Source organism: Amblyraja radiata, chromosome 3, assembly GCF_010909765.2.
Source record: "Amblyraja radiata isolate CabotCenter1 chromosome 3, sAmbRad1.1.pri, whole genome shotgun sequence".
Lineage (NCBI taxonomy): Eukaryota > Metazoa > Chordata > Chondrichthyes > Rajiformes > Rajidae > Amblyraja > Amblyraja radiata.
Window position 1 is genome coordinate 53833158 of NC_045958.1, and position 72089 is coordinate 53905246.

The 72089-nt window shown below is 44.2% G+C and overlaps 1 long non-coding RNA gene across 1 annotated transcript; it reads left to right on the top strand.

The window, feature by feature from the left end:
* Window positions 1–31389: 31389 nt before the first annotated feature.
* On the top strand, window positions 31390–42189 carry LOC116970669. Its single transcript, XR_004411251.1, has 3 exons — window positions 31390–31454; window positions 31769–31770; window positions 42179–42189. It is a non-coding gene; the product is annotated as an uncharacterized LOC116970669 (long non-coding RNA).
* The last annotated feature ends 29900 nt before the right edge of the window (window positions 42190–72089 follow it).

Consider the following 72089-nt stretch of genomic DNA (forward strand, 5'->3'; position numbering starts at 1 on the left):
ACCTAAAGATAATTGGTGAAATCATCAAGTGCAAAACTGTAATTAACTGCCAAATACCATCTATAAATCACTTCAATTAAGAAGACCAGTAAAACAACAGCTGAGGTGAAGTATGTAGACTGATTAGAGGTTATAAGGCTGAATCATGCAGCATACAGTCTGATTAACTGCATTTTCAGTCAAGAGGCTGCTTTGTTGTGAACAAGGAAAATGACAATTTCTCTCAGGTGGCCTTTCATACTATTTCTTTCCTGAGTATGTAGGAAGGAACTGCAGATGCTGGTTTAAACCAAAGATAGACACAAAAAGCTGGAGTAACTCAGCGGCATAGGCAGCATCTCTGGAGAAAAGGAATAGGTGGCGTTTCGGGCCGAGACACTTCTTCAGGTGTGAAAAACGTCACCCATTCCTTCTCTCCAGAAATGCTGCCTGTCCCGCCCGCTGAGTTACTCCAACTTTGTGTAATTCTTTCCTGGTCCTTTCATGTGGCCTACCCATTTTCTCTGTAGTATAATGTTCCTGAAGAAAATATACATGGAACAGAAGTGAAGGGTAGAGAAACTGGAGAAAATGCCAAAATTGTTAAGATCAGTGAATTCAAGCATTAAAGTAGAGAATGTTCATGATAAATTTTAAAACAGATACAGGCAATACTGTGTATATAAAGGCTTGTTTCTTTTTATGCCGAATATTTGAACAAGTCGCTTATGGTTTAGTGTCTTATAATCAGGTCTTGCTGATTGCTTCAGGACAGCCTACTTCTAAATTTCAGCTAGGAGTTATTGAGTATACTCATTTGCCATTGTAGGATTTTATCTGATTGTATCCATCCGATTGTGAAGGATTTTTTGATTTCTTTTGTTTGGTGAAGTGATTAGAAGGTTCAATTTACAAAAATAAATGAAATCACTTTATACACATGATGACACATAATAAATAACAACCTGCTAGCAGAATGACTTGACACATTTGTTACATCAAGCCATCATTTATCTCCAACCTTTCATTACAATCAGTTAGAGAGACTGAATGGGTTTTGTCAGCCACTCCACACAAACAATATTTAATTATATCTAAAAGTACACATTCCCTTTCAAGTGTACGAGCTTGGAACTTGCATGCATTTAATTTAAAAAACATGATTTATCATCATCTTTCAGACACTCCTGCCACCTCTCTCAGTCTGAAGGAGGGTCTCGAGCCGAAATGTTGCCTATTTCCTTCGCTCCATAGATGCTGCCTCGCCCGCTGAGATTCTCCAGCATTTTTGTCTACCCTCTCTCTCAGGACACGGTTACATTGAAGTTAAAGGTTTAAGTCCAGTGCCTACTGTGATCTTAAAGCAAAAGCTAACAAAGGTCAAACAGCAGATATGTCAGCATCTAAACAAAAGGAAACTAAAATAACTGATGATTGTGTGCAGAGGCTTCATCACAATAGCAAGCCCCTTAATAGGGCTGAACAAAATGAAGGCAGGGGAGGATCAACAGGTGTAGCATGTGTAATATTGATTGTGAACAATGATTGTTACTTCACGGTTGATGTCCCTTGATGGATTGCGGCGAGTGACTAATGGATGTCTGGGTTAAACAATATTTGGTAGAAATTTCCAGAGGCCAACCTGTGAAGAGTATTCCATGAACCTCACACTAGGTTTTCTATATTCCATGATTTATTTCATTAGTTAGAATGAGTGTGCAAATATTCTTTAAACTGGATAATATAAAAAGAATATCAAAGTCATGGACACAGTAACATTTAAAAAACAAACCTCATTGTTTCCCACACCATACTGAGTCTAGATGTAGCTAGTTTCAGAGTTAGATGATGCTCCCATTTATAGGTGGCGGATGTGCAGGAGTGGGCGCCGTCTGTGTATGGCCGCCTGCCCGCAGTCCGTCTCTACACCTTTTTTTATTTTATTTTATTTTAAGTCCTGTTAAAAAATGTTAGTGGAGGTCTTCTATGTGGGGAGTGGGGGTGGGGAAGGGGGAAACTTTATTTCTTAGTCACCTACCTGGTCGGAGAAGCAGCATCCCTCCAAGCTGTTTCTTCGCCCCGTCCTCGCGGCCTACCATCAAGAATGGAGCGGCGTTTCCTGTCGGGACCGGCCGGGACTACAGCTTCGGCGGCGGTGGCGCAGCGCTGGGATGCCAACACGGAGCGGGCGATGCCTTACCGGGTCGCCGTGCGGTAAGCTCCGGAGCGCTGTGGCCGTCGATCCCAACATCGCAGAGCTGGGGCTGCGGGCGTCCGGCCGCGGGCGGGGCTGGATTTGGAGCGCCGCAGAGCCAGGGTTCGAGTTCGCCGGGGTCGGAGCTCCAACCGGCGCGGCCTGAGGACTACGAGTGCCCCGGTCTCCAGGGAGGAGGCAGCCGCTCCAGACTTTTCCAAGCCGCTGAGGAATGTTTCACCCGACGCCGAAGTTCCATCTTCACGGCAAGAGGGCCCTGAAAATCATCGGACTGGCTGCACGGCCACAAATGGGCCCCGACCTCGGGTGTTTCACAGAGGAAGAGGACTTAACTTTCTGGTGCCTTTCCCCACAGTGGAAAGTTTTTGATTCTGCTGTGGGGGGACGTTTGTGTTGAACTCTATAATGTGTTGTGTCCATTTTATTCATTTTTTTAACCTTTTTCTATGGTTTTGTATGGAAACTTATTATTTAATTTATGTTAAGCACTTTGGTGTCAATGCGAGTTGACTTAAAACGTGCTATATAAATAAAACTTACTTACTTACTTACTCATATGCACCAGTGACTCAGAAAAGCACTTTCAGTAATTTATTTGTTCGATAGATTGTTCAGTTATCCTATAATTTTATTATTTACGCCACTCAAGTATGAGGGCAAGGTCCAGAGGAGTGTAAAAAAAAAAACTAGATACTCCTGACATGTCCTTGGATATTCTACAAAAAATGTAAAATCTTTTAACCTTAATCTATTCTGTATATTTACCACTCTTTACATTTGACAGATGATTAAGAAACTGTATCATTAAACCTCTTCTGCTACTTTTCTAATGTGGTTTACTAAGCCTTTGTTGAGTTGAAAGTTCCTGGTTTTAGATTGAACTACATCCAGTTTCACGCTTAATATAAAACACTGTTGTGTTACGATACCCACCTCCCTTAAGGCCCCTTATTAGTCAAATGATTAACCTTTTCATATTACACAATACTAGATTTAAGCAACACTTTCCCTGTTGCTTCCTCAGCACACTGATCTAGAAAACTATCCTGTATCCACTGGGCGAGTTTATCTTGGACACTATAATGGTTTATTAAAGTCAACTATGTCCTTGTTGAAAGGTGGAGCAGACGTTGGACACAATGGGCAGATCTCTCGCTTTGCAAAATGTGCCATGCCATACCTTGTTATTCTTCTGGTGGAGTACACAAGGTGACTGTTTGGCACTTCTCAAAATAGTATAATTTCCATAAAAGTATTGCTCCCTTTGGATTTTAGGAGTTATGGGCTAGATTTTTGCATTCGGGATGCTGGAATGGGGCTTGAATACAAATATTCCACCAGAGCTACAACTAACATTATGATGTTCCTTTGTGTAGGAGTGCAAAGTTGTGTTGAAATTGGTTTCAGATCTGTTACTTTTGACCCATGTTGAAAGAGGCTAATGAAGCATGGAAACAGATGTTTTATAATATATATAACCATATAACCATATAACAATTACAGCACGGAAACAGGCCATCTCGACCCTTCTAGTCCGTGCCGAACACATAATCTCCCCTAGTCCCATATACCTGCGCTCAGACCATAACCCTCCATTCCTTTCCCATCCATATAACTATCCAATTTATTTTTAAATGATAAAAACGAACCTGCCTCCACCACCTTCACTGGAAGCTCATTCCACACAGCTACCACTCTCTGAGTAAAGAAGTTCCCCCTCATGTTACCCCTAAACTTCAGTCCCTTAATTCTCAAGTCATGTCCCCTTGTTTGAATCTTCCCTACTCTCAGTGGGAAAAGCTTTTCCACGTCAACTCTGTCTATCCCTCTCATCATTTTAAAAACCTCTATCAAGTCCCCCCTTAACCTTCTGCGCTCCAAAGAATAAAGCCCTAACTTGTTCAACCTTTCTCTGTAACTTAGTTGCTGAAACCCAGGCAACATTCTAGTAAATCTCCTCTGTACTCTCTCTATTTTGTTGACATCCTTCCTATAATTAGGCGACCAAAATTGTACACCATACTCCAGAATTGGCCTCACCAATGCCTTGTACAATTTTAACATTACATCCCAACTTCTATACTCAATGCTCTGATTTATAAAGGCCAGCACACCAAAAGCTTTCTTTACCACCCTATCTACATGAGATTCCACTTTCAGGGAACTGTGCACAGTTATTCCCAGATCCCTCTGTTCACCTACATTCTTCAATTCCCTACCATTTACCATGTACGTCCTATTTTGATTTGTCCTGCCAAGATGTAGCACCTCACACTTATCAGCATTAAACTCCATCTGCCATCTTTCAGCCCACTCTTCCAACTGGCATAAATCTCTCTGTAGACTTTGAAATTCTACTTCATTACCCGCAACCCCACCTATCTTAGTATCATCTGCATACTTACTAATCCAATTTACCACACCATCGTCCAGATCATTGATGTACATGACAAACAACAGTGGACCCAACACAGATCCCTGTGGCACCCCACTCGTCACTGGCCTCCAACCTGACAAACAACCATCCACCATTACTCTCTGGCATCTCCCATTCAGCCACTGTTGAATCCATCTTGCTACTCCACCATTAATACCCAACCATTGAACCTTCTTAACCAATTCTTCAAATCATTTCAACACTTGAAGCAATTTACAGGAAGACAAAAGTATGGTTTATTGCAAAAGTTATATGTTGACAATGCAGTTTTAAGTTTCAGCCATGCTTTTAATGTAAAATATCACATCTTGTTGTTACTGGAAATTGGTTATTCAAAATAGGCACATTACAAAGGATTTAAGGCAGGTGATAAGTTGAAAATAGACTAATAGAAGCAGCTAAAACATACTTGAAATTGGAGAATTCAATGTTTGTACTCTTGGGTTGTAAGCTACCCAAGCAGAATGAGGTGCCATTCTTCCAGAGCCCTCATGGCACCTCATTCCAGAGCCTCACTCTGGCAATGGAGGAGATGAAGGACAGAAAGGTCAATATCGGAAGAGGACTTGACGTGCTTAACAGGGAGCTCCAGCAGTCCTTGGCAGTCAGAGCACAAGAGCACGGTGGCGCAGAGGTAGAGTTTCTGCCCTACAGCGCTTGCAGCGCCAGAGACCCCCGTTCAATCCTGACTATTGGTGCTGACTGTACAGAGTTTGTACGTTCTCCCCGTGACTGTGTGGGTTTTCTCCGAGATCTTCGGTTTCCTCCCACACTCCAAAGATGTACAGGTTTGTAGATTAATTGGCTTGGTATGTGCATAAATTGTCCCTAGTGTGTAGGATAGTGTTAATGTGCGGGGATCGCTGGTCGGCGCAGACCCGGTGGGCCGAAGGACCTGTTTCCGTGCTGTATCTCTAAACTAAGCTAAAAAAGTGTTTAGTGAAACATGGCTGCATCATTGATCTAACGCTTTTCTCAGTACAATATTGTACCCTACCTCTTACAAGCTTCAAGTTAGAGTGGAGCTGACCTGCGGAGCAAATGGGAGGTGCTCCAACCAGACATTGCACTGTAGGGTTTGGGCATATGGGGTGAGACTAAGAGAATTCCTCTAGCAAAGGGCCAAATTTCCTACTTCTATACCACAATGATTCTATGGTTCCAAATACAGTTTTCAGCTTTAATAAAATATTATTTGAAATTCTACCTAGTAAGTAAAATGCTTTGGTACTTTTTAGCCTGACTGTATAGCATTACAGAGAGATTGGCCACTGCAAATAGGTGAATGGGAAAATCTGGGAGGGGAGTTGATAAGGATGTGAGGAGGAAAAAAAGAGTAATCATGGATTAATGTAAATGGGTGGTTGATGGTCAGTAAGGGCCTGATTCCATATTGTAACATTAAGACAAGTCAATGTGAAAGTGCTCGGTGAAATTTGATCTAGTGACCGGTTGAAAGGAAGACGATCTCTGATTTTTGTCTTTGGAATACAATGCTAAAGAATAAATTCAGTTGTGCTGCATAGTCTTCCACACATTTATAAAAATGCTTTGTAATGCAGTTATGCTAAATATGCAGAGACATGACTTAATAATGGATTTGTATTATAAGAATAACCAGGCTTGTTTATTCTGCATTAATTTGCTCCCGTGTTTTTCTAGCCATTTGTAATTATTTTGTGATGCATTCTCTCTCCTTACCGTTTTGTTCTTTATATTATAAAGCTGTGTGATTTACAAGATGACTGATCTTTTTCACCGTTTACTAAGTGATAAGGTATACTTATTTATATTCAGGACAGGTGACTATCTGGCATATTCGGTAATAACAGCACATGTATTTAATGTACTAATTGGTTAGCATGGGGCACACGGTCTTCAATCAAATAAATGAAATCAGATAAAGTGTCAGTAGCAGAGAATTTTCATCTTTATTATGTGAATAAATATGAAGATATACAAACTTAAATCAAAACTCTACAGTTTGATGATATCAATGTCCCAAAATATTCAGAGGTACCAAATTGTAGTGTTTGGATTGAAGTTTTGATTGGTTTAATAAGTAATAGCCGGTAAGTGATACATTGTATTTCCTCTTCATTGCAAACAACTTTCATCTTCTCAGATGGTACCCTGGGATCAAGGATAATTTACTTCCATTTCATTTATATGGTTGTCTAGATGCCCAAGCAGTTTAATATTGGGCCTGCAGGCATGACTGGAGGGTAATTTGGTATATATGGTTTACTTATTTCATTCTTTACCCTGGGCTTCTCGAGGTCCTGTTCCAAACAAAAGGAATCAAGATTCTTAAATCAATATTAATGACACCTCCAGTTGAAATGTACATTAATGACTCATTTTAGAAATAGGAAATCCTGTAATTAGTGCAGTGTAATCAGGATTTTTAGCATGCACAAATTCAAGTATTTTAGTAAAATGGAGATGAGAACATTTAGTTATGTGGGTAAACATGCCCAATGTGATAGAACAGAAAATTCCATGGAAATAAGTTAGAAAGTTGGCTTTGTTTTTGCACTGGGACGATAGTGGTCTTCATAAAGCAGGTGAGCTAGGAGTAGGGGGAGATTAAAGATGTCCGTGAAGACTCCTACTTGTTGGTCCGCACATTTCCCAAGGACGCAGCCAGGGACTCCGTCCAGGCCAGTTGCTTTCCGTGGATTCATTCTCAGGAAGGCTGATCTAAATTCTGCAACAATGACCGGTTCCACCGGGTGGTGCTTCGATGGCAGCCTCGCCGACAGTCTGTATTTTTTGTTATATTTAGTGTGTTTTAAAAGTTTGTGTTAATGTTCTCCAGTTTGTTTTATCTGGGGGGGTCTGGGGGGTGTGGGGGTCGCAGAAACATTTTTCCAATCTTTTACCTTTCCGGAGATACGGTTGTTTTCCCGGTCGTATCTCCGGCGCTCTGCAGCCTAACATCGTGGAGCTGGAGGCCTTGCTAGGGACTGACTTTGAGCCCCACCGCGGGGCATGGACTTGCCATCGGAGCCAATTCCTTGCCTGGTATCGATACTCCAACCGCGACCTGCGGACTTTAACATCAAGGGCTCGCAGCCTCGGGAGAGACCGAGTCGGGAAGCTCCAAAACCGGATGCCGTTGACTAGCCCCGACCAGAGGTAGATCGCCTGCCGTGGGGGAGCTGAGATTCCCACCTGATACAGGAGCTTGTTCGCCCCATCGAGGAGGCCCGCCGCTGGCTGCGGGAGTAAGATCGTCCCGTCAACGGAAGGTTGGAGGCCCCTGACCGCTGGAGGACAAAGAAGGGAAGAGGATGAGGGGAGATCTGAGGTGTACAAAATCATGAGAGGAATAGATCGGGTAGATGCACAGAGTCTTTTACCCAGAGTAGGGAAATCGAGGACCAGAGGACATAGGTTCAAGGTGAAGGGGAAAAGATTTAATAGGAATTCGAGGGGTACATTTTTCACACAGAGTGTGGTGGGTGTATGGAACAAGCTGCCAGAGGAGGTAGTTAAGGCTAGGACTATCCCATCATTTAAGAAACAGTTGGACAGGTACATGGATAGGACAAGTTTGGAGGGTTATGGACCACACGCAGGCAAGTGGGACTGGGGTAGCTTGGACATTGTTGGCTGGTGTAGGTGAGTTGGGCTGAAGGGCCCGTTTCCACACTGCATCACTCTATGACTATAAGTCTATTCTGATCTTTCAGCTAATGAAGCTTTTTTTAACGATTAGACTCTAGTGAAGAATAACTGGAAGTTAATATTTTCTATTACATTGATTTTTTTTCTTACCCAAATAAAAATCACTTAATCACATTTTGACATGCCTTGTGATGGAATAATGCACCTAAATTAAGAGATTTATAAAATAAATATGCAGCAATTTATACTGATTTAATCAGGACCTGCATTTTATTACAACTGCATAAGGCAAGATTTTTTTTTAATGCCAGCCCACATACTGCTGCACTGACCATAACTGCATTTGCAGTGCGGTTTTGTGCATTGCATAAGCAGATTCCTGCCGTCTATTGTGTTGGAAAAGGTTAAGTGGAAATAGGGTTAAGTTTGCAGCTGACTGTCTGTCCTGCCTGTACCAGCTTTATGATACAAATTAGCTACAGGTGACCTTAGAGTTTGGCTGTCTACCCACCAGGACCTTAGAGTTTGGCTGTCTACTCACCTATTGATTGACAGTCAGGCACACTATAGGTTCTTGAACCCATTTGCACAACCCTAATCCTACCTCAGCAATGGAACACCACAAACCACCTTTTGCATACCATGGACTTGTTTTCTAATTGTATATTTTGCCACTAATGTCTTTATCTCCCCCCCCCCCTCCCCCTCACAGTAGAATATTTATAATTTATGTGTAATTTACATATAATTTATGTTTATGTATCCGAGTCGGTGTCTGTATTTCAATCAATCAGATTTTATTAATCACATACACAACAAAGTGCAGTGAAATGAATTTGCCAGCAGCGGCACAATCAAAAAAGAACGCACAATGAAATCCAACACAAACATCCATCACAGCATTCTTCACTGTGGTGGAAGGCACAAAGTACAGTCAGTCCTCCTCCATTGATCCCCAGTGGTCGGGGCCATAAACAAGATTTTCATTGTACCTGTACCTCACTGTACTTCTGGATATGACAATAATATCACTCTACATGACATCTACCAGCAGATATGGATGAGTGAATATTAACAAGGTGCACAATCGGACTCTGGATAATTTGGACCAATTCCCATATTCAGGAAGCCACTTCTCAGGATGCTTTTCAGTCCAGACAACTTTAGCAGCAGGAGAGGAGCCAGAGCAGTTTAAAAGTTCGTGAGCCACTTAATCTTTTATGATCTCATCACAAGGGTGTCAATGCTTTAGTTTTAGTGATACAGCGCGGAAAGAGGCCCGTTGGGTCACCGAGTCCACACTAACCAGCGATCCCCGCACATTAACACTATGCTACATGCACTAGGGACAATTTACACATACACCAAGCCAATCAACCTACAAACCTGTATGTCTTGAGTGTTGGAGGAAACTGAAGACCTCGGAGAAAACCCACGCGGTCACGGGAAAAACTTACAAACTCCGTACGGACAGATCCCGTAGTCAAGATCGAAATACGTTCCCCGGCGCTGTAAGGCAGCAACTCTACCGCTGCGCCACCCTAATTGGGGGTCAATTAACATAAATGTGTTTATTGTGTTTCCATATACTGTTACAATGGTATAGGATCAGAATGTTCCACACCTGATAACCTGTTTCGATGTCAGCAGATATATGCATTCGGATAGACAGGCGCTGATTAGGGATTAACATGGTTTTGTGCATGGGAGATCGAGTCTTATGAATACGTCTCACAGCTCTGCAGTTATTTCTGGCCTTTATTCTAACCATCTGGCTATCAAACATTCCCCTCACCCGTGTACCCACTATTACCTGCCTCTTCCAGCTTTCCTCATCCCCCCCTACAATCAGTCTGAAGAAGTGTCTCAACCCGAAACATCACCTGCTGCGTTACTCCAGCACTGTGTGTCCTTTTGTGTATGAATCAGCATCTGCAAATTATAGTTTACCCAGAGGGTGAAGGAATACAGCAATTTTTATTGTTTCCCAAAGTGGCAGTTACCACAATCTACCACAGCAAAATATACAACCGGCAACAAATAGAATGATTTGCATACAATTAAATGGTCAGACATCTGGTAAAGAGCAAAATGTCCCAGATAGAGTGAGAGAGCATGGAGAAAGGCCCTTCAGCCAATTGAATTGACCCATCTGAACTAATTTTACACTAATCCCATTTCATTCTCCTTACAAGTTCAACCTTACAAGCTCCTTACAAGTTCATCAAAATACTTATGGGTTGGACAGGCTAGATGCAGGAAGATTATTCCGATGTTGGGGAAGTCCAGAACTAGGGGTCACAGTTTAAGGATAAGAGGGAAGTCTTTTAGGACCGAGATGAGAAAATCATTTTTTACACAGAGAGTGGTGAATCTGTGGAATTCTCTGCCACAGAAGGTAGTTGAGGCCAGTTCATTGGCTATATTTAAGAGGGAGTTAGATGTGGCCCTTGTGGCTAAAGGGATCAGGAGGTATGGAGAGAAGGCAGGGATGGGATACTGAGTTGGATGATCAGCCATGATCATATCGAATGGCGGTGCAGGCTCGAAGGGCCGAATGGCCTACTCCTGCACCTATTTTCTATGTTTCTATGTTATGTTAACCACTTACCTACACACTATTGGCAATTTACAGTGGCCAATTAACCTACCAGTCTGCACATCTTTGGGACATGGGAGGAAACCAGCCAGAGAGAAAACACCCAACCTCCACATAGGTAGTACCAGGGGTCAGGATTGAATCCCGGTCACTGAGGCTTTGAGGCAGCAACTCTGCTTGCTGTGGCCCTGTGTCTCCTACATATCAGCCATACACTAATGCCCCTGTCCCACGGTACGAGTTCATTCCAAGAGCTCTCCCGAGTTTAAAAAAAATCAAACTCGTGGTAAGCACGGAGAATGAACATGTTGAAAAATGTCCACGAGTGCCCCGAGTACCGATGAGCGGCCATTACCGTAAATCTCCGAGTTCGAATCAGGGCCAACTCGGGAGAGCTCTTGGAATGAACTCGTACCGTGGGACAGGGCCATAACAGTTTTTTTGTTCTTCTAAATCTAATGATCATAACAAGCCCCGTTTAACATTAACCACCTCAAAAGAGAACTAACCGAGAGCTCTCTCTTTTTACCCGTCATACACAAATTCAAATATGCTATTTCAAGGGGTGAGCTAGTCCCTGTCCATCATTATCCCTATTATCTTAGCCCATTAATGGTCTAGGAACAAACAAACAGGTAGTTCACACAACTATTTGGTCTCAGTCCCAGCTTAGACAACACTTTCTGCTAAAGGTAACCCTGATGGCACCAAATTAATTGACCTTTGAATCAACGTAGACATTATTGGCCTGCACAGCAGGACTTTGTTTTCCCTGGTACACAAAAATGCTGGAGAAACTCAGCGGGTGCAGCAGCATCTATGGAGCGAAGGAAATAGGTGACGTTTCGGGCCGAAACCCTTCTTCAGACCCTGGTTTTCCCTTATTTGCATCCGAATTAGCACTGGTGTTTGTTTTATTTCTCCAGAACAAACGCTGGCCATTGTACTTTACCTACCTCTTCTGCTCCCTTCAGAAACCATTGCACAGACATTCCATTATCTCTCTATTCTTTCAAGTTTGTGCATTCATTTGCCTTGTTTGTCATCCCCAAATACAGTCTGTTCAAGAAGGAACTGCAGATGCTGGAAAATCAAAGGGACTGTATTTGGGGTACACAAAAATGCTGGAGAAACTCAGCGGGTTACGTTACCTATTTCCTTCGCTCCATAGATGCTGCTGCACCCGCTGAGTTTCTCCAGCATTTTTGTGTACCCCGAATACAGTCCCTCACTTTAGTGCCTAACTAACAAGTCTATTGATATCTTCCTGCAGTCTTGAACTTTGTTGATAATCATGGTATCAATTTTAATTTGTTTAAAATTGCCATTAAAAAAACCAAAACATTTTAAGTCCAATTCAATAACTTGGAAAAAAAACAAAGGACATAGAAATAATGGCTGTGAAATCCCATTACACAGTATTTCAATCCCTAAAATTCCTGTTGATTTTTGGCCTTTCATTTCTCACACAGAACCAGTTTAAAATAATCCAATTTGCCATTTATCCTTGGATTCTGGCTTTAACTTTCCTGATGAATTTGGCACACAGATCTTTGAATCATAGACTTTATCATACAACTTGCTAAATTTCAGGTCAAATACATTAATCTCATCAACCTTTGTTACCTCAAAGGATTTGATCGCTAGTCGTACATAACCTGCCCTTAATAACATCCATGCTTGAATAAATCAAATTAATTTGTTATTGCATGGGAGTTTTACTGATGATGTGGCAATGACATTCTATGCTTCCATCTATTTTCCAAAGAAAATAGAGAATAATCTCCTCAAGTATCATCTATATTACTAAAAGTCTGTTCTTATCCGGTTTTGGCCATCTGTGCTGCGATTTCCGAGAGAACACCGCCACCTACGGCCATCATTTTTGGCCACCTTGCTCAGAGCCCCCCTCCGCCGCATGTGTGCCGAGGATTTTTCCCGTCGATTAAAAATGACAAATATATTAATGTTTTTACAAAATTCCCCATTCTCTCTGCTGCCCCAGTTGGCGGCAGGGAGGAGGGACTATAAAACCAGGAAGTGGTGTGCCTCACTCACTCTTCAAGATGGAGGAAGGCAGAGGGTCACGTTTCTCTGAGCTGTGAATAACACTGAACACATGTCTACTCAAATGTAAGTGCCCTTAGTGGTTCTAAAATGCTTGCAAAAAATGTCTATTGGTTCTAAAGCTAACAAAAAGTGTCTCTATTGGTTCTAAAGCTTGCAAAAAGTGTCTCTATTGGTTCTAAAGCTTGCAAAAATGTCTATTGGTTCTAAAGCTTGCAAAAAATGTCTATTTGTTCTAAGCTTGCAAAAAAATTCTATTGGTTCTAAAGCTTGCAAAAAAAATTGTCTATTGGTTCTAAAGCTTGCAAAAAATTTGTCTATTGGTTCTAAAGCTTGCAAAAAATGTCTATTGGTTCTAAAGCTTGCAAAAAGTGTCTCTATTGGTTCTAAAGCTTGCAAAAAAATTACCATTGGTTCTAAAGCTTGCAATAAAATGACCATTGGTTCTAAAGCTTGCAAAAAAATGACTATTGGTTCTAAAATGCTTGCAACAAAATGTCTATTGGTTCTAAAATGCTTGCAAAAAAATTTCTATTGGTTCTAAAGCTTGCAAAAAATGTCTATCGGTTCTAAAGCTTGCAAAAAAATGACTATTAGTTCTAAAGCTTGCAAAAAATGTCTATTGGTTCTAAAGCTTGCAAAAAAAAAAAGACTATTGGTTCTAAAGCTTGCAAAAAAATGTCTATTGGTTCTAAAGCTTGCAAAAAAAAAATGACTATTGGTTCCAAAGCTTGCAAAAAATGTCTATTGGTTCTAAAATGATTCATACCAGCGCTCCAGAAAGCCAGCCAGCCCCCCCCCCCCCCCGGTTGGCTTGGGTGTGTCTTGAAATTGAAAGGCACTACTTATTGCAAATGGTGGCATGAAGTTGAAAGGCACTACGTACTGAAAATGGTGGCTTGGGAGCTTTGGCTTGAAGTTGAAAGGCACTATTACTGCAAATGGTGGCTTGGTTGCTTTGGCTTGAAGTTGAAAGGCACTACTTACTGCAAATGGTAGCTTGGGTGTGGCTTGAAGTTGAAAGGCACTACTTACTGCAAATGGTGGCTTGGGTGTTTTGGCTTGAAGTTGAAAGCACTAACTGCAAATGGTGGCTTGGGAGCTTTGGTTTGAAGTTGAAAGGCACTATTACTGCAAATGGTGGCTTGGTTGCTTTGGCTTGAAGTTGAAAGGCACTACTTACTGCAAATGGTGGCTTGGGTGTGGCTTGAAGTTGAAAGACACCACTTACTGCAAATGATGGCTTGGGTGTGGCTTGAAGTTGAAAGACACCACTTACTGCAAATGGTGGCATGAAGTTGAAAGGCACTACTTACTGCAAATGGTGGATTGGTTGCTTTGGCTTGAAGTTGAAAGGCACTACTTACTGCAAATGGTGGCTTGGGTGTGGCTTGAAGTTGAAAGGCACTACTTACTGCAAATGGGGGGCGTGGGTGCATTGGCCTGACGTTGAAAGGCACTACTTACTGCAAATGGTGGCTTGGTTGTGGCTTGAAGTTGAAAGGCACTACTTACTGCAAATGGGGGGGCGTGGGTGCATTGGGCTGAAGTTGAAAGGCACTACTTACTGCAAATTGTGGCTTGAAGTTGAAAGGCACTACTTACTGCAAATGGTGGCATGAGGTTGAAAGAAAATACTTACTGCAAATGGTGGCTTGGGTGTTTTGGCTTGAAGTTGAAAGCACTAAATGGTGGCTTGGGAGCTTTGGTTTGAAGTTGAAAGGCACTATTACTGCAAATGGTGGCTTGGTTGCTTTGGCTTGAAGTTGAAAGGCACTACTTACTGCAAATGGTGGCTTGGGTGTGGCTTGAAGTTGAAAGACACCACTTACTGCAAATGGTGGCATGAATTTGAAAGGCACTACTTCCTGCAAATGATGGCTTGGGTGTGGCTTGAAGTTGAAAGGCACTACTTACTGCAAATGGGGGCGTGGGTGCATTGGCTTGAGGTTGAAAGGCACTACTTACTGCAAATTGTGGCTTGAAGTTGAAAGGCACTAACTGCAAATGGTGGCATGAAGTTGAAAGACACCACTTACTGCAAATTATGGCTTGGATGTGGCTTGAAGTTGAAATACACCACTTACTGCAAATGGTGGCTTGGGAGCTTTGAAGTTGAAAGGCACTACTTACTGCAAATGATGGCTTGGGTGTGGCTTGAAGTTGAAAGGCACTATTACTGCGAATGATGGCTTGGTTGCTTTGGCTTGAAGTTGAAAGGCACTACTTACTGCAAATGGTTGCTTGGGTGTGGCTTGGGTGTGGCTTGGGTGTGGCTTGACGTTGAAAGACACCACTTACTGCAAATGGTGGCATGAAGTTGAAAGGCACTACTTACTGCAAATGGTGGCTTGGGTGCTTTGGCTTGAAGTTAAAAGGCACTACTGTAAATTCACTTCCTGTTTGCACTGTATATTGATTTTAGATAAAACGCTACCACTTACGGCTGTGATTTTTGGCCATCTTACTCAGTCCCCCTCCGCTGAGCAGATGCAGAGAATTCTTCCCATCAGTGAAAAATAAAAGTGTTATTAGTTTTTTTTAAAATGTTGAGAATCTCTCTCTCCTGTCAATCACTCCATGAAAGCCACACCTTTTCCGGTGGGGGGGGGGAGGGGTTATAAAACCCGGAAATGTGGGTGTGGCTCAGTCTCTGCAAGATGGAGGAGGGAGAGGTTACGACTCGCTGTCTTTAGTGGCTTTGCACCCTACTTCAAATGGTATGAAACTGCACTTGAATTTGGTGGCCTTGCACCCTGCTAGAAGTGGTAAGAAACTGCACTTGAATTTGGTGGCCTTATACCCTGCTTGAAATAGAATTTCAAGGATTAGCCGTGAATCAACTACCAGCCCACCAGCCGTGAGTGAGTTGCCAGCACAACAGGCTTGATTGACTGAGACGCCAGCCCAAGAATCCATTTGGCGCACAATTTGCATACTAGCCCTCTGGAAACCAGTCCCTTCAGCCCACAACACTCATACTAGCGCTCCAGAAAGCCCCCCCCCCCCCCCAACTGGCCACCAATATTAGAATTGGTGGAGAGGTGGAATATTGTGTTGGATGACCAGCCCTCCTGTGTGATGCTGGGACCCAACGGGTCCCACTTAGTCTAGTAATTTATATAAATAACAACTCCGTACCAAAGTGAAATGTTAAAAGCAAATTAAAATACTTCTTGTTTGGTTAGTTTACCCTATACTTCATAGGTAATTAAATTGAGTTTTGCATGCTTTCTGAAAGCACATTCCAGATTATAATACACAAAGTGCAATTCAATAGGATCTCTATTAATAGACAAGAAAGAAAAATCACTTCGGTGAATATGAAAGTGCCATTTTGTGAAAGGTAGTACAGTTGAAGCTCTTGGTATAAAACTCTTGCTAGCTGGACATTAAGTAAAGTAAAAGCGAAACCATGCTGTAGTTCAGTCTCCAGCAGTCATCTTTACTGACTAGGGTTAAACTTTGCAGACCATGTTTGGCCCAGTTTGGTTAAATCTGCCATTAAAGTCTTGAAGTAATTACTAGTCAACATATAAGGTTATAAATGGTTTGGACACACTAGAGACATGTTCCCGATGTTGGGGGAGTCCAGAACCAGGGGCCACAGTTTAAGAATAAGGGGTAAGCCATTTAGAACGGAGATGAGGAAACACTTTTTCCACACAGAGAGTTGTGAGTCTGTGGAATTCTCTGCCTCAGAGGGCGGTGGAGGCCGGGTCTCTGGATACTTTCAAGAGAGAGCTAGATAGGGCTGTTAAAGATATCGGAGTTAGGGGATATGCGGAGAAGGCAGGAACGGGGTACTGATTGGGGATGATCAGCCATGATCACATTGAATGGCGGTGCTGGCTCGTAGGGCCGAATGGCCTACTCCTGCACCTATTGTCTATTGTTTGTTGATGCCACATCAAATGCTGTCATAATATCAGAGCCATTTACTCTTGCTTAACCTCAGGAGTAGAGCTGTTTTGGCCTTGTTTCAAGGCAATATTGAGGTCAAGAACTGACAGACTTTGGCAGTATCTAACCTGAACTTCTTGATAACTCTAATAATTATCCATTCCATCACTTTGCCGAAGATCAAAAGTAAAATTAGTTGGGTTAGATTTGTCTTTATTTTTGTGGAAAGGACATATTTGGACAATAGTAGTAGTATTGTAGTACTATGAATGCAATTGCACAGAGAATCTTACAGCATGTTATGCAGCAATGCGCTGAAGTCAGGGTTGGACTTTCATGTGGAAATATCCCCTCTGTGACATACAACCAATCATTTGTCAAACATGAGCCATCACATCTATTGCAGAAAGGAGAGCCAAGGGCAGATATCAAGTCAAGAGAGAAGAGAGGGTTCAGCTCATAAAATCAAGCAGAATCATTGGAGTTAAGAAACAAGGGGCAGAAGACATTGCTGGAAGTTTCATAAAGTTCGAAAACTTTAGTGGTATAGCAGGGCATAGTTATACTATTAGAATTATTAGTATATCATTGTATATTATTATTAGACCAAGGGGGACCCGTTTGGTCCTGTCCTCTCAACGCGCCCGGGAGGGGGAGGGGGCTGCAGCCTGCAACGTAACACACACACTAACCACCACCCCTACACACACACACACACACACACACACACACACACACACTCTCTCTCTCTCTCTCTCTCTACCGCTGTGCCGTTCCCCTGCCAACTCTCTCCATTGCTAACCCACCCATGAAAACTAGCAAAGTCGAACAACCTCCCCTTTCTGATTAGTTCCGTGGTTTTGTTGATGTTGAGTGGAGAAAATACTCCTTCACCTTTGAAGGAATATTTTATACAATTAATTAATATTCATCACTCATGAAAAGTTAAGCACTTTATTTGGTAACATGACCTGACAGATATACACACTCTTTGAAAAAAGGTTCAGATTGCTGATATATGTTGATTTAAATATTCCCTGTAGCTCACAAAAAATGCAAACTACACTAGTTTGCTGTGATTAACATTCAAAGATATGCAAAAAGCACACTTATAATTAAAGTGCCATGAAAATAGTTATAATTTGATACTTTGAAGTCTGTTCCTAGCCCTTGGGATTAATCAAGGAAAATGGTTGCTTAACACTAAAAACCATTATGTTAAATGACTGAGCTTACCTTTTTTCCACCCCATCTAACACATCAAAAATTCCCACATGTGGCCCCTGTAAATAGAACTCACTTTCAGTTCAGTCTTTGTGATGAGCTATCTTTTTAATTCCCCTCCAGAGGCTCCTTATAGGTAAACCCAAGACTACTATTACTTGAAAGGCAGGAAGCACTTTTACAATTTACCATCTGAAAGAATGTTGCAAGGATTTATATTGCCATATATTCTGTGAGCCCATGTGCCCTGCTTTGTCAAATTCACAGCGATGTTGTAGAAATGGCAGCAGCAACAAGGGAGAGTCAAAGCTTAAAACAAAATCTACAATAAAAACCAAGGATTCTGTTTGTTTGAGATAAGATTACAACAGTCATCCAGTTCAATCTGCCTCGTAACCTCTATTTATTTTTGGTTTAGTTCACCTTCACAAAGCTAATGAATAAGTAGAGAAAAATTACACTTTAGTTGGCCGATATAAAAAAAACCCTAACCACAGCCAAAACCTTCCAGGTGATGAATTCATCCCTTGCCAGAAACAATTGAATAAACTTAATAGACAGACAAAATGCTGGAGTAACTCAACGGGTCAGGCAGTGTCCCTGGAGAAAAGAGATACGTGACATTTCAGTTTGGGACGCTTCTTCAGATTGAAAAATAGCCTTCAGTTTATGATACATGGTATGATGGTTACACATTATAGGAGGGTACGTTTGATTCAAACATTATCAATTACAGGTATTTCTGCTACAATAGTTCCATTCTTAAGAAATCTGAAGTTATACAAAATCACATTGTGAAAACAAATTGTGTCAATAGGGAAAAGAGAGTTACTGGCTCACAATAATGAAGTTAATTCCCCTGCAGGATATTCACAAATAAAGAGGTTCTTTTAATAGCTATGTTTATTTGTATTACTGCAAGCTAAGAATACTAAAGGCTGCATTGCCCAATTCATCAATCGCGTTATGTCCAATACATGTCCAATGTGGTATTGGACATAATAAATGAGGTCTTAACCATAAAGCAAAAGTCCAAATTATGTGTTTTTGAATAATTTCCTGTCATGGTCATCACTCAGACCACCTTTTCTGGATTTCTGATGATGTTCCATAATCAGGGTAGGGACTGGAGGAGATTGGTGGGAAACATGTTAAATTGTATTTCCATTGACTGAACATAGTCCTCAAAAAGTTGAATTCCTACTACAGGAGGGTGTTATGGAAAGACAGGTTAAACAAAGAGACACATCTGAAATAGCATGTTGAAGACAATCAACAATAGTTTAGTGGAGATAGAAGATGCTAGAATGTTGAGCAAAACACAAACTGCTGGAGAAACTCAGCAGGTCAGGCAGCATTTGTAGAGGGAAATGGACAGATGCCGGTTCAGACAATAGTTTAGCCTTCTGCTAAGCATTCACACTCGGGTGTTACTCTTAAAGATCTATTCACTTGAACACAGTCAATTGTCAATCATTGACAGAAGTAGAAAAACATCCAGGAGAGCTAGATAAGGCAGGCAGGAAGATAAAGTTATGAACACCTGACAAATGTTGAAACAATGACAGGTAGCATCTTATTTTAATCAAGTAATAAAGTAGGGAAGCATGACATTTTATTTTGCTTTACAAAGTTACACTGATTGAACAGCGTGATTCTGATTATTGCTACTCACTATGTTCAGTCACTGTGAAATAAAGCACCTTCTGAATTGTATCAGTCTTGCATCAGTCCCCATTAGTTGGTTAAAAAGCTAGTAAAATGGAGGTGCAAGAGACTGCAAATACTAGAATATTGAGCCAAATAAACAGCACTTGAGGAACTCCGGTCAGACACCATCTGTGGAAGGAATTGGACAGATGACATTTTGGGACAGGAGCCTTCTCCAGACTGCTCATTATTCTGTTTCTTTCCAAAGATGGTACCTGACCTACCGAGTTCTCCCAACAGTTTTTTTTTGCTTATAAAAGGTATGGCGAAAAGATAGAATAATCTATTCAGATCACAGGAGCAGATTACAAACTGGATGAGAGTCATCCAGCATGGAAATAGGTCCCTCAGCCCAACTTGTTCATGCTAACTAAGATTCTCATCTATGTTAGTCCCACTTGCCCACGTTTGGCCTATATCCCTCTAAACCTTTCTTACTCGCATACATAGAAAAATAGAAACATAGAAATTAGGTGCAGGAGTAGGCCATTCGGCCCTTCGAGCCTGCACCGCCATTCAATATGATCATGGCTGATCATCCAACTCAGTATCCCGTACCTGCCTTCTCTCCATACCCTCTGATCCCCTTAGCCACAAGGGCCACATCTAACTCCCTCTTAAATATAGCCAATGAACTGGCCTCGACTACCCTCTGTGGCAGGGAGTTCCAGAGATTCACCACTCTCTGTGTGAAAAAAGTTCTTCTCATCTCGGTTTTAAAGGATTTCCCCCTTATCTTTAAGCTGTGACCCCTTGTCCTGGACTTCCCCAACATCGGGAGCAATACATATCCAAATTTTTTTTTAATGCTGTTATGGGCATATCAACTCCTACCTCGACAAGAACCTCGACCCACTACACAACAGGTCAACGGAGGATGCAATCTCACTGGCTCTCCATTCCGCATTGGACCACTTGGACAATAAAAACACTTATGTCAGGCTGTTGTTTATAGACTACAGCTCGGCATTCAATACCATCAATACCATCATCCCCTCCAAGCTGGTTACCAAGCTCATGGAACTGGGTTGCGCATCCCTCTACAATTGGATCCTCGACTTCCTCATCCACAGACCAGTCAGTTCGAATTGGCAGAAACACTTCATCCTCAGTAATAATCAGTACGGGAGCACCTCAAGGCTGCGTGCTCAGCCCCCTGCTGTACTCGCTCTATACTCATGACCGCGTAGCCAGTCATAGTGCAAACCCCATCATCAAGTTCACCGACGACACCACTGCTGTTAGACGAATCACAGATGGTGATGAGTCAGAGTATAGAAGTGAGATCGACCGATTGACCAAATGGTGCCAGCACAACAACCTGGCTCTCAACATCAGTAAAACCAAGGAACTGATTATGAACTTTGGTAGGGAAAGGATGAGGACCCACAATCCTGTTTACATCAGTGGGACGATGGTGGAGAGGGTCAAAAACTTCAAATTCCTGGGCGTGCATCTTTCCTTGTCCCAGCACACTGATGCAATTATAAAGAAGGCACATCAGCGACTTCCTGAGAAGATTAAAGAGATTTGTATGTCAAAGAGAATTCTCCTGAACTTCTACATGTGCACGGTAGAGAGCATACGGACTGGTTGCATCGTGGCCTGGTTTGGCAACTTGAACGTCCAGGAGCGGAAAAGACTGCAAAAAGTTGTGACCACTGCCCAGTCCATCACCAGCTTTGACCTCCCCACCATCGAAGTGATCTATCGAAGTCGCTGCCTCAAAAAGGCAGCCAACATCATCAAAGACCCACACCATCCTGGCCACACACTCATTTCACCATTGCCATCGGGAAGGAGGTCCAGGAGCCTGAAAACTGTAACGTCCAGGTTCAGGAACAGCTACTTCCCTACAGCCATCACGACAACAAATAAGCTCTGAACTGCAACAGACTATCATTATATTTGTTATTTATTGAGATTGAGTATGTGTGCATGTGTATACACACACTGAACTTTTTTTCTTCTCTCATTATGTACTATGTTTACATATTCTGCTGTGCTGCAGCAAGCAAGAATTTCATTGTCCTATTTGGGACATATGACAATAAAACACTCTTGACTCTTGACTTGCCTCAACTATTTTTTCTGGCATCTCATTCCATATACCCACCACCCTGTGCGTGGAAAATCTGCCTCTCAAGTTCCTATTGAATCTATCCCTCCTCATTTAACATCTCATAGAAATAGATAATGCATGTTGTGTTAAAAATATTTGGCATTACTTGCAGGAGCAATGGACAAAAATGAAACTGATACAGAATAAACACATCTGTAATACAGACACCACGCAATATGAGCACAGGGAATAATGTAATTTTTATTTTAAGATTATGGTTGTGGACAGTGGTATCACAATCACCCAGTAGGCAATTTAAACTGCATTGCAAAATACAAGCATGTGACTAGCGGTTATATTTCAGCATGATGTTGAGAATGTTCGTGTGTTCAAAGTGCCTTTTCCCAGATGAAATATTAAACCACGGCTGTCCTCTCAGGTGAAGAAACACATATGCGCCTTCCTCCCTCGCAACATGGACCCGTTGCAGTTAGCATACCGTCCGAACAGATCCACGGACGATGCGGTCTCCCAGGTTTTGCACACCGCTCTCTCTCATCTTGACAGCCAGAAGGGGGGCTACGTGAGGATGCTGTTCATAGACTTCAGTTCAGCCTTCAACATGATAGTCCCCACCAGACTGGCCGGGAAGCTACTGGAATTGGGGCTCAACACCTCCCTGTGTGCCTGGGTCCTGGACTTTCTCACCGCCAGGCCCCAGGTAGTCAAGATGGGAGGGAATACATCGAAGTCCCTCACCCTGAGCACAGGATCGCCCCAGGGTTGCGTCCTCAGCCCCCTATTGTACTCCCTGTACACACACATGCAACGGACTGTTCCAGCTGCTACGGTCAGGCAAACGCCTCCGTTGCCATGTTGTGAGAACGGAGAGGTTGAGAAGGAGTTTCTTCCCAGAGGCCATTCGGACTGTAAACTCCTATCTCACCAGGGACTAACTTTACTGAACGTTTTTCCTTCCAATATTTAATATGTAAAAGAATATGTGTGTGTTTATGATTGTGTTTATAGTTTGTTTGGTTGTTTGTTTGTTTGTCTTTTTGCACAAAGTCCGCGAGCATTGCCACTTTTCATTTCACTGCACATCTCGTATGTGTATGTGACGAATAAACTTGACTTGACTTGACTTGACTTGACATTGTGGTGGTAGGCCTGATCTCAGACAACGATGAGAAGGCCTACCGGGAGGAGGTGGCTGATCTAGCACTCTGGTGCCAGGAAAACAGCCTCCTCTTGAACATCAAAAAAACTAAGGAGCTGATCGTGGACTTTAGGAGGGCACATCATCCGAGGACATACATGCCATTGAGGATAAATGGGGATACTGTGGAAAGAGTGAGCTGCTTTAAATATCTGGGAGTCCACATCTCTGAGGATATGACATGGACATCACACGCCGCAGCACTCGTGAGTAAGGCAAGGCAGCGCCTTTACCACCTCAGGCAATTGACGAAATTCAGAGTGTCTCTGAGGATCCTCCAGTGCTTCTACTCTGCGGCTGTGGAAAGCATCTTGTCTGGAAACATTACCATCTGGTTTGGGAATTGCTCTGCCCAGGACAAGAAGGCTCTGCAGAGAGTAGTGCGTTCGGCCGAACGCACTATGGGAACTTCACTCGCCCCCCTGCAGGAACTATACATCAGGAGGTGCAACTCCAGAGCCAATAAAATCATGGGAGACCCCTTCCACCCATGCAACGGACTGTTCCAGCTGCTATGGTCAGGCAAACGCCTCCGTTGCCATGCTGTGAGAACGGAGAGGTTGAGAAGGAGTTTCTTCCCAGAGGCCATTCGGACTGTAAATTCCTATCTCACCAGGGACTAACTTTACTGAACGTTTTTCCTTCCAATATTTAATATGTACAAGAATATGTGGGTGTTTATGATTGTGTTTATAGTTTGTTTGGTTGTTTGTTTGTTTGTCTTTTTGCACAAAGTCCGCGAGCATTGCCACTTTTCATTTCACTGCAATCTCGTATGTGTATGTGACGAATAAACTTGACTTGACTTGGATGTAAAAGTTAACAATATTACAGAGAACAAAGGCAAGTACTCATTAACTTAGTTTTCCACCCAAATGTGCCTCTCAATACACACTTTGGGGGGGGGGGGGGGGCTACATTTCATTCAACAGTACCCATACACTATATTTTAGTTATTGTAATCACACAACTGAGCATGCATTCATTGGCAAGAAACACAACCTGTTCAGTACGATAGAGCAGAATCATCAACTACTTACAGTTTAGTTGCTGCTTGATCTATCTCGCTGCTGCTACAATAATAATAATAATAATAAATTTTATTTAATGGGCGCCTTTCAGACATCTCAAGGACACCTTACATAGTAATCGGAATAAAAACATATAATCGGAATATAACAAGTAATAAAGACATCACAGAGACACAAATTAAAAACAGAATTCAATCCAAAAACAGAAAATCAAAAACACAGTGTGAAGAGAGAGCAGCGGCAGCCAAAGCGCGCCAGCGTCCACCCTCTCTTCACGGCAGCCATCTTGGACACAGACCTACAGGACTACAATTAGACAAAAAAATCATCCCCCCACAGTGGGTAGCACTGTGGAGGAAGGCACAATGTCCAGTCCCCACCCCATGTTCACCCCAAAGTCAGGCCTATTGAGGCCACCGCAATTCCCTCTACGGAGGCCCGATGTCCCTGCCCGTTCTCACCGGGTGGTCTTGCCCCGGCGTCGGGAGAGTCCTTTCGGCGGCTGGGCCACCTGGAACGGCCGCTTCCTGGTTGGAGCCCGCGGCTGCCGAAGCCGACAAGGCCGCGCCGGTTTGGAGCTCCCAGGCTCCCGATGAAAAAGTCGGCGCCGCCTCTCCGCACTGCCGCCTCTCCGCCTCGCCGCCTCTCCGCACTGCCGCCTCTCCACTCCGCAGACCCGCAGCCCGGAGATGTTGCTCTCGGCGGTCCAGCTCGCCAGAGCTGAATAGCCTTTATACAGCTACGTTTTAGGTGAATTGTTACACCAGAACAGACAGGAATTCGGGGTTTTTGAACGGATTAAAAAAAAAGAACGACATGATGGCAGCGTCCACAGGCTACATCGGAAACCTTGGCACTTTTGACAAGCGTAGCGCCGTTTAGCTCCTATATGGAGAGAGCAAAGATGTTTTTTCACGGCAAACAACATAATGGAGATTAGTGGTGAAGGAGAGATAGTGACTGAAACAAATAAGGCCTTTTGCGAATGCATGAAAGTAATTCTGCTCACGGAGACCAGTCCTGAAGTGTACGGCACACTCGTGAATCTCCTTGTGCCCATAAAGGCAAAAGACGTTCCATTCAATGACGTTATGAAGAAGTTGGAGGAGCACTTCAACCCAAAGCCTCTGGAAATTGCAGAAAGCTATAAATTTGGCACTAGAAACCAGAAGCAGAATGAGACAATCAATGAGTACATTGTTGCCTTGAAAAATGTAACTTTGCACTGCACTGGAACCTTTCTTGGACACGCACTATGCAACAGATTTGTTTGTGGTCTAGTGGATGAACAAATTCAGTCCAAACTCATGAACACACCAGATCTTACATTCGAGAAAGCATGCAAGATTGCTACCACAATGGAGTTGGCATCAAAGAATGCTCACGAGTTTCATCCACCATGGACTGCAGTGGCCGTTTACAGCCACAAGGCAGTGCCTATGGCCAAACCAAGAGGCGCTAAACCAAAACCAAAGTATGGCGGGGAGCCGAGTTCAGCCAGTTGTTATCGTTGCAACGGTAATCACTCATCCCAATTTTGTCAGTTCAAAATGGCCAAGTGCTATAACTGTCAGAAGAAAGCCCATATTGCCTCAGCATGTCGGTCCAAGCTTAAAACAGGAAACCAACAATCTGCAGGAAACAAGCAACACCAGAGAGGAGTTCACAACTTGGAGGTGAACCCAGATGGAAATAAGCTTGGGTTGTACACCATTTATGCAACCAACATCGATAAGCCTACAACCAGCCAAGGCAAGGACTTTCGAAATAAACTATTGATAAATGAACAGTTAATCGATATGTGTATTGACACGGCAGAAGATTGTTCGGTCATGAGCAAAGACCTGCATGAAACAAAGTTCCCACAGATACCATTGTTTGAGTGTAAGTTGAAGCTGAGAACCTACTCGGGCGAAGTTTCGGAAACATGCGGACAAATGAACTGTAAAGTTCAGAATAATGGTCAGTCAATAACATTGTCCATCATAGTGGCCAGCTGCAGAAATAAACCAACCCTCCTTGGAAAGGATTGGCTGTGTAGAATAGAATTAGACTGGAAGAACATTTTCAGCATTGATTTGCCCAAATCATGTCTTGAAAATGTCATAACCAAACATGCAAACATTATTGCTGACAGTTACATGGGAATAACAGGGTACTCTGCACACATTCGACTTAAGCAAGATGTGAAACCTGTGTATTGTCGACCACGACCTGTACCATAAGCACTAAAGCAACAAGTGGAGGAAGGACTCAACAGGTTAGAGCGGAATGGAGTACTCGTGAAGGCAGACCAGAGTAACTGGGCAACGATAATTGTGGCCGTACCCAAGGCCGACAATACTGTACGACTATGTGGTGACTACAAAGTCACAATCAACCGAGCCGTTGATGGCGAACAATATCAGTTACCAACCTCGCAAGATCTGTACGCAGAACTTAACGGAGCAAGAGTCTTCACTAAACTGGATTTGTCTCACGCTTATGCCCAACTCAATGTCAACAAGGAGAGTCAGCAGTACTTGACTATCAACACAAATAAGAGCTTGTATTCATATACAAAGCTGCCCGATAGTGTGAAATCCTCCCCGAAAAATTTTCAGCCTGTCATGGACAAATGTTACAAGCATTCCGCACTGTGTGTGCAACCAGGATGACCTACTGATATTCACAGAGGGCATGGTAGAACATCTGGAAATCCTCGAGCAAGTTCTCACACGACTGAACTGCCACAATGCCCTGTGAAGGCAAAAGTGGAAGCAATAGTGAATGCTCCAAAACCCAACAATGTTTCAGAGCTACGATCATTCCTTGGGATGGTGCAGTTCTATGCACGATTCCTTCCAGATTTAGCAACTGTGCTACAGCCACTACATCATCTGCTACAAAAAGATGTGAAATGGACGTGGGGAAAGGAACAGCAACGTGCATATGACATTTACAAAGAAAACTTGACATGTGACAAACTCCTTGTTCACTATGATACGACACACGAGATGAAACTTGCTTGTGATGCTTCAAGTTATGGTGTAGGTGCAGTGATCTCCCACGTAATGAATGACGGACAGGAAAAGCCTATTGCTTTTGCATCCCGCACCCTATCATCGAGTGAACGCAACTATGCACAGATAGAAAAGGAAGCACTCAGCATCGTGTTCGGAATCAAGAAATTACATCAGTTTCTTCTCGGCAGACCATTCACCCTAGTGACTGATCACAAGTCACTACTAGTGATACTGGGTCCCAAGTCAGCTATACCTTCAATGGCGGCATCAAGGATGCAGCGCTGGGCAATTTTGCTGTCCCAGTATGACTACAAGGTTGAGTACAGAAGCCCCAAGTGTAACGCAGTTGCAGATGTGTTGTCCCGGTTGCCCCATGAGAACTCTGACGTGGGAAGTGAGAACTCTACACACTACAAGTTGTAGATGAAGACTTTTCGATGACTGCAAAATAAATTGCAGCAGAAACAGAGAAAGACAATGTGCTGAAGTGTGTCTATGAACAGACATTGAACGGTTGAACTGAAATCGATAGTGGATTGAACTCAGTTCTGAACTCAGAGCTGAAGCCTTTCCATAATCGACGCCATGAATTATCATGTGAGCAGGGATGCATTAATTGGGATTACAGAGTGGTTGTACCAGACTCTTTGAGAAAAATAATTATGAATGAACTTCATGCCGAACATCCTGGCATTGTCAGCATGAAGTCAATTGCCAGAAGTTGTGTGTATTGGCCTGGTATTGACAGTGACATCGAGTCACTGGTGAGCAAATGTAGCGTCTGCCAAAATTGCCAGAGTAAACCACCAAAAACATCACTGCAACCCTGGTCATGGCCTTTATTGCCTTCCCTCACAGTGGGAAACGTTGATTCTACTGTGTGGGGATGTTTATGTTAAACTCTATCGTGTATTGTGTTCTTTTTTATTTGTATGGCTGCATAGTAACTCAAATCTCATTGTACCAATTGGTGCATGTGACAATAAATGTAACTTGAACTTGAACATGAACTTGAATGGTAAATGATTAGTGTGCACTCAGTGGGTTGAAGGACCTGTTTCGAGGCTACATCTCTCCTTCACTCTAGTATGATTCATTCTGCAATAACTAACCACTGCTGGCTCTGTTGCAGTTTCCTTCACCTTGAAGAGGTACAGTCTAGCTTTCAATGTCATTAACCACTATCAATATTTGGCTGCATGCCACATAGGGAACCTATGGGGAATGCAGTTCATAACATTATAAGATCATAAGTGATAGGAGTAGAATTAGGCCATTTGGCCCATCAAGTCTACTCTGCCATTCAATCATGGCTGATCTACCTCTTCCTCCTAACCCTATTCTCCTGCCTTCTCCCCATAACCTCTGGTACCAGTTGGACACAAATACGGCTGGGGCCTGGGTCGGCACCACGGAGGCGTCCAAAGAGGACTTGGTGGTGAGAGGTCGGGGTGACGGTTGATGATGGCGCCGACCGAAGGACAAGGACAGACCACGTGGAAGTGAGGACGCCATTGCCGGGAGAAGGAACAAAGGAGGACCCGGCGTGGGGGGACCCCCATGAGGGAGGGGGAGGTGGGGGAGAACAAAATGGGACCTGTTGCGTGGGTACTTTGTAACTTTGTAAGTGCCCTTTATGGACGACTGTTTGCATACTTTGTTTATGCAAGCAAAGTTTATGCAAGACAGTGACTTGTCACATGTGACAATAAAGTATTCAATTCAATAATTGGTGGGGGTGGGTTGGCTTTATGGCTCTTTCCTGTGGTTACTGAATTTAGCCATTTGTTTGCAATCCGACACATTGTTTTATGTGGGATGTTGATGTGCATAAATTGACTGCTCCATTTTCCTGCAATAAAACATTAACTACACATCACATTATACTTCATCTGGCTTTGCCATGCAATGGCACATCCTGAGGAAAATAATGCTTCTATACTTGTCTAATAAAAATATAGAAGCTTTCCTTTCAAATCATGGATGAGAGATTAGAGATTGTGTTAAGTAATTATTTATTTAATAAATTACCTATCGCTGTTGAGCCACTTTGTTTTGCAGTCATTTTCAAAGTAGGAAAATTGAAACACTTTTATCTCATTCCATTTATTTATTTATTTTTCCTAAATCGTAGTGAAAAAATATTCTGAGCTTGTAAAGCAGTTTTTAAGTAGGCAAGCCAAATCAACTTACATCAATATCTCCACGATGATAATACATCTACGTTAACTGTCAATAATTGCTCACAAGGCATCAGACAGCAAACGTGTTCTGAACAAACTTTTCTTCTTAATTTACTGTTTTAACTTTCAAGATACTTTTTTCTCGATTGGAAAGTAAGGTTTTCTTCTTTTCATTAGTGCAGCTTGGTGACGGATCATTGAACTCTATTTTTCAGCAAACACGAAAGGATTAAGATGCTCTCATGAATTTAAGTTGGTACGTCTACATTTTCACAGATATGAACTGAATATTTCACTGATATAATCCTGCCAAACTTAAAGATACAATAAAATCATCATCACCATATGGTTTAAGGTAATGCAAATGTAAATACTTATTTGAAATGCTTGCATTGAGGTGAGAATCCTAGCACAGTATGTTATTTCAGACGGAGTAGAGGTTCTGATGACAATGTTTTTTTTCTACCTGAACAAATATAGATTCATTGCCTGTGGATTGATGTACAAAACAATCTGATACACGGAACATTATCTTGCAATGCAGGTCTTTCGATAGTGCCTATTACCTAGGGCTTTTTATTTTCTATCATCACACCAGTCTATTGTACTGTCATAATGCCCCAGCAGGCACTGCTGAAGAAGAATGGATGTTTGTCATCCTCGCATGAAAAACTCGCAATGTTATTAGAAATTCATTTTTCTGCAGTGTGGCAGTCGATGATAGGGAGCCGCAGGCCAGAGCCCTGGGTGTGTAAAGGAAACCATTTAAAGTTGTTCGAGCCCCTTCGAAAGAACTCCTGGTCATAAAGACAGGGTGAGCTCCATGTTCGCAGCTGATCGGTTCTCTGTATCCATCTCCGCAGAACAGTGACTGAGACAAAATCATCCACATGTCCCCTGCTCTACTCTCTCTATACCATGACTGTGTAGCCAGACCCAGTTCCAATCAATTCACCAATGACACCACCATTGTTGGACAAATTACAGCTAATGATAAGTCGGAGACGTGTTCTGAACAAACTTTTCTTCTTAATTTACTGTTTTAACTTTCAAGATACTTTTTTCTCGATTGGAAAGTAAGGTTTTCTTCTTTTCATTAGTGCAGCTTGGTGACGGATCATTGAACTCTATTTTAAGGGAGACTAATCGTCTGATCATCATCACCATATGGTGCCAGAATGGTGCCAGAACTACAACCTTGCTCTCAAAGTCAATAAGACCAAGGAGCTGATTGTTGATTTTAGAAGAGGAAGGCCAATAATTCACAGCCCTATCTTCATCAATGGGTTGGTGGTGGTGAGAGTTAACAACTTCAAGTTCCTGGGCGGGCATATCTCTGAAGACCTGTCCTGGACTCAGCACAATGATGCAATCAAAGAAAGCCCACCAACACCTCTACTTCCTTAGATGATTGAAGAGATTTGATATGTTGATGAATACTCTCTTGAACTTCTACAGGTGTACAGTAGCAAGCATATTGATTGGTTGCACCATGATCTGGTTCAGCAACTCAAATGCCCAAGAATGAAGGATATTGCAAAAAGTGATGAACACTGCCTGGTCCATCATGGACACTGACCTCTCCACCATTGAAGGGATCTATAGGAGGTATTGCCTCAAAAAAGCAGCCAGCATCATCAAGGACCCATACCACCCTGGCCACACTCTCATTTCACTCCTGCCATCGGGAAGGAAGTATGGGAATATGAAAACCATGACCTCCAGGTTCAGGAACATGAACACCCACCAGGTTATTAAACTTTACAAACATCAACTATATGTTGTACTAAGAACTGTTTGGTAGCGCTGGGGACATGGGGCATTTGTTTTGATTTGCGCTAATGATTTTCTATTTATTGAACAATGTTTTTATTTTTATAAAAGACAACCAATTAGAATTCCTTCTTCTGCAGTGAAATGTGGTTGAGATAAGGCCATTCAGCCAATTGAGTCTACTCTGCCATTCAATCAAGGCTGATCTTTTATAGCCTCTCAATCCCATTCTCTTGCCATCTCGCCATAACCTTTGACATCCTTACTAATCCAGAATCTATCAATCTCTGCTTTAAAAATACCCAATAAATTGACCTCCACAGACATCTGTGGCAATGAATTCCACAGATTCACCACACTAAAGAGATTCTTCCTCATCTCCATTCTGATGGTACATTGTTTTATTCTGGGACTGTTCCCTCTTGTTCTAGACTCTCCCACTATTGGAAACATCTTCTCCACATTCACTCCAGGCCTTTCATTATCCGGTCAAGGTAAGTGAACTGTTGCGATGCAGTTCACTTACCATCGCAACAGGTCGACACGATACACTGAGCGCTGGAATATCTGGATAATGACACGTATCAGAATCCCTTGTATTGACTCTGTCCACCTTCAACGCCATAATCCCAACCAACTCCTGGAGCCTGGAGTCAGCAGGCCCTCAGCATATGGATCCTCGACTTCCTAATGCAAAGTTGCACGTAACCTATTCGTGTTCTCCAGAGATGTTGCCTGGCCTGCTGAGTTACTCCAACACTTTGTGCCCTTTTGTGTATACCAGCATCTGCAGTTCTTTGTTTCTACGACCTCTTCCTCAATGTCAGCAAGATGAACAACCTAGTTATTTGACTTCAGGAAGTGAGCAGGTGTACATGCCCCAATCAACATCAATGGTGTCAAAGAAGATGGCTGAAATCTTTAGGTTTCTCAACATAAATATCACCAACAATTTATCCTGGGCCAACCACATTGAAACATTGCCAAGAAAGCACACCTATGCCTCTACCTCCTCAGAAGACTAAGGAAATTTAGTATGTCTCCAACAACTCTTACCACCTTCTACAAATGCACCGTGGAAAGTTTTTATCTGGGTACATCATTGCTTCATAAGTGATAGGAGCAGAATCAGGCCTTTCGGCCCATTAAATCAACTCCGCCATTCAATCATGGCTGATCTATCTTTCCCTCCTAGCCCCATTCTCCAGCCTTCGCCCCATAAGCCCTGACACCTATACTAATCAAGAAATTATCTATCTTTACCTTAAAAATACCCATTGACTTGGCCTCCACAGCCTTCTGTGGCAATGAATTCCACAGATTCATCCACCCTCTGACTAAAGACTGTCTACTCTATCTATGCCTTCTGTATTACACTACTAGTAAAATAACTCTGCTTTTCTTCCTACGCCTTGTACGATAAAAGCAGATACCTTATATGGCTTCTTAACTATCTGTTCTTTATCTAATTTGTTCCCAGGATGCGGACATCATGGGAAATGCTGACAACTATTGTCCATCACTACTTGTCACCAAACTGAAGAGCTATTCAAGAGGCAACCATACAATGTGACTTGAGATCTGCTAAAGGACAGAATGAACGCTAATGTGTAGGAAGGAACTGCAGATGCTTGTTTAAATCGAAGATAGACACAAAATGCTGGAGTAATTCAGCGGGACAGGCAGTATCTCTGGAGAGAAGGAATGGGTGACTTTTCGTGTCAAGACCCTTCTTCAGACTTCTTGAGTCTGAAAAAGGGTCTCGACCTGAAACGTCACCCATTCCTTCTCTCCAGATATGCTGCCTGGCCCGCTGAGTTACTCCAGCATTTTGTATCTTTCTTTGAATGTACGCTAATGTTGGATTTCCTCCTCTGAAAGGTAAATACCCATTGACTTGGCCTCCACAGCCTTCTGTGGCAATGAATTCCACAGATTCACCACTCTCTGACAAAATAAATTCCTCTCAGTTGGTTGGCAACAGCTCTGCTCAAAACCAAAGGAAATTGCAGAGAGTTGTGGATGTAGCCCGGTCCATCACACCATGTCCATGTAAAATATGATTGGGCTGAGTTTTTATTACTGTATCTTAGTACGTGTGACAATAATAACCTAATACCATTTACCAAACTGTGCCTGAGAGATTCCACTTTTTTACAGATAAAATCCGGCTGCCACCCTTTGAAATCTGCAGGATTCCCTTTCATCAGGCACTATTTATGGACCACCTTCCTCTGCTGTCCTGTGCTTCTTCGCCATTATTTCAGCTCATCCCTCCATTACGTCTTGTCTTCGGCTCTTTCCTGTCTGATACTGCTATCGGGTACATTTATGCAGTTTTGCATTCAGAATGAGAACCAGTCTCAAGTGTGGAAATAAAAGTTTTTAAACTTCGTAACATCTGCTTCTTGCTGGTAATCCTTTCGAAACCTGTGCCATCAGAAACAAACAATGCCTGCCTGTCAGTATTTCTAAGAGCATCTTAGGACAAAATTCAGACATAAGTTGCTTCCCTTTCATGACAGTAGTGTGGCTCTTTGGATAAACAAACACTCCAGGAGGCCAGGCATGCTAACTGCACATTGTCACTCAGCTCCACTGATACTCACAGCTCACAGACTGCATTCAGAGGCTTTTAAAAGTTTGGTTCCCTTGATGCAGGATGGCAAGGGGAAGTATGCTTTTTCAACCAATTTTCAGAATATGTCTCAAACTGCACAGCTCCTGAACAAACTTCCAGCCCTGTAAATATATGTACATTTAGGCACTTTTCCTCCATAGATTGTACAGAACTTAACAATTAAATTTTAAACTGCAATAAAAGATTAATGTAAGTCTCAATGTTTCTGTTGCTTCAGCCGAGCAATGCTGTTGGTGCACCATCCTTCATTATAACAGCATCCTTCATGTAACGGGGTATAACATTAGTACACACAAATAGATACCTCGTTCTGTGCTTGTGAACGGCCATTCTCTCAAACGCACATGCATACGTTTGCCTATCATTTTTTTTGTTTAGATGCTGAAAAATTTATGCTGAATTCTTAACATTTTCCTTTTTTACATTAGATTTATAGATCTGCAAATTTTAAGGTATGCTGTTCAAGTTGGGTTGATGTCGAGATCGGTGTTATATCATGAAACAGTGCAAATTAGGTTTTTAATTCAATTTTGTTCTCAGAATTATGTAGACGCAACATGTTCCTCTCACATATGATAAGGTGTAACCTACTTTGTGTGCAGTATGTATGGGGACCTAACACAATCATATCTGCACTGAAATACATACATTATTAAAAGTTTCTGAATACAAATTCAATATTCAGAAGGCCCAAAACGTTACCTAGCATTTTTCTCCAGAGATGCTGTCTGACCCGCTGAGTTATACTAGCTCTTTGTGTTTATCTTTGGTATAAACCAACAACTGCAATTCTTTGTTTCAGCATAACTGTAGATGCTGCCCTATCCACTGAGGTACTGTACATCAGCATTTATTGTGTTTTTTTAGATTAGATTAATTAGTTTATGTGCCAGGGTGCAATAATACTCTTTGTTCACATGAAGCTCAGAGTAAACAGTATACATACAGTCATGAATAAATATGATGGCAAATTATGACATATTAATGGCCATGGTGGCGTAGCGGTAGATTTGCTGCCTTACAGCACTTGCAGCACCAGAGACTCAGGTTCAATCCCGACTATGGGTGCTGTCGGTACGGAGTTTACACGAGGAGATTATGACCACATGTGTTTTCTCTGAGATCTTCGGTTTCCTCCCACACTCCAAAGACGTACAGGTATGTAGGATAATTGGCTTGGTGTAAATTGCCCCTAGTGTGTGTAGGATAATGTTAATTTGTGGGGATTGCTGGTCGGGGCGGACTCGGTGGGCCAAAGAGCCTGTTTACGCACAGTATCTCTAAACTAAACTAAAACATGCAAAACAGCAGAATGGTATAAAACAGCAAATTGTAGTGTAGATCCAACTAGTGCAAAAAAAAAATTAAGTATGATAATGGAATAACTGAATGAGGTAGGGTTAAGAGTAAGAGTATATGGTGGCACCTCTGGGAAGGGAATTTGAAAAAAGTGTTTGGAGTTTGTAAAATGTGTGCAGGATAGTTTTTTTGCAGCAATACATAGAGGTACCTACTAGAGAAGGGGCAGTGCTGGACCTCCTGTTAGGAAATGAGACAGGTCAGGTGACGGAGGTATGTGTTGGGGAGCACTTCGGGTCCAGTGATCACAATGCCATTAGTTTCAATATAGTTATGCAGAAGGTCAGAACTGGACCAAGGGTTGAGATTTTTGATTGGAGAAAGGCTAACTTTGAGGAGATGCGAAAGGATTTAAAAGGTGTGAATTGGAACATTTTGTTTTATGGGAAGGTTGTAGTAGAGGAATGGTGGACATTTAAAGGTGAAATTTTAAGAGTACAGAATCTTTATGTCCCTGTCCGGTTGAAAGGAAAGAGTAATAAGTTCAAGTTCAAGTTCAAGTAAGTTTATTGTCATGTGTCCCTAATAGGACAATGAAATTCTTGCTTTGATTCAGCACAACAGTACATAATTGGAAAGAGCCATGGTTTTCAAGGGAAATTGGACACTTGGTTCGGATGTCCGATGTCGTTGGGGCCTAGTACCGTGGAGCGGCCTCCAACCGGAATGACCTGGGGGCTCCAGTCGCGGAGCCTGTGGACTATTCACCATCGTGGGGCTGGCCGGCCTCGGAGCGTGGGGAGCCGTGGTGGCTCGCTGCTGGGGCCCGACTCCGGAGCTCGGAGGCTCCAGCCGCTGGCCCGGTGGACAGGAACATCGGGAGCTCGCGGGTGCCTGGTGGGAGACCGATTTTCGGAGCTCCCGCAACACAATTTCTCCCGCCCATGTCGGGGGGTTGGAACGACCCGGAGCGGGGCCTTACATCGCCCCGGCGCGGCCTTAACAGACGCTCCCACATTGAGACATTAAGGCCTGGAGCGGGGCCGTACATCGCCCCGCGCGGCCTTAACAGACGTGGGACTTACCATCGCCCGCCTGGGGCTTTAACATCGGGAGAAAAATGGAACACGGGAGAGAAAAGACTTTGCCTTCCATCACAGTGAGGAGGAGATTCGCTGTGATGGATGTTTGTGTGAATTGAATTGTTTGTGTGTCTTGTAGAAATTGTTCTGTTTGTATGGCTGTAGAAACAGAGTTTCGTTTGAGCCTCATTGAAGTTCAAATGACAATGAATAAATATTGTATATTGTATTGTTGTATTGTATTAATAGTGGAGTAACAAGATGGATTCAACAGTGGTTGAATGGGAGATACCAGAGAGTAATGGTGGATAACTGTTTGTCAGGTTGGAGGCCGGTGACTAGTGGGGTGCCTCAGGGATCTGTGTTGGGTCCACTGTTGTTTGTCATATGCATCAATGATCTGGATGATGGTTTGGTAAATTGGATTAGTAAGTATGCAGATGATACTAAGATAGGTGGTGTTGTGGATAATGAAGTAGATTTTCAAAGTCTACAGAGAGATTTGGGCCATTTGGAAGAGTGGGCTGAAAGATGGCAGATGGAGTATAATGCTGATAAGTGTGAGGTGCTACATCTTGGTAGGACAAATCAAAATAGAACGTACATTGTAAATGGCAGCGAATTGAGGACGCAGTAGAACAGAGGGATCTGGGAATTACTGTGCATCTTTCCCTGAAAGTGGAATCTCATGTAGATAGGGTGGTAAAGAAAGCTTTTGGTGTGCTGGTCTTTATAAATCAGAGCATTGGGTATAGAAGTTGGGATATAATGTTAAAATTGCACGGGGCATTGGTTCAATTCAATTCAACTTTAATGTCATTGCACAAATACTAAGTATGGGTACAACGAAATGCAGTTTTGTGTCAGTCCGTAGTAGTAGTGCATATAGAAATTTAAAAAAAAGAAGATACAGAATAATCAAAAATACAGAATAATTAAACAATGGGGACGGAGGGACAGGAGAAATCTATCGGCGGGACTCCGAGTTCAGCAATGTGATGGTATAATTGTAGAAGCTGTTCCTCATCCTGCTGGTACGAGACCTGAGGCTCCTGTACCGCCTCCCTGATGGGAGGAGGGCAAACAGTCCATGGTTGGGGTGGGCCATTTCTGGAGTATGGTGTACAAGTTTGGTTGCCAAATTATAGGAAAGATGTCAACAAAATAGAGAGAGTACAGAAGGGATTTACTGGAATGTTGCCTGTGTTTCAGCACCTAAGTTACAGAGAAAGGTTGAACAAGTTAGGTCTTTATTCTTTGGAGTGCAGAAGGTTAAGGGGGGACTTGATAGAGGTCTTTAAAATTATGAGAGGGATAGACAGAGTTGATGTGGATAAGCTTTTTCCATTGAGAGTAGGGAAGTTTTAAACAAGAGGACATGATTTGAGAATTAAGGGGCACATGTTTAGAGGTAACATGAGGGGGAACTTCTTTACTCAGAGAGTGGTAGCTGTGTGGAATGAACTTCCAGTGGAAGTGGTGGAGGCAGGTTCGATTTTGTCATTTAAAAATAAATTGGATAGGTATATGGATGGGAAAGGAATGGAGGGTTATGGTCTGAGTGCAGGTAGATGGGACTAGGTGAAAGTAAGTGTCCGGCATGGACTAGAAGGGCCGAGATGGCCTGTTTCCGTGCTGTAATTGTTATATGTTATATGTTATATATGGTTCAGGAACCTGGTAGCAGTGAGAAAGAAGCTGTCTTTAAGACAGGACGTCTGAGCTTTCAGGCTCCTGAATCTTCTCTTAAAATGTAATGCCCCTGTCCCGCTTAGGAAACCTGAACGGAAACCTCTGGAAACTTTGCGCCCCACCCAAGGTTTCCATGCGGTTAACGGAGGTTTTTGTCAGTCTCCCTAATGGTCAAAAGTGGTTTACGCTTCTTCTATGTTCCGGCCATTATTTCAAAAAATTCAAAACCGACCACGACTAAAAATAGGTTGCCGTTTTAAAAATCGGTCATTTTTTAGTTGAAGCCGGTTGCTATGCTAGTTGAAGGTGTTTGCCAGAGGTTGCAGGTAGTGGAAGGTAAGACCTTTTTTTCACCCAGTTTTATTCTAGTGGGGAGGTCTTACCTTCCACTACCTAGAACCTCCGGCAACCACCTTCAACCAGCATCGCAACTGGCTTCGACTAAAAAATTACCAATTTTTAAAACGGCAACCTATTTTCAGTCGCGGTCAGTTTTGAATTTTTTGAAATAATCGCCGGAACATAGAAGAAGCGGAAACCACTTTCGACCATTAGGGAGACTGACAAAAACCTCCGGGAAGCTCCGGGAACCGCACGGAAACCTTGGGTGGGGCGCAAAGTCTCCAGAGGTTTCCGTTCAGGTTTCCTAAGTGGGATAGGGGCATAAAAGAGAGAAAAGAGAATGGACAGCGTGGCAGGATGCTTCACAATACTTCCACCTCACGGGGGCGCCGTCCTGTACGGGTATGGCTGCCCAGCCTGCAGCTGTCCGTTTTTTCAGCTGTCCATCTTTTTCATTTGTTTTCGGAGTTCTAACCTTTTTTATGTGGGGGTGGGGGAAAGAGAGAAACTGCTTTTCAGGGTCCCTACCTGGTCGGAGAGGCGGCTTTTCTCCGGGCTGCACCGTCGACGCGTCCTCGCGGCCTACCAGCGGGCCTGGAGCAGCGTTTCCTGAGGGGACCGCCCAGAACCTCGGCAGTGGCGCAACGCTGGAGCGCTGGAGCTCTATCGCGGAGTGGAGTGGAGTGGGCGATGCCTTGCCCGGGTCGTCGCGCTGGAGCTCCGGAATGCTGAAACCGCAGGTGAACATCGCGGAGCTGCGGGTCTGTGGAGCGGCCAGCCGCGGGCGGCGGCGCTGAACTTTAACATCGGGAGCCTGGGATCTCTCGCCGAGATCGCCAGTGGTGGAGCTCCGTCCAGTGCGGCCTGTTGGCTTCGGAAGCCGCGGTTCCAGTAAGGAAGCAGCCGTTCCAGGCATCCCAAGCCGCTGAGAGGGTTCTCCCGACGCCGGAGCACCATCATCCGGCGAAGAAGGGCCTGTAACATCGGCCCCCGTAGCGGCGACTGCGGAGGCCTCAATAGGCCCGACCATGGGTGGACATGGGGATGGGGACTGCGCCTTCCCTCACAGTGGGAACCATTGTGGGGGGATGTTTTTATGTTTATTGTTAAATTCTTTAATGTTGTGTCTTATCTTTATCTGTGTGCTGCATGGCAAGTCAGATTTCACTGCACCAATTGGTGTATGTGATAATAAATGTCCTTTGTATCCTTGTATCCTTGTACCTTTCTTAATGCAATGCACCAAGTAGACTGGATGGAAGGAAAGGCCGAACCTGTGATGGGCTGGGCTGTGTTCACCACTTCACCACCACATTGCTCAATTGAAGAAAAGCATGTTGGAAGATCACAAAAAACAGATCTGGCATAAAACTCCAGACCTACTGAGCAGCAGAGATTGCTGTCCAATGGCGTCCAAGATTAGGTGGTAGATTCATTCCGTATTTTCCTCCAAACTCCATGTTGCACCATAATTTCCCCCAAAATTATTGGTGACAATGTTAAGTTCTGAAGTAGAAGCAGGCATTACTGTTCTGGACAAATACACCGTGTACATTATCTGCACTGAATAGTTTACGAGCTGCTATATAACATCTTAATTTTAACTTGTATCTTAGTTGCAAGCCAGAACAAATTCATCTTTTAGTACAGCAATCAACTTGCTATGCGATCAAAGCTACTCTGACGGAGACCAATGCTCAAAACCAATGTTAACAATAAACCAAACTTATTTCTCTGTCAGAAATGAGGGATATAAAAATTCTAACACTTTGACAATTTCTCTCTGCACAAAGGGTTATGTCAATTTGCAATCTGGTTGTTAAAGATTGTTCTCCAGTGAAGTAATGAAATAATTCATGGCTGGCTCAATGTTGGGTCAAAGCAAATTGCTCACAATTAACAATGCTACCAAAAATTGATGGTAATTAAAGAGGTGCTGCAGACTATTGTAAAATTACACCATTTTACCTGGATTTTGCATGAGAAGAGAAAATGAGATTATTAGCAATTGTTATAATTATGGAATCTATCAAACAGGTAGTTACATTCATACAGTTGGTCAAATGTTGGGCAGGCCATGTACTTGGCACACCCAACAGAAACAACAGAAATGCTGTACTATGCTTTGTAATGGGAAGAGATTGGGGGAATCTTTTTATCTCTTACCTCGAAGGTGATGCCATTTTTTCCCCGTATTGTATCTCCTTCCGCACTGTGGTCTAACATCGAGGAGTTGGTGGCCTTTTCCTGGAGACTGACTTGGGAAGCTTCAGCCACGGGTGCCTGCGGACTTACCATCATGGAGCTTGCGATCCAATGGCCAGGGATCGACATCGGCGCTCCAGCCGCGGATGCCAAATCATGGAGCTTGCGATCTCTGGTTTGAGACCGACTTCGGGAACTCCAAGTGGCAGGAGTTTCGACCACCCCGACGCGGGAGCTTCAATCGCCCCGACTGCGGATGGTTCGACTGCCCCGACCGTGGGAGAATAAAGAGGAAGAAGATTGGACTGTTTTGCCTTCCATCATAGTGTACAAGTATGTGGTACTTGTACACTGCGTGCGTCAACTATAGGCAAATTATTTTCTCACTCATCTCCATTGGTTCACCTTTGATTTTTTTAATTGCTTATTTAAACACAAGGGAAATGTACAGGAGCCAATTAACTTCCCAACAAGCTTTCAGATTGTAGAGGAAATCAGAACAACCCAGGGAAACCCACATGGTTGCAGAGAGAATGCACTAACTCTGCATGGTAACAGTACCCTTGGTTAGGATTGAACCTGGGTCACTGCAATTGTGAGGCAGCAGATCTAACTGCTGTGCCGTTGTGCCAACTTCGATGTCCCACAGTGTTGACATTGAAACAGCAGTCGCCGGAGGCTACTTGACGCTGGGTATGTGTGTATGAATGGGGCTGTCCATTGGAGAAGAGAGGCTCCAAGCTCTGAACAAACTGTGATGTATGGATTCACCAATGCACCTTGACATTGAAGAAAAATTCTCCGACAGGCTTGTCAGTGCCCTGACTCTTTCATTGTGCCTTTCCTATCAGTACATTTCAATAGGACGGCCCGTCAAAGATTTCACCTGAGTCCTCTGCAGTGGAATCTATGTGCAACCTCCCTCACTCTCTGGGGAGCTGACAGAAGAGCTAACAGAATCACATTTATTTTGTGTTAACTGCTTCACGTTTTACCCCGGATTGTATAGAGTAAGACATTTTTATATATAATAATCAAAGGCTTGGTACAGAGATTCTCACATGAACACTGACCAATTAGATAAAAAATGAACGTAATCAGTCATCGTTAATATCACTGGCCCTGTGTTTTGTAAACCCCACCACCCAGGACAGTACTGTGAGGAAGGAAGATGTCCTGCCTTGATTGAATGCTGCACCAAGAGCAAAATAACTACCTCTACTTCTGCATTATTCAAAAGCAATTGCTATTCATTGTAAATGCAGAGGAGGGACGTGGTGAGGGGTGCTAAATGATCTCAATCCTCATTATTCACAGTTATGGGACAAAATCACATCACACCTGAGTCCCCTGTGGCAGAATCCACGTGCAGCGTCATTCACTGGGATTTTTCATTTGATTTGTGGCATCCAACAGTATCTAAAGCGTTCCTATGTGGTTTAGGAGAGAGCTTACATTTTCCTCTCATACCCAGTGCCGGATTTACGTATAAGCTAAACAAGCTATAGCTTAGGGCCCCCACTTTCTAGGGGGCCCCCCGAAAAAATTGATGGGCCTCGAGGTCTAGGGGGGCCTCCGGCCAAGGCAGAACACCTACCGTTCAACTCTGGGCGGACCCCTCTCTATCTCTCTCTCTCCATCTCCCCCCGCTATCCGTGTCCGGGCCGCTGGGCTCCGCTCGCTCCTCATCCGCCGGCAAGGCAGGCCGCCTTGCACATGCGCACAACCACGGCCAGCACATCATCGGCCGCCCTGCGCATGCGCACTGCAACGGCAACTGGTCGGCGCGGGGCACTTTCTCCCTCGCTTTGAATTGTGGGAGATTTGGCCGCCATGGCTGTCCGGTCGTTGGGGGCCTCACAAGTGGAACAGCTTAGGGCCTCTCTTCATCTAAATCTGGCACTGCTCATACCTTTACTTGTTACTCTGTTTGCCCACAGACTGTCCTTTTCTGACTGTTAACTAAGAGGGAGTGAAGACATACTTTCACTGTCTTTGTTCATACTCAAGGTAACACTACATGCTGCTCATCATTATTCACACAAAGAACTAGAATCACGCGCGTTGTCCATGTGCACCCTGGGGGATTTCCGGGACCGTTGGACTCGGTGGGGTGGAAATCATCCTCAATAAGTAATATAGTTGTTAAGTAGTTTATTTAATATATTTGTTTGTCTTGTATTATGGTGGTGGGTTTTGTTTGATTTATTTTTTGCTGTAAATATTATTGTTAATAATTGATTTTTAAAAAAAGAACTAAAACACCACCGATGTCAGGCTAACTGGTCTATAATTCTCTGTTTTCTCTCTCCGGCCTTTCTTAAAAAGTGGGATAACATTAGCTACCCTCCAATCCACAGGAACTGATCCTGAGTCTATAGAACATTGGAAAATTATCACCAATGCATCCACGATTTCTAGAGCCACTTCCTTAAGTACACTGGGATGCAGACCATCAGGCCCTGGGGATTTATCAGCCTTCAGTCCCATCAGTCTATCCAACACCATTTCCTGCCTAATGTGGTTTCCTTCAGTTCCTCTGTCACCCCAGGTCCTCTGGCCACTACTATATCAGGAAGATTGTTTGTGTACCTAATTGGATTTATTGTGCATTCCATGAATCTCCTATAGAAGTCACAGCATTGCAAAGAATATATTGATATAATAAGTGGCAGCAGGGGTGAGCCATTTGGTTTTCAAATCCACCTGAAACATTATCTGCCTGTCCTATCTCCTTATCCTCTGTTCCCATATTGCACTACTACTGATTACACTGCAATCTTTGCCCCGTTCTTCTCATTTGCATTCTATATAGTATTCATTGTATCTATCATGATCATGTTTACTGTTATAATTCCTGAGCTTCACTTGAAAAGTGAATTTCATTGCACTGTGCCGTACATGACAATAAACTAATCTGAATCTAAGAGATGAGATTGAGGGAATTTCTCCCATTCTTCAACTACTGCTGCGCCACCGTGCCTCCGGTTATGGTGGGTGTCAGGAGGTCAGGAGGTTGGGGGGGTGGGGGTGGGGAGGAAAAGGCTTTGAATTTCGGTGCTGACATGAGGTCGGGTCAGTGTTGGTGGGAGGAAAGGTACATAATATCCTAGATATTGGGAATCCTGAGAGAGCCCATGTAAGAAACAATGCCCAAGGACTTTGAAGCAATAATGTGAACATAGAACAGAGAACATAGAACAGTACAGCGCAGGAACCTGTCCTTTGGTCCACAGTGTCTGTGCAGAACATGATGCTTAAGTGTGTCGACACAGGGAACTGAAAATGCTGGTATTCAAAAAGAGACACAGTGCTAGAGTAACTCAGTAAAACTAACCTCCTCTGCTGCATATGATCCTTATTCTTCCATTCCTTGCATTTCCATGTGCCCATCTAAAAGTGTCTTTAATCCTATCTGCCTCCACCACCACCGCCGTGAGCTTGTTCAAAGGTACCCTCCACTCTCTTGTGTAAAATAAAACTTGCCACGCACATCTCCTTTGGACTTGTCCCTCACACTTTAAAGCTATGCCCTGTAACTTTTGACATTTGCACCCTGGGAATAAAGGTGGGAACACATTGGGGGCACACAGGGGATATGTTCCAAGAATAGCCCAGTGGACTAACTGTGCAGTAAATATAGATTGGGAGAGGCCAAGAACTTCACAATCGTTTATTTGACAAAAGCGGATTTGCTGTTCCTATCAGCTCATTGTGGTTCAGCACTTGAGAGCAGAACACAGCTCTCGGGGCAGATCAGGTATATTCTCAGACAGTGCAGGGACTGAGCTAATATGACTCTTGTCACAAAAATGCAAACTTGGCAATTTGTCAGTCATGAAGAGATGTGATTATGACAAAAATTAGTTTCAGGTTATACTTTCGGCGATGATAATAATTTCTATTTGGCACCCACTCTGAAAATAAAATTATTAAACTTTTTCTCATTAATGTTATCTTGTGAAGCGTTGGCTCTTTTAAGGGTATGGCTTCATCGGTCCTGACAAGTCTTTGATTCCCCATTGAAAAGGCTTTCATTCATTTATAAGACGCAATGCATTCCCAGTCAAAGGATTGCAGGCAAAAGTCCCACAGTTGGAAATTTGCATGTTCTCTTCAAATGGGCAAAACTCTCCCAATCCATCTTACAAGTTGACTTAGCATGACTGATGAGAGATCAAATGGTGCCAGTTTTGATACTTTAAACTGTCAGTGCACAGTGAGTGTACAGTATTTTATTTCTCAGCCTTATGCCACAAGCTCAATAATGCATAAGGCCCAAGGTGTGAAATGTTACTGCATTGGCCATTGCTGCACAGGCTTCCCCATGGTGGGACGATGTCAGGGAGATAGGGTAAGGGTTGGCACATGGGTTATCTGGCCAGCACTGGAAAAGGGTTCAGCTGTCAGTGTGGTAGACTGCTGAGTCTGGGCTGAGATGACAGAATGGTGGAGAGAGTGCAGGGAGCAGATGAGCAAATCGGCAGATCTGCAATTAGCGGAGATTGTGCAAGATGACAGATTAATAAGGATGGGTTGTGGGGGGAGGGGGGGTTAGGTGTGGTTACGAGGAAGATTTGAATCAGTATAATATTGAGGAAAGACCCTGGTGACACTTAACAAGCTTCAACCCTGAAGCAGTCCTCACAAACACAACCTCTGCATGAATGGTCCATGTTGCCCACAGTTCACGCCTGCAAACTATATGAAGTTCCTGATTGTCATTAACATTTCATTTTTAATTGAGATGGATATCACACGGTGCACAAAATGTGCTGGTCTGCAAACCAATTTCAAGGCAAATTTTCCCGACTGAGTAGGATGGATTGTACATGATGGTAAATAATAGAAAGTGCTTTCTATCCATTTATTAATGTGGAAAAATTAAAAACAACCTTCCATTTTCTTTGAAAATCAGTACGGAACCTGAAAGTTGTCTGCCGTTGTTATCTGAACAACCTGTTGAATATTGTGCAACGGTACCCGGACGTGGCGCCGACAGACAAGAAGCCGAAGCAAAGAAGTCAAAGCCAAAGAATGGAATGGAAACGAGGCCGAAACGCCAATAAACCGAAAGAGTCCGAAGACGAAACGCCTACTAACCGAAAGGATGGGACGCCTAAATGCAAACTAACCGAAAGGGCGGGACGCCTAAAAGCCAACGAACCGAAAAGCTGCGTCGCCTAAAAGCAAACTTACCGAATGGCCGCTCTGTCAAAACGGCACCTACCCGAAAGCCAGCGTCGCCGACAAGCCAAAGGACCGACTGCTGCTCAACAGAAACGTCCAATAACGGACATGACGTTGCCGGGGGGCGGGACTTGCCAGCAATTGGTCCAGACCCCCACGTCCATCACATCACTGTGAAGGCATGAAAGTTTTCCCAAACCTCCGCTCCACCTGACCCGCAGCCCCCAGAGTGGGGGCTGTCCCGAGGGATGCACACCTTCAGCCGCTTTCAACTTGGTGCTTGGGTTCAGATTGCCCAGTCACCTATGGCTTGTGTGGGAAAATGAACCCCACGCTCCCGTCTCCCTTTCTCTCTCCCCTCTTCTCTCTCTCCCCCTCTCTCTTTCCCTTCTCTCTCTCCCTTCTCTCTTCTCCTCTCTCTCCCCTCTTCTCTCTCCTCCTCTCTCTCCCCTCTTCTCTCTCTCTCCTCCTCTCTCTCCACTGTTCTCTCTCTCCTCCTCTCTCTTCTCCTCTCCCTCTCACCCCAGCCGCGGGGACAGACGTTTTATTTATTACCGTCTCGGTACCTGCGGAACGTACGCAAGCTCCCACGCACAAAACAGGCAGCATTTCTGTAGAGAAGGAATGGGTGACGTTTCATGCCGAGACCATTCTTCAGAGTGCGTCTGAAACGTCTTGACCCGAAACGCCACCCATTCCTTCTCTCCAGAGATGCTGCCTGCTTTGTGAGTGGGAGCTTGTGTGCGTTCCGCAAGCACCGAGACGGTAATAAATAAAACGTCTGTCCCCGCTGTGGGGGTGTTTCACCCTGGTGTGGGGGTTGGGGTCCGATGGCGGTGCATCGCGGTCAGTGACAGTGGGACGCTCCTGCGGGTGGAGACGGAGTAGAGACAGAAGGGAGAGAAGTGGAGACACAGAAGGGAGAGAGGGAGGGGGCGGTGAATCACCCTGGTGTGGGGGTTGGGGTCCGATGGTGGTGCATCGCTGTCAGTAACTGTGGGACGCTCCCGCGTGTGGAGACGGAGGAGAGAGAGAAGGGGGAGAGAAGGGGAGAGAGAGGGGGGGGGGAGAGAAGTGGAGGGAAAGAAGGGAGAGAGAGAAGGGAGGGAGAGAGAGAAGGGAGGGGGAGAGAGACAGAAGGGGAAGAGAGAGGAGGAGAGACGAGATAGTGTTGGAGGAGAGAGAATTAAGAGAAGAGTGGGGAGAGAGACGTGAGAAGAGAGGAGAGAGGAGATGAGAGAGAGAGCGGGGCACGAGATACGGGCAGATAAGGGGGAGACGGGAGCGTGGGGTTCATTTTCCCACACAAGCCATATATGACTGGGCAATCTGAACCCAAGCACCAAGTTGAAAGCGGCTGAAGGTGTGCATCCATCGGGACAGCCCCCACTCTCCCACGTCCACCCTCCGCGGGCTGCGGGTCAGGTGGAGCGGAGGTTTGAGACAATGTTCATGCCTTCATAGTGATGTGATGGACGTGGGGGTCTGGACCAATCGCTGACATGTCCCGGCCCCCGTCAACGTCATGTCCGTTATTGGACTTTTCTGTTGAGCGGCAGTCGGTCCTTTGGCTTGTCGGCGACGCCGCCTTTTGGGTAGGTGGCATTTCGACAGAGCGGCCATTCGGTAAGTTTGCTTTTAGGCGACGCAGCTTTTCGGTTAGTTTGCATTTAGGCGTCCCATACTTTTGGTTAGTAGGCATTTCGTCTTCGGACTCTTTCGGTTTATTGGCATTTCGGCCTTATTTCCATTCGGTTCTTTGGCTTCGACTTCTTTGCTTCGGCCTCTCGTCCGTCGGCGCCACGTCCGCACACGCCATGCATCATCGCAGCTGTGAATAGCACCAAGGCTGGACTTTATTCCTTGGCTACCTCAACTCCTGCTCCTTTCTTGTAGGTGGTATAGTGCTTAAATCACTGGGACAGAGGCCCAATGGAATGTGCTAACAATCCAGTGAATGCAAGTTTCAATAGCAGCACAATAATTTGAGAATTTGCATTTTGGTTAAGATAATCTGGAAGCAAAATACACATGTCAGTAAGAGTGACATATTGTTGAAAATTTCAATTGATTGGCTAATATCATTTAGGAAAGGAGATGTTTGTTGGCCTATATAGAATGACACTAGCATATTCTGCCTCTTAACTGCTCTTTGAATGGATCAAGTCTCTCCATTATGTCCAACTGTTACCAGAAGGTGGTACAACATGGCTTTCTCAGTGAAATTATGCACAGGCAATAAATGTCAGTATTTCCAATTTTGCTTATTTCCCACGAATGATTTAAAAAATACATGGATAAAAAGGGAATTATATTGACAAGAACCTATACTGCAATGTGTCAGGGGAGCACTAGAGACAAATATGATTTTGTGTTTAAAACCAAAGATCTGGGTAATTTAAAATATAATAGAAATAATTGGACATTAAGTACAGAAAATGTTAATTATGTAGGAAGCACGAGAAAATTCACACCTCAGGACTAAATGGATGAATAGGAACTTTATGGTCTATTAATTATTAAATGTGTCAAAACCAAATTAGCTATAAAAGCAGTTAACTTTCAACAAAGTATTAGCATTTATATTTCTGTGGAACAAATCATTCTTTGCTTTTATAGGGAAGCTTTTATCAGCTGCTCATCTCATTTCCCTGCACTTGAGGTTTAAAATAATAAAATAAGCCGCTGTGTATTACTGTGAACATTAATCATACTGCAGCGCCGCAGGAATATAACATTCCTGTTAAAATATCATTGGTCAAAGAAACCTTCTGAAGTTGCAGTCAAGTTGAAGGCACAGCAGCGAGCTTATTTTTCCATTTCTGCCTGCCGACTGAGTTGATTATTATTAAAAGGTGTAAAAGTGGGTTGTGAATGTCATGTACTATATTGCACAGTGGCATACACAAAACGACCAGCATTATGCATCTGCCAGGTTGTTATTCTGGAAAAAATTATCCACATCTGATCCTCGTGTGTGGATGTTTGAAGTATCATCCATCACCTCTCATCACATTATTCTGGTGTTAATATTCCTTATGTATGTGTCCCACTGTTCGAACAGCTTCTGCTGATCTCTGTAGCATACAGTAAATGACAGTGCAGGGGAATGATATGGAAAACACAGATATTTAGCAGAAATCAAATCCAAACTTGATGAAGTGATGTCCAGCCCTTCAGAACAGAGTCTAAAAAGCAGCGTGTTGTTAGGCCTTTATGTAAAAGACATCCAGTGAAGTGACTGAAATCTAGATCAGTCCTTTTGGGCACTATTAAAAAAGTAGTCCCAATTCATTAGCAGCAGCACTAAGAACGAGGAAAGTACGAATGTGTCATAAAAAAAATATTGTTTCCCTAGCTCCATCATATTAGGAAAGGCAGTTTATTCAGCCAAAGACAGATTACAAAATCAGCCAGTATCCCCACTGTTGGATTCCATTCAAGTTTCCGCTCCTGTCTGGAACCTTCCTCACTAAAGCTTTGCAGCACCAGGCCACAGTTAGTTACATGAACAAATCCTTAAAGACTGACAGCAATAAAAAAAGTTATATTGCCCATAGATTAATATCACATATGACATATGAGATTGATAGATTCTTGATTCGTACGGGTGCTCGGGGTTATGTGGAGAAGGCAGGAGAATGGGCTTGAGAGGGAAAAATAGATCAGTCATGATTGAATGGTTAAGTAAAGATGATGGGCTGAATGGCCTAATTCTAGTCCTATAATTTTGGAACTTGTGAAACTGGGGGTTGACAGGCTGTGATTCTTGATTTGGTCATAATTGGTTTTGGTTCCACAGAGTCTTATTTTTCAGTTGTGGTTTTGTTAATCTGCAGAGTTTGTGCCCATCCCTTGGTCACTCCTGCATTTTTGTAATCTCCAATTACATCTCCATTGAGATTGTGTGCATTTGTAAAAGAATTGGGAAGAGGGGAGGGGGGAAGGGGGGGGGGGGGGACCTCATCAAAAACAGCAAATTTTTGAAGAATGGTTTCCCTAACTATGTTTATGACCAGGGAATAGAATTTGAGAATAAGGGGTAAACCATTCAGGAAATTTCAGAGTGCGGTAAACCATTGAAGTTCTCTACTCTAGGCAAATGTGGAAAGATAATTGTTATGTTCATTCAAAGTAGATTTTAATTGATTTCTGGGCATCAAGGGAATCGGGAGAATTGGGGACAGTGCAGGAAAATGGCACTGAGGTAGAAAATCAGCCATGAACTTCATAAATGGCATAGGAGGCTTGAAGAACTGGACAGTGTAGTCCTGCTCTGATATTGTGCACCTATCTTTATTCATCTGTCAGCCCCCCACTCTTTGGACAATCGTCAGCTGACCAACGACCTGAATGAGTTTTACTGCAGGTTTGAAAATCAGAAACATAACCCTGGTACCCCCTCCCCCCTCCCCAACCAACACAGCCAGACCCCAGTCTACTAAGAATGGACCCTGCACCCTGTCCTTCCCATTCACCACTTCACACCTACTTAAGGCAAGACTCCAGTATGAAAAGACTGGTCCATTTCCCAACCCAACCAACACTTCACACCCACTCACAGCCTGACCACAGTCTGCAAAGACTGGACCCTTCTACACTCACCCCCCTCCAATCACCACTTCACACCCAATCACCCACACCCCCTGTGCTGCACAACATCACTTATCCAATATCAACAATAAAAATAGAGGAGGTGGAGAAGCTTTTCAGAGGACAAAAGTGCTGGAAATCTCCAGGACCAGACAATGTTTTCCCCTCTACTCATAGGCTCTGTGCTAAACAGCTGGCACTGGTCTATACAGACATTTTTAACCAGTCCCTGCAAACATGTACTGTCCCTGCCTGCTTCAAAGTCTCCACTATTGTCCCTGTACCCAAAAAGGCAAGGATTACTTGTCTTAATGACTACAGGCCTATCGCACTGACCTCTGTAGTCATGAAGACACTCGAAAGGCTTGTGCTGGCCAAGCTGAAAAATATCACAAACCCCCTGCTGGACCCTCTGCAGTTTGCATATAGGGCCAATAGATCTGTGGATGATGCAGTCAACCTGGGCCTGCACTTCACCCTACAGCACCTCGACCACCAGGGGACCTATGCGAGAATCCTGTTTGTTGATTTTAGCTCTGCATTCAACACCATTGGGCCAGAGCTACTACATTCCAAACTTTCCAAGTTAACTGTGCCTGAACCCCTCCGTCAGTGGATCACCAGCTTCCTGACAGACAGGAAGCAGCATGTGAGGCTGGGAAAGCACATCTCGGACCCACAAACGCTCAGCCTAGGAGCACAGCAAGGCTGCGTACTCTCTCCTCTCCTCTACTCTCTCTACACCAACTACTGCACCTCCACTGACTCCTCTGTCAAGCTTCTCAAGTTTGCAGACGACACAACCCTGATTGGACTGAACCAGGATGGGGAGGAATCTGCCTACAGACAGGAAGTGTCACAGCTGGAGTCCTGGTGCCATCGCAACAGCCTGGAACTCAATGCTCTTAAGAGAGTGGAATTGATTGTAGACTTAAGAGAGCTCCCCCTCCCCTCACCCCACTCACCATCAACAACACCACAGTTAAGTTCCTGGGAACCATCATCTCCAATGACCTTAAGTGGGGGGCTACCATCGACTCCACAGTCAAAAAGGCACAACAGAGGATGTACTTCCTACGGCAACTGAGGAAGCACAATCTGCCACAGGTAATGATGGTCCAATTCTACATAACACGGCCATCGTAGAGTCTGTCCTCACCTTCTCCATCATGGTCTGGTTTGGCTCAGCCACCAAGCACGTCACCTGGAGGCTGCAGCGAATCGTCCGATCAGCAGAGAAGGTTATTGGCTGCAACCTTCCCTCCATTGATGAACTGTACACTGCAAGGGCCAGGAAGCGAGCGGGCAAGATCGTCTCTGACCCCTTCACCCTGGCCACAAGCTCTTTGAATCACTTCCCTCTGGAAGGCGACTCCGGACTGTCATAGCTGCCACAGCCAGACATAAAAACAGTTTTTATCCAAGAGTAGTTGCTCTATTCAACAGCCAAAATCTGAAGCCTCCCTTTGATCTGGTATTTTGTTGGTTCACATACTTGATCAATGGTGTTTTATCATAAATGTTTTATTATTATTAATGTTTCATGTTTTCTGAGTCATTCGTAACTGTCACTGTATGTCATGTTGTTACTTGTGGGTGGAGCACCAAGGCAAATTCCTTATATGTGAATACTTGGCCAATAAACTAACTTACTTACTTAGTCTGACAAGTTTTTTTTGCTCCGACACCTTTTACTGAGGCATCTGCTTCTGATTTCTGTTCCTTCTTACCATAAAAGTATTATGGAACATAGAACAGTAGAGCACAGGAACAGACCCTTTGGCCCACAATGTCCTCGCTGAACATGATGTCAAAGAAGACTACCGAGCTCCGCTACAAGTGTTTTTTTGATTTATTTTTTCCCCAGCTTATTCTTCATTCTTCTAGATCAGTTTGGCTTTCCAACTGATGCAACAATGGAACTTCCTGAATGTTCCACAAGATATACACTGAAATTCTAATCATAAACATTCAAATATTGTTCAGCTGTCAAATCACACAAGATTTTCAAATGTAAAGATATTTGGTGCATATATTTCAGCAGTCAACATCAAAACCTTTGTTTTCTCAGTCCCAGTCTCTCGGCCAGGATTCCCTGTGAATTTGGGATGCTCCATTTTTCTGAATTCTTTGCTTGATTTAGTTCAATTTTGAACAAATCTCCAAAACTATAGAAGTAACTGCTGGTCTTGGGGGAGACAAATATGAATGTGACTGGAGAATGCAAGGCTGTTTCACAAATCAAAATCCATCCTTCTGAAAGATTCAAGATACTTTTCTCCTTTGACTATTCCTGAAAATTGCCTCATGTTACAAAGCTGTCACTTGTATTTTAATATCTGTAACATCAAAACACATAAATGATACTCAGAACTGGCACTGGATTACAAAATGCCACTGCATGGCAGAATCGAAGTGGAACTCGTGCTGTGCTCTCTATGTACCCTGTAGGCACAATGAATATGACTACAATGAGTACTCAGGCATTGCCTTTGCTTGCAATGGTGAAAGAAGAGCTTATAACACCAAAGGACACAGTCTACAACAAGGGTTCCCAACCTGGGGTAAATTTACCCCCAGGGGGTAAATTGCGCCTACCCAGGGGGTAGATTTGTTGATTCTGGATTTGTACATATTTTTTCTCATTGACTGACTGTGTTTGGTTCTGGTATACCGGTGTCTGTTCATCATAAGTTGTTCATAAATAAGCGAAATAACATTGTTATGTGCTATTTAAGTTGCCAGGGGTAAACGGGACCAAAAAGGTTGGGAACCCCTGATCTACAACATTGTCAACTGGAAGACAAACTCCTCTTTAGTTTTATTTAGCTTAGTTTAGAGATACAGCGTTGAAACAGGTCCTTTGGGCCTCCAAGTCCGCACTGACCAGTGACCCGCTGCACATTAACACTATCCTACACAAACCAGGGACAATTTACACTTATACCAAGCCAATTAACCTGGGTCCCTGGCGCTGCAAGTGCTGTAAGGCAGCAACTCTACCGCTGTACGACCGTGCCGCCTCTTTCCGTATCATTTTATATTGAAGTCACGTGAGTGACAACGTGAAGAGTCCGCCAGCCCGCATGCGCGTCAATACGTCTAACGCATGGCGCCAAGACAGTCTAGGAGGAATGTCGGTTCCTACAGCAGTAAGTTTAAAATACTCTCAGGTAAGTGTAAACTTGCTCTGGGGTGTTATGGTGTACTTTATTTTTCAACAGTCTCTAGGTTAGATTCTGGAGAAACCTAGGACCAAACCTAGATGGGTGGCGGTAAAACCGGCTGCAGAAGACCGCGGTAGTGCGGGAAGCCGGCGGCCGTCTATTTCTTCAGAGTCGCTGGCAGCTACCTCGGAATTAGTTCCTATAGGAAGCAGCTTGGCAACCCCAAAGGGGGGTAAAACCAAAGCGAAAACAATAAGACAAGTCCTGTCAGACGATTCAGGCCAGGAGGATACTGCTCCCACATCAATGTCTGATGTGTTAGGCCGGTTATCTGAGATGGAGCATCTTATGGAGAAGATGCTGGCACACAATATGCTTCGTGCTACGGAGGCATACTCAGGTAGTTCTATTCAAATGCCTGTTGCAGCTCCTGGCACAGGGTTGCTTATTGCCTCCCACTTGGACGAGGGGAGTTTCGGAGATCAGTATGCAGCTGACTCGGAATATGAATGTGTGCCGGAGGCTCATGCTGTAAGGCATGATATGCGTGATTCGCAATAAAGAAGATTTTGCCTCCAAATTTGCTGTCCCTTCGGGGACAGGCAAGCCACTTCAAGGGGAGTTGGCCAGAAGCATCAGCTACCTCACTTCCCACCAGCTGAAGGAGGAAACTATGGTGGAAACGACTGCGAAATATCCCAGTCCGGAGAATTGTGCAACTTTAAATATGCCCTTTGTTAACGCCTCTATTTGGGGTTATATTGAGTCCAATATCAAATCCATAGAAATGAAGCTTCAACAGATCCTGAGGTTATTGTCTGCAGGCATCACGGCCTTTGCTAGGTCAATCGATGGCGTTCAATTATCCGAAGTTCTGCAGGATGCTATGGCACTGCTGTGCAACGCCCATTTTGAAATGAACTGTTTCCGGAAACACGCCATCAGGCCAGAACTGAATCCAAAGTTCACACATCTGTGCAAGGCCAGCAATATTCAGCTTCCGAATTTCCCCTTCGGAGAAGACTTGAGCAAACAGGTCAAGGACTTGCATGAGGAGTCTAAAGCTGCGGGCATGATCAAAGCATCTCCTATGAGCAAGTCTCCGCTCTTCCGGCATCAGCACCCCTACGCCTCTACTAGCAAGAAGCGGTTTTCTGAGGTCTTTTTTAGGCCAAGGCCCATCCTGCAGATGCAGCAGCCTCACATCCCAGCAGCTCAACCTTTCAGAGCGAAGGGGAAAAAACAGATCCAAAATTAAGGTCCACTGGGCCTGGTATCGAACCACCTGTAACCTTTGAGGTAGGTGGGTCTGGTTCTATCAGTCACACGAGGTGTCCGGAGGAATTGCAAGTTGGTGGTAGGTTAAGTTTGTTCTTGCATGAGTGGCGGCAGATAACTTCAGATCCGTTTATATTGCACAGTATAAAGGGTTTCAAAATTGAGTTTTTGCCGAACTCATTTCCACCCACACAAGATACGCCGAGTCGGTTGTATACTTGCTCCAAACAAGAGACTTTGGATATGCAAGCAGAAATACACGCATTACACAAAATAGGAGTAATTGAGAGATCAATTTATGAAAAAGATCAATACATCTCTAATATATTCTCCAAGGAGAAGAAAGATGGTGGATGCTGTATCATCCTTGATTTGGCAAAATTTAACTCATCCGTGCAGTATAGACATTTTAAAATGGAGAATTTCTTTACTGCTAAGCAACTGATTTCTGAGGGCTGCTTTATGGCATGCATCGATCTCAAGGATGCATATTATTCGGTTCTGATTCTCAAGGATCACCGGAGATATCTGACGTTTAGCTGCATGGGGCAGCTGTGGCAGTTTAAAGTGTTACCTAATGGCTTAAGCTCAGCTCCTCGGTTATTTACCAAACTGCTGAGGCCAGTGCTCGGCCTGCTCAGAGCTAAAGGGCATATTATTATGGGCTATATACATGATATTCTGATCATCGGGAGAACATTGCATTTGGCTGAACTAGCTGTTTCAGCTGCGATGCTCATTTTTGAGAAATTGGGGTTTATCATCCATCCAGTCAAATCCAAGTTGATACCAATGAGGTCTATTGATTATTTAGGGTTTACTATTAACTCACTGGAAATGTCTGTGACCCTGCCCAGGGGGAAAAGACTAGATTTCATGGAAGCCTGTGATAACCTTCTGATTGCAGAAGGACCATCTATTCGCCAGATGGCTAGAGTTATTGGCAAAATAGTGGCTGCCTTTCCAGCCGCTCGGTTTGGGCCTTTGCATTATCAAAATCTGCAGCAAAGGATCAGGCACTTAAATTCCACTCAGGTCATTTCGACAGACCTATGCAGTTGTTGCCTAAATCTAAAGCGGAGTTACAATGGTGGATGACCAATATTCAACATTGCTCCGGCGGGGTTTTGTCTAGTTTCATTTCATACATTAAACAATGGGAAGACTTTTTTGTCAATACACATATAAGTTACGTTACGGCAGATATAGCCGATGTGTTGGAATTCCTTTCAACCTTATATTTTGACAAAAAATTGAGTTATAGCGCTATTAACACTGCTCGTAGTGCTTTGTTGTCATATTTGCTGCCGGGATCTGGACAACATTCTGTCGGCTCTCACCCATTGGTATCCAAATTTATGAGGGGTATTTTTAACAAAAACCCTCCTAGGCCCAGATATAGGGAGGTATTGGACATTAATGTTGTATTATCGTAGCTTCGCAGTTGGGCACCAGCTGCATCTTTATCTTTGGTCCAGCTCACCTATAAATTAGTCATGCTCATGGCGCTCGTTTCAGCGCAACGATTCCAGACGGTACAGAAATTAAGGCTGGATAAGGCAGTTATATCCAATAATAGGGTAACCTTTTATATAGATGAGCTAATTAAGCAAAGTAGATCAGGTGCGCTAGGGTTTAAGTTGGAGCTTTTGGCATATCCACCAGATCGCAGGTTATGTGTCGTTACATATATTAAAGAATATATAAAGGTTACAAAGGACCTTCGAGGCACCGAACTGGCTGTCTTCGTCAGTCATAAAAAACACACACAGAAGGGTATCGGTGCAGATGATTGAGACATGTATTAGCATTCGCAGGAGTGGACACTGATATATTTAAATCTCACTCTACCGGGGCTGCAGCCACGTCGGCAGCAAGAAATATGGAAGTTCCGCTGGACCACATCCTAGCGACAGCAGGATGGGCGAATGAGCAAACTTTTCAAACATTTTATAATAAACCAATTACCAGGCCTAGTTTATTTGCTAGCAAAATTTAAATTCTGTTAATTAAATCAATTGTTTATCCCTGATGTGAAGGGACCATTATTATTATTATTATTTCCATTAAAAGCATGGACATGTTTAAGTTAACATCATGTTTCAATGAATTATGTTTCTTCAGCCATGTCTGGTCAACTGGGCAGTATGTCTGCATGGAATCTGTTTCACTGCATAAAACCACAGAGCTTTGAAGTCTTCATGTAGTCACTCACGTGACTTCGATATAAAATAGGAAGATTAAACAAAAACTTACCGTTTGAAGTTTGATCTTTATTTTATGAGAAGTTGAAGTGAGGGATTACATGCCCTCCACTCCCAACCCTATTTCTCATAAAGATCATTCGGTAGTTCTAGCTCCTTTATCTTCCTTTAGCTTAGGTCAGCAACTATCCTGTGGTTTCATATAGCTGCTCTAAAGTTTGACATGCATGCGGGCTGGCGGGCTCTTCACGTAACTCCTCACTTCAACTCCTCATAAAATAAAGATCAAACTTCAAACGGTAAGTTCTCGTTTAATCATCCTATTAAAGTACAACACTTTTAGGCAATTTTCTTTAGGGCCAGACACGATCCCGTTAATTATAATCCTTCCTTTCTGACTTCCCTATCTGTTAACATCAGTAAAGGTGGTTCTGAAAACATTCCCAAGCATTGCCCAGTTTGAGCTGGAGAGTTGTAGCGGCGCCTGCTGGCGCATGCAGGTATCGAACCCGGTGTTTGGAAGCCGCGGTCACGTGACTCGGGAGGGGCTGCTGTTTTCACGAGGTTTCGTTTTCGCGCCACAGTTATGTTGCTGACCACCATTGTGGTCAGACGTGTTTGCAGAGACCTGTAAGCCAAGGAGCTATTGTCTCAATAAATAAATTCGCAAAACCTGGTTGTCGTCTTTGCATCCGCCAAATTGGTGACCCCGACCTCTCTAGCCGTCGTTAGACATGAAGATCATGCAGGAGGACTACGTCCCCGCAGAATCGGCCGGCACGAGGAAGGTCTCACCGGGCTTCAAGCTACCTTCCTTTTGGACAGACCAACCTCAGGTGTGGTTCGCCCACGTTGAGGCACAGTTCCATCTGCATCGAATAATTGCGGATGACACGAAGTACTTCCATGTGGTAGGAGCCCTGCCACAGGACTGTGCCTCGAGGCTGTTGCCGTATATTAGAGACCCACCAACGATCGCAAAATACGAAGGTTTGAAGGCCCTGCTGTTACATACCTTCGGTCTCAGCCGTAGAAACAGGGCAGTGAAGATCCTGTACATGGACAGTGTCGGCGATCGGCGGCCATCAACCATCATGGCAAAGATGCTGGCCCTGGTGGATGGGCACCGCCCGTATCTGCTTTTCGAACAGGTTTTCTTGGAACAGATACCAGACGAGGTCCGTTTGATGCTCGCCTGGGCCGATTTCAGCGATCCCCAGCACTTTCGGGAGAGAGCCGACGAGTTGTGGACCCACAGACGGGATGTTTGTTCTTTCACCCGCCCCACTGCCATGGTGTGGGTGCAAACGAGACGACATCGGGAGGAAGGTCAGGATCCGCCCAGCGCTGAAGAAGCATCGCCGCTGCTGGAGGTGTACAGCCGACGACGTTGGTGCTACTACCATCTCCGTTATGGTGTGGAAGCCCGAAGATGCCGGAGCCCCTGTTTGTTTCAGGGAAATGCCTCGGCCGATGACTCATAGAGGCGAACGCGATCGGCCCAAACGAACGCCTCTACGTCTGTGATCGCCACTCTGGCCACTGTTTCCTGGTCGACTCCAGTGACATAGCCGGCATCCAGCCACCGACTGGCCGAGATACCCGCGTCGGTAAGGTAGGACCTGTCCTCTCGGCCGTTAATGGGAGCGACATTCACACTTATGGTACGCGGACCCTGGACTTAAATTTCGACTCCCACCCGTATAGGTGGAAGTTCACCATCGCCCAGCCGATATTGGGGGCCGATTTATTGCGAGCGTTCTCCCTGCTAGTCGATGTGCGAGGCAGGCGAATGGTTCCATTGTCAGACCTGTGCCCTGCCAAGCCGTGCAATCCGTTCATGCCCCAACAGCAACTCGACGAGGTAGCTGAGATCCAGCAACCTTTCGCAGCCCTTCTCATTGAATTCCCAGGGTTGCTCATGCCCTGGTACGACGGGGCCGCACCCCGTCATGGCGTGGTCCACCACATTCCCACCGAGGGCCCACCGGCTCAAGCCCGCACGCGCCGCCTCCCGCCCGATAAACTGTGCATCGCATGAGACGAGTTCCAGCTTATGGAAGACATGCGGATTGTCCGGTGGTCAGATAGCCCTTGGGCTTCCCCTCTGCATATGTTGCCCAAAGCGTCCGGGGGTTGGAGACCTTACAGTGATTACAAGCGTCTCAACGCGGTAACCACAGCAGATCGGTACCCAGTCCTGAACATCCAAGATTTCTCGGCTCATTTGGAAGGCGCCGCCTTCTTCTCGAAGGTGGACCTTGTCCGCAGGTATAACCAGATCCCGGTCCATCCGGATGACGTCCCTACGATGACCACCATCACCCCTTTCGGCCTTTTCGAATGGCTAAGAATGCCTTTTGGCCTGAAGAACGCCGCTCAAGTGTTCCAAAGGTTAATGTATCTGGCCGGGCGAGCTTTGCCGTTCATATTTATCTGTCTCGATGATATTCTGGTGGCCAGCAGCTCGCAGGCTGAACACGTTAAACACCTCCGCCTGCTCTTCGAACGGTTGCATAAGCACGGGTTGGTGATCAACCCCACGAAGCGCCTGTTCGGATTGCGCTCCATCTCCTTTTAAGGTCACAGCATTACCTGCCATGGCGCACAGCCGCTGCCTGAGAAGGTCAACGCAATCCGTCGCTTCCTGAGGCCAGTATCCGTCAAGGGCCTGCAGGAATTAATCGCAATGGTCAATTTCTACCACCGATTCGTCCCGTTAGCAGCCGCCATCATGCGGCCATTGTTCGAATGTCTAGCAGGTAAGCCTAAGGACCTGAGTTGGACCAAGGAGGCTGGGATAGCTTTCGAGGGGGCAAAGACCGCACTGGCATTTTTTAGCAGGCAGCTGCGGGTCCCGGAGATAAAGTACAAGTTCAAGTTCAAGTTCATGCTCTCGACTGTGCACCTGTAGAAGTTAGAGAGCTTCCTCCTTGACAAACCGACTCTCCGTAATCTTCTCAGGAAGTAGAGGCGCTGATGTGCTTTCTTGATAATTGCATCAATGTTCTCGGACCAGGAAAGATCTTCAGAGATGTGCACGCCCAGGAATTTGAAGCTCTTGACCCTTTCAACCATGATATAAACGGGACTGTGGGTCCCCATCCTACTCCTTCCAAAGTCCACAATCAGTTCCTTGGTTTTGCTGGTGTTGAGGGCCAGGTTATTGTGCTGGCACCATATGGACAGTTGCTCGAGCTCTCTTCTATACTCAGACTCAGTGATAAGTCCCACAACAGTGGTGTCATCAGCGAACTTGATGATGGAGTTCGCACTATGACCGGCTATGCAGTCATGAGTATAGAGTGAGTACAGCAGGGGGCGGAGCATGCAGCCTTGAGGTGCTCCCGTGCTGATTGTTATCGAGTCTGACACATTTCCACCAATACGAACAGACTGTGGTCTGTGGATGAGGAAGTCAAGGATCCAATTGCAGAGGGATGAGCAGAGACCCAGTTCTGCGAGTTTGGTAACCAGCTTGGAGGGGATGATAGTATTAAATGCCGAGCTTTACTCAATGAATAACAGCCTGACATATGAGTTTTTGTTGGCCAAGTGGTCCAGAGCGGAGTGGAGGGCCAGCGAGATCGCATCCACCGTTGATCTGTTGTGGCGGTAAGCGAAACTGCAGGGGATCCAGGTTTTTGTCGAGGTAGGAGTTGATTTGTGCCATGATCAACCTCTCGAAGCACTTCATCACCACGGGCGTTAGTGCCACAGGTCGATTGTCATTGCGCTTCGATTGGCGCTTTCGATCGGGAGCTCCTCGCACTTTACCTAGCGATCCGACATTTCCGTTATTTCCTCGAAGGTTTTACTGCATTCACGGACCACAAGCCGCTCACGTTCGCTTTGAATAAGGTGACTGACCCCTGGTCCTCCAGGCAACAGTGGCACCACGCCTACATATCCGAGTTCACTTCTGACATTCGGCATGTGGCGGGGAAGCTGAACGTTGTGGCCGACGCGCTATCCCGTCCGGCGGACCCTGGGGTTTCCGCTTTAAACCTAGGTGTGGATTATGTGGAGCTGGCAGTGGCCCAACGGGCCGACGCCGGCATGGAGGATTACCGCAATGCTGAATCAGGTCTCAAGCTGACTGAGGTGCCTTGTGGCGCCGCAGGCGTGCAAGTCATTTGCGATGTCTCAACGGGTAAAGCCCGCCCGATCATCCAGATTGCCTGGAGGCGTCGGGTTTTCGACACCATCCACAGCCTAGCTCACCCGTCCATCCGCGCCACCACTGCCCTGGTTGCTTCCAAGTTCGTCTGGCACGGGTTACGAAAGCAGGTTGCAGCATTGGCCCCCGCTTGTATCCCCTGTCAGGCTTCCAAGGTGCAGAGGCATGTGCGCCCGCCCGTGCAGGACTTTGCTGTTCCAGACGGCAGGTTCCTGCACATCCATGTTGACCTGGTGGGTCCCTTGCCGTGTTCGCGTGGGGCCACTCACTAACTAACTATCGTAGATAGGTTCACCAGGTGGGCGGAGGCAATACCGTTAACTGATACCTCAGCTGAGGCTTGTGCACGCGCTATTGTCTCCAATTGGATCGCTCGTTTCGGGGTCCCTACGGATATTACTACCAAGTTCACGTCCTCCCTGTGGGGTGGTATGGCACAGCTGTATGGCACGAAGCGGCACCAGACCACCGCGTATCATCCAGAGTCAATCGGTTTAGTCGAGCGGTTTCACAGACACCTTAAGTCGGCGTTGAAGGCCCGGCTCACCGGCCCCGATTGGGTTGACCAGTTGCCCTGGGTCCTCCTAAGCATCAGAACCACGCCTAAGGAAGACCTCGACGCCTCCTCGGCTGAGCTGGTTTATGGTTCGTTTTTTGCGGGTTCCTGGGGATTTTCTGCCCGTCACCCACGATCAGGAGGTTCCAGCTTCGGCGATGCTAGCTGACCTTCGCGAGCGGGCATGCGCGTTGGTCCCGGTTCCCACCTCCCGACATGGGTTGTCCGCATTGCATGTGCCTACTATGTTACGGGATTGTGCTTATGTTTTCCTTCGTAGGGATGCTCACCGCTCGCCGTTGCAGCGGGTGTACGAAGGTCTGTACAGGGTGCTAGAGACTGGTAGCTCGAAGTTCAAGTTGGGCATGGGTGGCAGGGAGGAGTTCTTCTCCGTCAGCCGCCTTAAGCCAGCCCATGTCGACGAGGATAGCCCCGGTGGCTGTGGCCACTCCGCGGCATAGAGGGTGTCCGCCGGCCTTTTTGCCGCACACTGCACCTGTTACCCCCGGTTATGTTTCACCGGTCCCTTCTGTTACGCCCGTCCCTCGTTCGCGTTTGCCGCTTCCCTGCGGTTCTGTTTTGCCGGTCCCAAATGTTACGCTCGCCCCGCGACCTCGGACTATGCGTTCTGGTCGAACCGTCCGGTTACCCGTGCGTTTCCATACTGCGGATTCTGGGGGGGGGGCATGTAGCGGCGCCTGCTGGCGCATGCAGGTATCGAACCTGGCGTTCGGAAGCCGCGGTCACGTGACTCGGGAGGGGCTGCTGTTTTCATGAGGTTTCGCTTTCGCGCCACAGTTATGTTGCTGACCACCGTTGTGATCAGACGTGTTTGGGGAGATCTGTAAGCCAAGGAGCTATTGTCTGAATAAATAAGTTCGCAAAACTTGGTTGTCGTCTTTGCATCCGCCAAAGTGTCTTATTTTAAGACAGTCAGTTGTTGTTTGATAAACTTAGAGATTTATTTTGCACTTTTAATCTATTGTCTTATTATAGTTTGAGCAGCATTGTGTGTAAAATGGCTGCAGGTACCGACTACAGACACCGCAGTCAATTTTAAATTAATTTGCTCTATGCAACATACTTTGATTCTTTGTGAGAGATGTCATGTAAATAGTCTGAATTTTATCCTTCCTTTCCCCCTTTTCTTGCAGGCTTTTTTGCATCCTTTGATATTGAGATATCAGAAGACCCGACACAAAATTAAAAAAAATCACTTAAAAAAGCTTGAGGCACAAAGGACTGCAGATGTTGGAATCATTTTCCAGCTTTTGCTCCATCCTTTCCCTTCACCTCTCTACCAGTTATCCTCCCTCCACTGAAACCTGAAACAATATTTGTCCATTTCCCTCCCCAGGTGCTGCCTGAAACACTGAGTTCCTCCAGCAATCTCCTGCAGAGAGCACACAACGATATATTGGTTCAATGGATACTTTGAATGAGCTGTCAGAGGAAGTGGTAGGGTCAGGCACAATTACAACATTTAAGAGGCATTTGAAAAAGCTCATGGACAGGTGACGTTTAGAGGGCATGGCTTTAGGGTTGATGCCAGGTTTGGCAATGACAACACAGACACTTGCAGTAGGGTGATCTTATGTGATATATTTTCCTTACAATGGTAAGGAAGTCCAGGACCATATGGAGGCACATTCCCTTGCCGTCATGGCGCATGTGCAGTGGCACTGGCGATCTTGGACTTGACCCAGCTGCTCAGTCCTAGTCTTCGAAGGAGGAAGCATGCCGACCCCAGACTTCCCCTGCAGTTCACCCTTGCCTCGAGAGGAGATGCTGGCCACCTCAGATTTATCCTTGCAGCTCAGCTTTAGGTTAAAGTGGCGGTGCTGGCAGTCTCAGTTACCCTGGTAGCTCTGTCTTTGCCTGTATGTGTGGGCACAGATCCTCACTGTCCATGGGCAGGAGGAAGCACTGGAGTCTCAGACTTGCCCCAGCCTCTCAATTCTAGCTTCAGGAGAGGTGCTGGCTGTCTCAGGCTTCTCCCTGACAGCCCAGTCTTGGCCACATGGTGGTGCTGGTAGTCTCGAGTTTATCCCAGTGGCTCAGTCTTCCTCAGACCTGTGATAGGGGAACACAACTAGCATGAAGACTCCTCATTTTCTCTCTTCCTCCCACGCAGAATGCCTGGGTATTTTCGGGAATAATGCTGATGAGGTTCAGATGGCCAAACCAATATCAGCTACAATTAGCTGGGGATTGGCCTCTAGTTAAGTTCTAAATACTTAGCCAGGCTGTAAACCTCACAAAACCACTTCCATTGCAGTTCCAGACAAGCCAGCTAGCCACCTGATGTTACGTATTGAACTTTTACAGAAGTGATGCCAGATAGTAGGAACCAAGGAATCATTCTTCAATGGTTCTTTATTCTTGCAGGTCTCTTTGTATTGGCAAGCTTGCAGCAAGTGTAAAACGTTGCTCAATTTTGAAAGTTTAGATTTCAAAGAGCTGCATGTAAATATTAATATGGAAATATTTTTAGCAGTAAATGTTGTTTTTTTGCATTGCAAACTATCAATTTAGATCTATTAATTATTTTTATCATGTAACGTATTGGTGACTACTCCAGCAGTAAACAAACCAAGTAGGAAAACAAATCAATACATTGTGACATTTTAGGTGGGAAATGGAAGTCATCTTTATTAGTGACTGCACTGGGGAAAGCAACTATTGAAAATAGGACAACAGGATTAGCTTGTTTTCAAATGAAGGGAATCTAGTTTAAATTAGGCTGTAAATCACTGGTTTAAGAGCTTTTAAAAAAAATGTTCTTGAGATGCTTGTGATACTGGGAAAGCTCCATTCACTGCCCACGCCTAGTTCTGAAAAAGATTTCTCCTTGAGCTTCTGCATTTATTATTCCAGGCACTTGTAAAAGTGGTGTAATAATGAGGACAAAGCTCTGAGACTGGTGCATTGTTTAAACACTAAAGTACTTTTGTGCATTCAGAGTTTTTAAGGAGTACCAAGCTGGGATTATTAAAATCCTCAAGGTTGAGGGAAGAACATCTTTTGCTGAAAAGGAATCTGGGGGTGACGAGAAAAAAATCATTTTAACACGGAAAAGTTATAAAATGACAGGAGAAATTATGTTGTGTCATCAGGAGATGGCAGGAAATTAAACTGATATTTTGTATATTTTTTTCCAGAAAAGACCACAGGAAGCCTTTCTAGGGAGAGTGGAGGATTCCAGGTCAGGAGTGAATGCAGAGCTGAAAAAGTTATTGTTAAAAAAAATTGAGGAACAAAAGGGACAGAAAGGCAATAAATTCCAGGACCTGCCTACATGGCTCCAGGATATTCACTTCAAGGAGGTGGCTAGTGAGAAAGAGGATGTCTGAAGAAGGGTCCTGACCCAAAATGTCACCTATCCATGCAGGATGCTGCCTGACCCGCTGAGTTACATCGGCACTTTGTGTCTTTTTTTCAAAACCAGCACCTGCAATTCCTTGTGTCTCTAGAGGATATATCTGGTGTTAATTCCAATGTTCAAAGGTTCAAAGGTTATTTATTGGTCACATACACCTAGGTGTAGTGAAATGCTTCTTGCCAATGCAGCACATAAAGAAAGAATACAGACATAACATTAATAAGAGATTTAAACATAAAGAACATCCCCCCACAATGGCTCCCACCATGAGGGAAGGCATAATGTCCAGTCCCCAACCCCAGTTCACCCATAGTCGGGCCCATTGAGGCCTCCACAGTTGCCTCTACGGAGGCCCGATGTTCCTGGCCGTTCTCGCGGGGTGATGTTGCTCCGGCGTCGGGAGAATCCTCACAGCGGCTTGGGACACCTGGAACGGCCGCTTCCGTACTGGAGGCTGCGGCTTCCGAAGCCAACAAGGCCGCGCCGGTTGGAGCTCCACAACTGGCGATCTCATCTAGAGATCCCAGGCTCCCGGTGTACAGTTCGGCGCCGCCACCCGCAGCTGGCCGATCCTCAAACCCGCAGCTCCGCGATGTTTTACTCGGTGGTCTTCAGCTCACCGGAGCTCCAGCGCGGCGACCCAGGCAAGGCATCGCCCGCTCCACGATAGCGCTCCAGCGCTGTGCCGCTGCCGAAGCCGTGGTTCTGGGCAGTGCCCGACAGGAAACGCCGCTCCAGTGTTATAAAGAGTCCAGAATACTTCCCACAGATTGGAAAGCCGCAAAGCCTCCAATCCGTTATTGGAGGAAGAGAGAAAACAGGGAATCAGTTAGCCTGAAATTAGCAGGAGGGTTGGTGCTCCAATCTATTTTTAAGGAAAGGGTAACAGACCACTCAGAAATTAATTCTGAGGGATATCTCATTTCTAAATGATTGCTGGCTTAAAAGGGGCTTGTAAATCTGCTCAATGCAAACCCTTTGTCATTCTGATCGACATGTGCATTACTCTCAGTTGCTGTGGATCTCATTGGAAAACAATCCAAGAAAACGTGGCTCATAAGAAGACTGGAATTGGAAAATTACAGATGCTAGAAATTTAGGCAAAAAATAAAGTATTATGGGAACTCAGCAGATCAGGCAGCATCTTTGGACAGAATGGACAAGCAATGTTTCGGGTTGGGATCCTTCTTCATAACAAAGTTTCTTTAATTCAACCTGCAGTTGTTCAACCTCATTTGGGCTCAATGCTTCACTTAGGCCATTTTGCTGCAAGTTATTACATTCACCACAGATGTAGATAGTTGAGAGCTGCAGATTCCTAGATGTAAATATCACCAACAATTGGTCCTGGTCCAACCACTTTGAAGCCATGGCCAAAGAAAGCACACTTATGCCTCTCCTTCCTCAGAAGATTAACGACATTTGGCAGTTCTCCAATGATTCCTACCAAATTCTACAGATGCACCATCGAAAGCATGCTATTAGAATGCACATTATAGCAATTTGGTTTGGTAACTGCTCTGCCCAAGACCACTCAAAATTGCAGAGAGTTGTGAACTGGTCTGGTCCATCACACAAACCAGTCCCCCTCTCCATTGACTATCAACGCTTCATGCAGTTAAAATATATATCAGATGGGACACTGATTTGCATCCAGCACTTATTTATTGTGCACAACATTTATCTTGAAGAACAAAGATGTTATTAACCTATTGAAATGTTTGTACACTTCCTCTTTTAATCTTTAGTAGCATTCCATACTACAGAATTGTGCTTTCCCTAAATAGGGCAAGTCTATATCACAGGACCTGTAATGCATTTGTATAAACTGTGACTGTACTTCTACGGACTGTCCCTAAGAAAATCACAGTTTTAGGAGTAACCAATGCCAACATATTAGCAGCCACTAGATTTTCAATGACTTATTGAAGGACATGGAGAAAATCAAACTGTAGTGATTTTGCTCCTGAATCCTGAAGGATATATCTAGTGAGGGGAAGGGGTGATCGGAAATATGTTACAGATGTAGGGTAGAAACAGCAGGAAGAGAAGGCTGGACAGATTTAAATGATGACTGAAGGAGTTCTTTGAAATGAAGGGAGAACTGAGCTGGAGAGAGAATCGAACTCCAGGGAACCCCTGAATTAATTTAAATAATAAAACAGTTCTATGTATAGCACTCTGCACTCACGCAAGCTTTCTCCAAGGCATAAATAATTTAAAAGCCTGAAAAAACAATGACATATGAGCTCAAGCATGAAAATCTACCAAATAAGTGCACATTGTATAAAACAGAACAAACCCCAAGATGATTTGTGCTGCATGGCACACATAACGTGAGGGCTGCACACACCTACATTAAAGTGTAGTCTGTATGATGCCCTACATGTGGTTTGTCCTGGGGTTGACACCAGCATCTCCCCTGGCGTAAACACATAAAGCAATTACTCCAAAAGACAGCAGTCACTTCTGTCCTAGTGTCTTTGAAAAAAAAGCAAAACTTTTTATTACTAGACAATACAAAATTCTGCCACCTTTATCTTGAGAGTTTTTTCCACCAAGCTGATGCTCTATCTTTAACAGGCTTTTTTCTTGCCATCTTTGCCATTTTGGCTCTGTATATTGCAATAATAATTATTTGCATTAAACTGTGTTGCCGGAGATGCCATTGTTTTCCGGGTCGTATCTCCGGTCGCTCCGTGGCCCAACATCATGGAGCTGGAGGCCTTGCTCGGGACTGACTTTGAGCCCCACCGTGGGGCGTGGACTTACCCTTGCCAATCCCTTGCCTGGGATTGATCCTCCAACCGCGGCCTGCGGACTTTAACATCAGGAGCTCACAGTCTCGGGTAAGAGACCGATGTCGGGAGCTTCAAAGTCGCAGAGGGTTTCGACCGCCCCGACCCGGGGTCGATCACCGGTGCGGGGGAGCTGACATCCCCCCGATGCAGGAGCTTGATCGCCCCGACGATGAGGACCCGCCGCCGGCTACGGGAATCAAGATTGTCCCGTCAACGGAAGGCTCGAGGCCCCAGACCACAGGAGAACAATGTAGGGAAGAAATTGAACCTTTTTTTGCCTTCCATCACAGTGAGGAATGTGGAGGAGTCACTGTGGTGGATGTTTATGTTAAAACTAGACCAAGTGGGACCTGTTGGGTCCTGTCCCGTGTTCTGTTGATTTATTAGTATGACTGCAAGACAAACCAGATTCCTCGTACGCTGCAAAACATACTTGGCTAAAGTATGATTGTAATTGATTGTGATTGTGATTGTGATTGCGATTGTGAATTCATTATTTTCAGGATCTCAGTGCTGCAGAGCTTGTTACTTTATCATAATCCATGGGTTTCTATACTGCATACTTGGCATCAATTAAGTACCACTTATTATTTACCTTCTCTCCCTTTATCCTGTGAAATGCTCTAGTTTAGGCTTGGCCACCTCACCCGTATTACTTAAATTAATGGAAAGGATGAATTTAATAACTTGAACCTCCAAATATTGACAATGAATCACCAAGGTTAAGGTGACTTCTCGTCTTTTAACTATGGCAGGGTATGCCCAGGATTAATTAATGTTAGCATTCGAGAAAAATGGTAAATGTCAAAATTAAACTTAAAGTGAGGTAAGCAATCATAGAGTCTCACACAGCGCGGATAGGACGGCCCAACCCGTCCACACTGACCAAGATGCCCCATCCATGTCAGTCCCACCTGGCCACATCGGCCCACATCCCTCCAAACCCCTCCCAATCATGCTCCCTGTCCAAATGTATTTTAAATGTGCTTGCAGTACCGGCCTCAACTACCTCCTTGTTATGTTTAATCATGGTTGAATCATGGATTGGTTATCCACTCATTAAATCATTTACTCCATGTCAATATGCCAATCAATTTATATAACTCTATGACACTAAGATTTCAGAACTAACTGAATATAATATATACAAATAAAACATGACAATTTCCAAAATCCTGATTTGTTATCAGCTAGCATTTTCTCAGTCTGAGGAAGCGTCCCAACCTAAAATGTCATTTGCTAATTTATCTCCATAGATATAACCTGACCTGCTGAATTCCTCCAGCAATTGTGCTTTTTTTCTTTTTATTCTCCCCCCTCCCCCCCACCCCCCCCCCCCCCCCCCCCCCCCCCCCCCCCCCCCCCCCACACACGACTTGGGATTTATTTTTCAGTCTCCCCTCATCAATTTATAATGTAAAAATTAAAATATGAAAATAAAAATTTATATAATGTCCAAGAGGGGGAATAATTTAAATTATAATTGCGATTAAAACATTTTTTTTGCCATGTACCTTTATGGAAGAGATAGAAACCCATGTTCGGTCTCAGGATGTTCTTTTTCAACTATAGCTGGGCCATCAATAGGATGGCACAGTGGTAGAGTTGCTGCATTACAGCGCTAGGGACTCGGGTTCGATCTGGACTATGGGTGTTGTCTAAATGGAGTTTGTACGTTCTCCCTGTGATGGTGTGGTTTCTCCAGGTGCCCCGGTTTCTTGCAACACTCCAAAGACATGCAGGTTTATTGCTTAATTGGCCTCTTTAAAAACAAAAATTTAATGGCCCTTGTGTGTAGGATGGAACTAGTGTATGGGTCATCATGGACTTGGTGGGCCGAAGGGCCTATTTCTATGATGTATCTCTAAAACTAAACACTAAAGTAAAACACCAACAATAAGAGTGTGTGTGCATTCCTGTAGCCAGAGCTCGTCAGATCCTCTGGAGTTCCCGCTCCTCTCCTCTCTCTGACTCTGCTGTTCTTCCCTCAACTGTTTTTGTGTTCCACCCAAGCTTTGCCGTTCCTATTTAAGCTCATTTCCCGCAAGCACTCTCTTTTCATTTGTACTCTGTGACCTGCTGTCTCTCGCATGACTTTGATGAATATTGCTAATTCCAGACTTCAAACTCCTTCTTTCACTGCTTTACTGAGTGATCTCTCATGTTTGAGGCTGATGAATCTTAAAGCAGCCTCAATGCCTCAACAGACATCCTGTCCATGTGCAATTCTGTCAAACATCAACTTTCATCAAAGAAAATGTAGCAGTCAAAAACAAATGTAGATGGCAAAGACATCACAGCATGAAATTTTACAATCCAGTTTGCAGGTCATTTCCATTTTTAAAAAAATTAATTTGATTTTTTTTAAGCAATTTCAATCAGAAACATGATGGTTTAATTTCATCCTAAGCATATCATAATGTTTCTTGCCTTCACTAACATGATTGCAAGATATCTTATGAGGTTTTTTTTAAAACAGCAAGAGACTGCATGGGGACAGTGGAGGTTTAGAATAGAAATGCATTCATCAGTCACACAAGAGACAACACGCTATGGAAAAATCAAATCAAATGTAAAGACAAAAGAGAAAAAAACTGAATTCAAGACAGTTTCTACTGTAGCTTTCAGGAACCATCCTATTAGTTTCAGAAGAGCCAGCAACCAGAGCAATAGTGGCAGAAATGAGACTTTGATTGGACTGAGACAGCATGTAGTTGAAGCAAGAGGACTAAGAGCTGATATAAGTCAGTCCTTGGGCCCTATGTGAATAATTGAGTCCTGGTTCTGGTTTCACTTCCACAACAAGCTGGAAGAGCAGACAGCAATCTCAGGTTCCCTGTCTAGCCAACAGCAGCCCCCTGGTAAGTCCTAGTAAATGTGTTGTAATGGCTTTGGGAGACAATGCATTGCCTTGACGTGTCTGGTGTCAGGGGAGTATTTCTGCTCTTCCTGACACAATAAGCAGATGTTTCTTAAAAATGTAAAGTACAGCCAATTCTCAGGCAATGGACAACATAAATGAAAGCACTGATCTTGCAAGTTCAAGGCCAACTTTCAATTATGATGCACCTGTAACTAAGCGAAATATCCCGAAGTACTTCATGTGTGGCTGCCATCATTTCAAATTTAATATCAAGCTACATGCAAAGTTATTAGCAGATGAATACACACTTGTATGAATAAAATAGAGAGAAAGACATTTTAATAGAAATAACCAGAGCTTAGGAGCTTGCCAAAGGTAGAGTAATTAAATTTAGGAATGAACAAGCGGTCAGAATTAGAGGAATGCGGATATATGGCAGGTTAAAGGAGCTGTAGGATATTACAGAGAAAGTGAGGGGAAATGCAATGGAGGATTTAAAAACAAATGATAGGAATTTTCACACGAGGAGTTGTTCAACTGGTAGTCAAAGCATATAATGAATGGATAGTGGATGAAAGGAAATGCATTGGGACTGAGTTTCATATTAACGTCAGAATGAAGGAGGTAAGCCTGGAGTACTCAGTAAAGTTAGGAGATAGTCACTAGAGAAAATCTACTCCACACTTGATGAGGCAGTTCAAAATGCAAGTCAGTATTGTATTGGATGTGTACAAAATGATATATTAATGACATTTTAATAATAGCATTTATTTATATATTTATATCATATATTTATATTCCTTTTCAAAACATTGTAGTTTAGTTTACAAAACTTTTTTTTTGAATTACATATTCCCCAGCAATCTATTTAACAGCTTGATTCCCAACTAATGCTGGAAAGGTTCGGAGTTCATGGAAAATATTGATCACTTAATTTATTTTACATAAAACTAAATGTATGTGATTGCTACATGACTCTAGTTTACAAGATATCGGTTTCATTTGATCTAATTTGACACCTTACACAACTTGCTACCGTTGACAATTAGTTTCATGCATTGCCAAATTTACCATGGGACATTATTTGTCTGAGGCCTCATTAGAGCCATTGCCAGGTATGTAAGTCATTGCAGAGGATTATACTGTGTTGGAGAAAAATCAAAACCAGGTAAAATAATCTCTAGTAAATAAGTTCAGGGATTCAAGATAAGAATTTTTTTTAAGATTGGTGAGATGACTGGGGAGTTGAATAGCATAGATGTGTTTATAACATTAGACAAAAAACAACAGTGAAAGGAACAGAAGGTTATACTGAAAAAAGTCCAATGTCAGGTAGAATGAACACTAGCTTAGACCATTTAAGTCAACAACTTGTTTCTATACTGTATATTTCATGTAATGAATGACAATACTAATGAATCAGTATTCAGGCACCGACAACAATTGCTTTTGACATTACTTACACATCGCTTTTCATAATGTATGTTCTTTCCAAGGAAGTAGAGGTAGGTTAGAGAGTCAGCTCTCTCCCAACAGGAATTTTTTTTTTCTCTGCCAGAAAGATTGACTGTGAT